The 72089-nt window shown below is 42.6% G+C and overlaps 5 protein-coding genes across 8 annotated transcripts; 1 reads left to right on the forward strand and 4 right to left on the reverse strand.

Annotated features, from left to right (window-relative positions):
• Positions 1 to 24201: 24201 nt before the first annotated feature.
• Positions 24202 to 25442, reverse strand: LOC124292380 (putative uncharacterized membrane protein YMR173W-A). The gene is made up of 2 exons (XM_046729461.1): positions 25149 to 25442; positions 24202 to 24504 (listed from the first exon to the last, which is right to left on the reverse strand). The coding sequence occupies exons 1-2, from the start codon at positions 25440 to 25442 to the stop codon at positions 24202 to 24204; spliced, it is 597 nt and encodes a 198-aa protein (XP_046585417.1).
• Positions 25443 to 29143: 3701 nt separating this feature from the next.
• On the reverse strand, positions 29144 to 31590 carry LOC124292381 (serine/threonine-protein phosphatase 6 regulatory ankyrin repeat subunit B-like). Its single transcript, XM_046729462.1, has 2 exons — positions 31417 to 31590; positions 29144 to 30109 (listed from the first exon to the last, which is right to left on the reverse strand). Exons 1-2 carry the CDS (start codon positions 31588 to 31590, stop codon positions 29144 to 29146), a joined length of 1140 nt encoding a protein of 379 aa, XP_046585418.1.
• A 2403-nt stretch (positions 31591 to 33993) lies between these two features.
• Positions 33994 to 40600, reverse strand: LOC124292389. Of its 2 annotated transcripts, XM_046729472.1 has the most exons (6): positions 40544 to 40600; positions 40175 to 40276; positions 37692 to 37761; positions 36162 to 36549; positions 35334 to 35413; positions 33994 to 34085 (listed from the first exon to the last, which is right to left on the reverse strand). In XM_046729472.1, exons 4-6 carry the CDS (start codon positions 36386 to 36388, stop codon positions 34033 to 34035), a joined length of 360 nt encoding a protein of 119 aa, XP_046585428.1. In that variant the 5' UTR covers positions 36389 to 36549; positions 37692 to 37761; positions 40175 to 40276; positions 40544 to 40600; the 3' UTR covers positions 33994 to 34032. The 2 variants fall into 2 exon arrangements, 1 of the variants encoding a protein (XP_046585428.1); XR_006902442.1 differs by lacking the exon at positions 36162 to 36549.
• Positions 40601 to 44262: 3662 nt separating this feature from the next.
• On the reverse strand, positions 44263 to 54784 carry LOC124292387. 3 transcript variants are annotated; one of them, XM_046729469.1, is made up of 7 exons: positions 54682 to 54784; positions 53784 to 53859; positions 46278 to 46427; positions 45480 to 45581; positions 44971 to 45136; positions 44695 to 44724; positions 44263 to 44379 (listed from the first exon to the last, which is right to left on the reverse strand). In XM_046729469.1, the coding sequence occupies exons 1-7, from the start codon at positions 54687 to 54689 to the stop codon at positions 44303 to 44305; spliced, it is 609 nt and encodes a 202-aa protein (XP_046585425.1). In that variant the 5' UTR covers positions 54690 to 54784; the 3' UTR covers positions 44263 to 44302. The 3 variants fall into 3 exon arrangements, with proteins under 3 accessions (XP_046585425.1, XP_046585426.1, XP_046585424.1); XM_046729468.1 differs by lacking the exon at positions 44263 to 44379 and adding an exon at positions 44559 to 44612 and having other exon boundaries at positions 44648 to 44724; XM_046729470.1 differs by lacking the exon at positions 44695 to 44724.
• A 10049-nt stretch (positions 54785 to 64833) lies between these two features.
• On the forward strand, positions 64834 to 67262 carry LOC124292388. The gene is made up of 2 exons (XM_046729471.1): positions 64834 to 64974; positions 66840 to 67262. Exons 1-2 carry the CDS (start codon positions 64920 to 64922, stop codon positions 67220 to 67222), a joined length of 438 nt encoding a protein of 145 aa, XP_046585427.1. The 5' UTR covers positions 64834 to 64919; the 3' UTR covers positions 67223 to 67262.
• The last annotated feature ends 4827 nt before the right edge of the window (positions 67263 to 72089 follow it).

A 72089-nucleotide genomic window follows, 5' to 3' on the forward strand; every position in this document is an offset into this window, starting at 1 on the left:
GAGAGACAGTTGCAGCTCTGTCTCAATAAAATTAAAGATTGGTCCGAACGAAATGGCTTTAAGTTTTCTAAATCTAAAACTAACTGCATCCATTTCTGTCGCAAATATAAACCACACAAGGACCCATATTTACATCTATCGGGTACCCCCATTAAAGTAGTTAAGGAGGCTAAATTTTGGGTATCATATTTGACCATCATCTTACGTTTTTACCTCATATTAAATATCTTAAGGCAAAATGTCTGAAGGCATTAGATATATTAAAAGTCGTCTCCAATGCTAAGTGGGGAGGTGATCAGTCGACCCTCCTTCACTTATACAGAGCACTAATTCGTTCCAAACTTGATTATGGTTCGATCGTGTATGGTGGAGCCTGCAAAAGTAACTTGAGTCTATTAGATTCTGTCCACCACCAAGGTCTAAGACTTTGTCTTGGATCCTTTAGAACCTCTCCCATTGACAGTCTTTATGTTGAGGCCGATGAGCCATCTTTAACACTTCGCCGTATCAAATTGTCTTTACAATATGTCACAAAGTTATCTTCTAATGATTCCAATCCTGCTCACAACTGGGTTGTTCACCCTCTTTATGAGGATTTGTATAATAAAAAAACTGCCCTTGTTCCGCCTCTTGGGATACGAATCCAACCATATATCTCTGCTGCCGGCATTGAGTTGGAGAATATATCTCCTTCCCGTCTTTTTTCTTCTCCTCCTTGGCAATTGGTTAAACCACACGTTGACCTAACATTAACTACATTTAAAAAATCAGAAACAAATGACTAACAGTATAAGAAAGAATTTAGTCAACTACGAAATAAATATAATACATACAAATCCTTATTTACGGATGGGTCCAAGGACGGTGGTGCAGTGGCATGTGCCACTGTCATTGGATCCAGAACAATATCTTCTAGAATACCGGATAACAGCTCTATATTTACCGCAGAAGCAAACGCCATCTTAACAGCTCTTAAATATATTCAAAGACATCCTAAACATAAACAATATATAATCTTTTCTGACTCACTTTCTTGCCTTCAGGCTATTAAAAATCTATCTTGCAAACATCCACTTTTAATTGAAATAATCGAATTATATAATGAACTTGCTACTGGCCAATGCGACATCGTCTTTTGTTGGCTGCCCAGCCACGTTGGCATTTCTGGGAACACAATGCCTGATCTTGTTGCCAAGGCGGCACTCAACAAATCTGTGACACCACTTCTTATTCCATATTCTGATTATAAAGCTGGCATTAGAACTTACATCCGTGATCTGATGCAGAAGAAGTGGGACACCCAAGTAGGTATTAATAAATTACATGAAATAAAACCCTACATTGGTTATACCTACTTGGGTTGTCAGTCCAGATTTGAGGAGGTCATTATGCGACGATGTCGCATTGGCCATACGCGTTATACTCACAAATACCTATTGAAAGGTGAGGATCCTCCGTTTTGTATCCCTTGTGATGAGAGAACCACGGTCAAGCATGTCCTGCTTGACTGTGTTGAATTCTCCATCATAAGGGATAAATATTTCAATGTAAAAACAATGAAGGATCTTTTTACAAATGTTAATTATCATTTAATTATTGGCTTTTTAAACGAAATTGATTTAATGAATGAATTGTGATTAATATGTTCTGTACATAGATGTATTTTAATTATTGGTAGTTTTGATTTGTAACTTAGATTGTGAGTGGCAGTGCCCTCAAAGGGGGTTGAAGTAGCGTAAAATTATTGTCCTCCTGAGAGGGTACGTAAGTCCCAAAACATTCAAAGTAAATTTCAACCTACTACTCTTTTAATCGTAGAATATATGTTCCTTTAATATATGGCTAGATTATCTAACATTGCTAATAGCTGAGGGATGGTGTAAATCCAGCTAGGGTCCATGCAGGAAGCTAATGTACTGTAAGTCCCCATGGTCCCTAGTATGGTGATCTACCTTCAGTTGTTGGCAATATATAGCCGGTTTTTCCCTTGTATTGTCCTATAGTTAGACTGTTTTAGATTTGATTGCTAGTTTTAAATTCGAATCTGTGATAATCTAGTTATTTTACTGTCCTTCGTTGACAGGTTTTTATAGTTTGCCCTTGCTTATGATGTATAAAATTAATTGTTCTCGTCACGATATGGCTGAAATATTGCCGATGTGACGTTAAATTTTAACTCACTCACTCACTCACTCATGTAGCTGTGAACAGTGAGCTTCATGTAGGTGGAGACTGTGAGCGAAAAACCGAAGTACCATTGACCATCTGGTGCGTCTGGAATCATTTATCAAAAACTCCGGCACCCATGAAAGGCCACCTCCTCGTGGTGGGTGCTGGGTCACGCAAAGCGCCTTTCAACCCCCCGTTGTGGACCCGGGGGGAATATTTTGGTCCACCAACCCGTTTGCCGTGGGTTGCGCCCCTGTGTCGGTGGAGGACGGGAGGCTGGTGGTTGAGGGCACTGGTTCCAGGAACAGTGTTCCTTTGCCCAACACACCACTTCGCCCCTTACTTCACCTAGACGGGTGGTTGAATGGGCCCGGTTCAATCAATCGGCTGGTCATGCCGAGCCCTGAGCACTTAAATTTCATTGCTCTGTCAATATTTGGCTTGGTTTTTGGATACATTATTGACCTGTTTCACTTTTGTTTATGTAATATATAATACATGGATTTTCAAATTTGAGAAAATTTGCCTAGATGCTGGTGCCAGAAGGCGATGGCTCATGGGCCAAACTGGTGGTATTTACTACTGGTGTATATCATCCCTATATCCCTAGTATCTGTCTGTTGGACATCCACAGGCACTAGGATACTGCCTTTATTGGCACTCGGTGGTGGGTGGGGAGTAGGGATGATGAAACTGTATTCATATAAACATGGCTTTTCAAACCCCTTAAAAATCAAAGCGAACGCTTGAGAATGATTATGATACTGATGATGTTCCTCGCAATTCACAATCAGTGGAATATTGGCCTAGATTCCTAGTACTGGAAACGCCTGACAAGACCCCAATTAAACTGAACCCTTTTGCGGTTGCTAAGGGTATTCAAGGGATAGCAGGTGATGTTAAAAATATCAAAAGGCTGAGGACCGGATCAATCCTCATCGAATGTGCTAAAAAACAACAAACAACAAACTTGTTGTCAATTGAAGAACTTGTTGGAGTACCTGTCAATGTTTCACCACACAGATCTCTCAACACTAGCAGAGGCATCATAAGAGATCGCGACAGACTCTTTGAAGATATGTCTGAACTGGATATTGTCTATGAAATGAAAGACCAAGGAGTTATCTTTGTTAAAAGGTTTACCAGGCGTCAGGGTACCGAAACAATCAAAACAAATACGTACCTGTTTTCATTTTCATCTCCAACAGCACCCAAATCAGTCAAAGCAGGATATTGTAAAATTGATGTTGAAATGTATATTCCAAACCCCTTGAGGTGTTTTAAATGTCAACAATTCGGCCATGGTGTAAATTTCTGCAAAAATAATGTCACATGTGCACACTGTAGTGAAACCACTCATGTTACAGATGAATGTACCAATGATTTTAAAAAATGTAAGAACTGTTCTGGGTCTCACTCTTCATCCAGTAAATCTTGTCCAGTCTGGAAAAGAGAAATGGAAATCAACAAACTAAAATGCACAAGAAACATAACTTATATGGAAGCAAAGAAACTTGTGCCAAGTAATGAACAGACTGAGACATATGCATCTGTGACCAAAACACGCACTGTGTCAACATCGACTGCATCAATTCAGTGTCAGACAGATTTGACATGGGTGACTTCTGTCAACCCTCAGCCAATCATGGCATCTGAATCTTCTACTCAGACTACTGTTGAAATTCCAGCGACACAGATATCTGAATCGTCATCTTCTGTGACAAATGAAACACCTACTGTGACAACTAAAACACCTATGACAACTAAAACACTTTCACAGTCATCAAAGGCACATTCTGGAAAAGGACAAACTGTTAAAACAAGGTATAAAACAGATTCCTTTTCTCGTTCTAATCTACCGGGAAGACAACCTAAGGGATCAGATGATCCAATCAAAGTATATAACAAGTTTGGATCACTGGAAGAGATGGACGTCTCAGAAACCGTCCATCGCAGAACTGCTAGTTTGTCGCCTAAAAGAAATGGGCGAGGTAGATCTCCAGTCAATCCGCCTAAGAGATGATTCATTATCAAACATTGATTCAATGGAATTGTAGGGGATTTAAGACAAATTTTAATGATTTACAATTATTGGTCCAGGACTTTAATCCATCAGCTTTATGTCTGCAGGAAACACATTTAAAGCCGACAGACAAAATTCACTTGCGTCATTACAGCTCATATCATTATTTTTCTCCTTCTGGCGATAGGGCCACTGGAGGTTCTTCTATCTTAGTCAAACAGAATGTTATTCACAGCCCTGTTGCACTTTCATCTAGTCTTCAGGCGGTTGCAGTGCGACTCACTTTACACGTTGCATTTACCTTATGCTCTTTGTATATTTCTCCGTCTTCAACCTTACAGAAGACTGACCTTCAATCTCTATATGACCAACTACCCAAACCCTGCATTATTATGGGGACTTCAATGGTCATAACCCACTCTGGGGTGGTACAACCACAAATGCTAAAGGTAAATTATTAGAGGAGTTCTGTTCAGATAATGATTTATGCATTTATAATGACGGTGCCAAAACATATTTACATCCTGGTACAGGAACTTATTCAGCCCTTGATTTATCAATTACAGACTCAACCCTTCTGAATGAATTTGAATGGTCAGTCCACAATGACCTGTGTGGAAGTGACCATTTTCCTACAATATTGCAGCCTGTGAGTCCATCTGATATTGCACCATCCTCAAGATGGAATTTTCAAAAAGCTAACTGGCATTTATATCAAACTCTGTGTTGTAACCGACTTAAAACTGAACTTTTTATAGATGTTCCTGATGCCATACAGGATTTTTCTGATGAACTCAAGAAAATAGCTGATGAGTGTATCCCCAAATCCTCTACAATTCCACACGTACGAAAACCATGGTTTAACGACGAATGCAAACAGGCACGGAAGGCACGGAAGAAAGCTGAGCATTATTTCCGTCGCCATCCTATGGTCCACAATTTAGATAAATTTAGAATTTTAAACGCTAAGGCACGACGTACATTTAAGCAAAATAAACGCCACTCTTGGCGAAACTATGTCTCAAACATCAATTCGCGCACGCCGATATCAAAAGTGTGGAACATGATCCAGAAAATAAAAAGGTAAGGGCTCTAAATCTAGCATTAAGCATCTCAAAGATGGAGATGAAATATTAACTGATAAATCTGAAATAGCTAATAAACTTGGAGAAACTTTAGCCAAACATTCTTCCTCATCTAACTATGTACCTGAATTCCAGAAATATCAAAGACAGCAGGAAAAGAAATCTATTAATTTCAATTCAGACAATGGGGAAGACTACAATGAAACCTTTTCGATACATGAGCTTCATACTGCTCTTGACCAAGCTCACGATACTGCTTCAGGAGCTGATGGTATACATTATCAACTCCTGAAACACTTACCTGAACCATGTTTAGAGACTCTCTTATCTATTTTTGATGACATTTGGACATCTGGACAATTTCCATCGTCGTGGCGCGATGCTATAATTGTGCCCATCCCTAAACCTGGACGTGATCATACAGATCCTTCCAATTATAGGCCAATTTCGTTAACTAGCTGTGTTTGCAAGACCATGGAACGCATGATAAATAATCGACTTGTTTGGTACTTGGAAACCAATAAACTTATAACAAATATACAATGTGGTTTCCGTAAAAACCGTAGTACCATCGATCATTTAGTGCGCTTAGAATCTTTTGTGAAAAATGCCATAATTAATAAACAACATGCAGTGTCGATCTTTTTCGATTTAGAAAAAGCATACGACACAACATGGAAACATGGGATTTTAAAAGATTTACATGACTTTGGATTACGAGGCCGTTTGCCTCACTTTATATCCAACTTTTTAAATGACAGGCAATTTCAAGTCCGAGTGGGTTCAACCCTGTCTGACCATTATAATCAGGATCAGGGAGTCCCGCAAGGCAGTATTTTGTCTGTAACACTGTTTAGCATCAAGATTAACAGTTTATCCAAGGTTTTAAACGATTCAATTGATGGATCACTTTTTGTGGATGATTTTAATATTTCTTGTCGTGGTAAGAATATGCATACTATTGAACGGCAACTACAGCTGTGTTTAAATAAAATACATAAATGGTGTCTTGAAAACGGCTTTAAATTTTCTAAATCCAAAACTAATTGTATACATTTTTGTAGAAAATATAAACCGCATAAAGACCCGGAACTGTTCCTCAATGGCACTCCCATCAAAGTTGTAAAGGAGGCCAAGTTCTTGGGTTTAATTTTTGATTCGCATCTAACTTTTCTTCCCCATATCAAATCACTAAAAACTAAATGCTTGAAGGCACTTGACTTGTTGAAAGTCGTTTCCAATTCTAAGTGGGGAGGGGATCAAGCTACCCTCCTACAATTATATCGATCATTGGTACGTTCCAAACTTGATTATGGCTCCATCGTTTACGGTGGAGCCTGCAACAGTAATTTAAAACTTTTAGATTCTGTCCACCACCAAGGTCTAAGACTATGTCTTGGTTCCTTTAGAACTTCACCTGTTGACAGCCTTTACGTCGAGGCTGATGAGCCATCTCTTACACAACGCCGTATCAAATTAACTTTACAGTATATTACAAAACTTTATTCCAATGAGTCAAACCCTGCATATAACTGTGTCTTTAATCCACTATATGAAGATCTGTATAACAAGAAGCCTTCTCTTGTTCCGCCTCTTGGTATAAGAGTGAAACCTTTCCTTTCTGCTGCTGGCATTGAGCTAGAACATATAGCTCCTTCCCGTTTTCTTTCTTCTCCGCCTTGGCAATTGGTTTGAGCCACAAGTTGATCTAACATTAACTACATTTAAAAAATCAGAAACAAATGAATTACAATATAAACAAGAATTTAGTCAATTAAAAAATAAATATAATACGTACAAATCTTTATTTACAGATGGGTCCAAGGATGGTGGCGCAGTGGCATGTGCCACTGTCATTGGATCCCGAACAATATCTTCTAGAATACCGGATAACAGCTCTATATTTACAGCAGAAGCAAACGCCATCTTAACAGCTCTTAAATATATTGATAAACACCGTAAATATGAACAATATATAATCTTTTCAGATTCTCTTTCGTGTCTTCAGGCGATTAAAAATCTTTCTTGCAAACATCCACTTTTATTAGAAATTATTGAATTGTACAATGAACTTGCTACTGGCCAATGCGACATCGTCTTTTGTTGGTTACCGAGCCACGTTGGCATTTCTGGGAACACCATGGCTGATCTTGCTGCCAAGGCAGCACTCAACAAATCTGTGACACCACTTCTTATTCCATACTCTGATTATAAAGCTTGCATTAGAACTTACATCCGCGATCTAATGCAGAAGAAGTGGGACACCCTAGTCGGTATTAATAAATTACATGAAATAAAACCCTACATTGGTTACACCTACTTGGGTTGTCAGTCCAGATTTGAGGAGGTCATTATGCGACGATGTCGCATTGGCCATACGCGTTATACTCACAAATACCTATTGAAAGGTGAGGATCCTCCGTTTTGTATCCCTTGTGATGAGAGAACCACGGTCAAGCATGTTCTGCTTGACTGTGTTGAATTCTCCATCATAAGGGATAAATATTTCAATGTAAAAACAATGAAGGATCTTTTTACAAATGTTAATTATCATTTAATTATTGGCTTTTTAAAAGAAATTGATTTAATGAATGAATTTTGATTAATATGTTCTGTACATAGATGTATTTTAATTATTGGTAGATTTGATTAGTAACTTAGATTGTGAGTGGCAGTGCCCTCAAAGGGGGTTGAAGTAGCGTAAAATTATTGTCCTCCTGAGAGGGTACGTAAGTCCCAAAACATTTCAAGTCAGTTTAAGTGTACCAGGTTTTTAATCGTAGTATATTTGTGTTTTTACTGTATGGCTAAATTTCAGCATCAACGCCAATGGCTGAAGGGATGGTGTAAATCCAGCTAGGGTCCATGCAGGTAGCAAAAGTAATGTAAGTCCCCATGGTTCCTAGTATGGTGATCTACCTTCTGGTGTTGGCGATCTATAGCCCATTTTTATATTGTATTGTCTTGTTTAATTGGAATGTTTTAGCTTTGTTCACTAGTTTTATATTCATATCTGTGATTATCTGGTATTTTTACTGTCCTTCGTCGGCAGGTTTTTATAATATCTATATATATTTTATTTCCAATGTCAAATGTTCTCGTCACGATATGGCTGAAATATTGCCGATGTGACGTTAAATAATAACTCACTCACTATCAAAAACTCCATTGTCAACAAACAACATGCAGTATCTATCTTTTTCGACTTAGAAAAAACATATGATACAACATGGAAACATGGTATCCTAAAAGATTTACACGAGTTTGGATTGAGGGGTAGACTACCTCAATTCATATCTCGGTTTTTAAATAACAGACAATTTCAAGTTCGGGTGGGTTCCACACTGTCTGACTATTTCCACCAAGATCAGGGCGTCCCCCAAGGCAGCATCCTGTCTGTCACACTTTTTAGCATTAAAATTAACAGCCTCACTAACGTCCTGAACAGTTGCGTTGATGGGTCCCTTTTCGTGGATGACTTCAATATCTCATGTCGTGGTAAGAACATGCATGCAATAGAAAGGCAGCTACAACTCTGCCTTAACAAAATCCAAAAATGGGCCAATGAAAATGGTTTTAAGTTTTCAAAATCCAAAACATATTGTATTCACTTTTGTCGTAAATACAAACCACACAAGGATCCAGACCTAACTTTAGATGGTACTCCCATCAAGGTAGTATAAGAGGCCAAATTCCTTGGACTCATATTCGACCGCCACCTGACATTCTTACCACACATAAAATATTTGAAAACCAAGTGCTTGAAGGCTCTAGACTTGCTAAAAGTAGTTTCAAATACAGAGTGGGGAGGGGATCAGACCACCCTCCTTCACTTGTACAGATCATTAGTTCGCAGTAAACTAGATTATGGCTCCATTGTCTATGGTGGAGCCTGCAAAAGCAATTTAGAAAAATTAGACTCTATCCACCACCAAGGACTGAGGCTCTGCCTGGGAGCTTTTAGGACCTCTCCGGTAGACAGTCTATATGCAGAGGCCAATGAACCTTCCCTTGAACAACGCCGCATTAAACTCTCACTGCAGTATATCACTAAATTACGTTCAAATGAGTCCAATCCAGCATACAATTGTGTTTTCAACCCGCTCTATGAAAACTTATTTCCTAAACTGCCAAGCCTGGTTCCACCACTTGGAATCAGGATCAAACCACCACATAACTGCAGCTAAAATTGATCTCGACATCATTGCACCATACCGACTTCTATCCTCACCACCATGGCAAAATGGTAAAACCACAGGTCGATCTCACCCTCACCAAACTCAAAAGTCTGAAACAAATCCCTTGGTGTTCCAACAGGAATACAACCAGTTACGTTCTAAGTATAACACTCACAGATCCATTTTCACAGACGGATCCAAGGACGATGGCCAAGTTGCCAGCGCTACAGTCGTGGAGCCAAGACTGTCTCCTCTAGGATCCCCGACAACAGTTCCATTTTCACCGCTGAAGCCAAAGCTATCTTCTCAGCTTTGACCTACATTCAACAGCAAAATCAGTCCAAAAACTTCATCGTATTTACAGATTCATTATCCTGCCTTCAAGCACTTCTAAATGTGACTTCAAGTCACCCAATCATCCTGGACATATTAGAACTGTACAACGACCTTTCTACTGGCCAATATGACATCATCCTCTGCTGGTTGCCGGGTCACGTCGGCATAGCAGGTAACACTAAGGCCGATGCTGCAGCAAAGCAGCTCTCGAAAAGCCCCTATCTCCACTGCTAATCCCATACAGTGACTTCAAACCCACTATCAAAAGCTATACTCGGGACCTGATGCAAAAGGTGGGACACTCAAGTAGGAAGAAACAAACTCCATGAATTGAAGCCAACAATCGGTTATACCTACTTGGGTTGTCAGTCAAGACGTGATGAGGTAATTTTACGACGATGTCGTATTGGCCACAGTCGATTTACACATGACTATCTGCTGAAAACGGATGGGGATGGACCCCCCATGTGTGTCTCTTGCGATGAGGTGTTCACCGTCAAGCATATTCTGCTTTAATGCGTGGACTTATCGCCTGCAAAGGGACTCACATTATGGACAACAAACCTAAAAGATCTGTTCTCACGCGTGAGCGCCCATCTGATACTGAACTACCTGAGGGAAGTTGATCTGTATCATAAATTGTAACTGTGAAATGTAACACCCATAAATTGTAACTATGAAATGTAACAAACCGCCTGCCTTTAAATTTGATGCTATGACTTTTTCTGCTTTTGAATGACAATGTAATCAATAAATGTCTTTGAAACAAAACTCATTCCGAGTATGTACTTACAATATTTACTAATGCAAACTTGTTCTCGTCACTATATGGCTGGAAAAATGCAGATGTAACGTAAAGCTCAACCCAACTCAACTCAACTCAACTCATGTAGGTGGAAACTGTGTGATTCATGTAGGTGGAGACTGTGATCTTCATGTAGGTGTGGACTGTGAGCTTAATGTAGGTGGGGACTGTTTGATTCATGTAGGTGGGGACAGTGAGCTTTATGTAGGTGGAGACTGTGAGCTTCATGCAGGTGGGGACTGTGAGCTTCATGTAGGTGGAGACTGTGAGATTCATGCTGGTGGGGACTGTGAATTTCATGTAGGTGTGGACTGTGAGCTTAATGTAGGTGGGGACTGTTTGATTCATGTAGGTGGGGACAGTGAGCTTCATGTAGGTGGGGACTGTGAGCTTCATGCAGGTGGGGACTGTGAACTTCATGTAGGTGGAGACTGTGAGCTTCATGTAGGTGGAGACTGTGTGATTCATGTAGATGTGGACTGTGAGGCTTCATGTAATTTGGGACTGTGAGCTTCATGTAGGTGGGGACAGTGAGCTTCATGTAGGTGGGGACTGTGAGCTTCATGTAGGTGGGGACTGTGAGCTTCATGTAGGTGGGGACTGTGAGCTTCATGTAGGTGGAGACTGTGAGCTTCATGTAGGTGGGGACTGTGAGCTTCATGTAGGTGGGGACTGTGAGCTTCATGTAGGTGGAGACTGTGTGATTCATGTAGGTGGAGACTGTGTGCTTCATGTAGGTGGGGACTGTGAGCTTCATGTAGGTGGAGACTGTGAGATTCATGTAGATGTGGACTGTGAGCTTCATGTAGGTGGGGATTTGGGACTGTGGGACTATGAGCTTCATGTAGGTGGGGACTGTGAGCTTCATGTAGGTGGGGACTGTGAGCTTCATGTAGGTGGGGACATGTGTGAGCTTCATGTAGGTGGGGACTGTGAGCTTCATGTATGTGGGGACTGTGAGCTTCATGTAGGTGGGGACTGTGAGCTTCATGTAGGTGGGGACTGTGAGCTTCATGTAGGTGGGGACTGTGAGCTTCATGTAGGTGGAGACTGTGAGCTTCATGTAGGTGGGGACTGTGAGCTTCATGTAGGTTGAGACTGTGTGATTCATGTAGATGTGGACTGTGAGCTTCATGTAGGTTGGGACTGTGAGCTTCATGTTGGTGGGGACTGTGAGCTTCATGTAGGTGGGGACTGTGAGCTTCATGTAGGTGGGGACTGTGAGCTTCATGTAGGTATGGACTGTGAGCTTCATGTAGGTGGGGACTGTGAGCTTCATGTAGGTGGGGACTGTGAGCTTCATGTAGGTGGGGACTGTGAGCTTCATGTAGGTGGGGACTGTGAGCTTCATGTAGATGGAGACTGTGAGCTTCATGTAGGTGGGGAACTGAGCTTCATGTAGGGTGGGGACTGTGAGCTTCATGTAGATGTGGACTGTGAGGCTTCATGTAGGTGGGGACTGTGAGCTTCATGTAGGTGGGGACTGTGAGCTTCATGTAGGTGGAGACTGTGAGCTTCATGTAGGTGGGGAGACTGTGCTTCATGTTCATGACTGTGAGCTTCATGTAGGGGGGACTGTGAGCTTCATGTAGGTGGGGACTGTGAGCTTCATGTAGGTGGGGACTGTGAGCTTCATGTAGGTGGGGACTGTGAGCTTCATGTAGGTGGGGACTGTGAGCTTCATGTAGGTGGGGACTGTGAGCTTCATGTAGGTGGAGACTGTGAGCTTCATGTAGGTGGGAGGTGGGGACTGTGAGCTTCATGTAGGTGGGGACTGTGAGCTTCATGTAGGTGGGGACTGTGAGAGCTTCATGTGTGGAGAGCTTCATGTAGGTGGGGACTGTGAGCTTCATGTAGGTGGGGACTGTGAGCTTCATGTAGGTGGAGACTGTGAGCTTCATGTAGGTGGGGACTGTGAGCTTCATGTAGGTGGGGACTGTGAGCTTCATGTAGGTGGGGACTGTGAGCTTCATGTAGGTGGGGACTGTGAGCTTCATGTAGGTGGGGACTGTGAGAGCTTCATGTGTAGGTGGGGACTGTGAGCTTCATGTAGGTGAGGGAGACTGTGAGCTTCATGTAGGTGGAGACTGTGAGCTTCATGTAGGTGGGGACTGTGAGCTTCATGTAGGTGGGGACTGTGAGCTTCATGTAGGTGGGGACTGTGAGCTTCATGTAGGTGGGGACTGTGAGCTTCATGTAGGTGGAGACTGTGAGCTTCATGTAGGTGGGGACTGTGAGCTTCATGTAGGTGGGGACTGTGAGCTTCATGTAGGTGGGGACTGTGAGCTTCATGTAGGTGGGGACTGTGAGCTTCTTGGGGACTGTGAGCTTCATGTAGGTGGGGACTGTGAGCTTCATGTAGGTGGGGACTGTGAGCTTCATGTAGGTGGAGACTGTGAGCTTCATGTAGGTGGGGACTGTGAGCTTCATGTAGTGGGGACTGTGAGCTTCATGTAGGTGGGACTGTGAGAGCTTCATGTAGGTGGGACTGTGAGCTTCATGTAGGTGGGGACTGTGTGAGCTTCATGTAGGTGGGGACTGTGAGCTTCATGTAGGTGGGGACTGTGAGCTTCATGTAGATGGGGACTGTGTGTAGGAGAGGAGACTGTGAGCTTCATGTAGGTGGGGACTGTGTGAGCTTCATGTAGGTGGGGACTGTGAGCTTCATGTAGGTGGGGACTGTGAGCTTCATGTAGGTGGGGACTGTGAGCTTCATGTAGGTGGGGACTGTGAGCTTCATGTAGGTGGGGACTGTGAGCTTCATGTAGGTGGGACTGTGACTGTGAGCTTCATGTAGGTGGGGACTGTGAGCTTCATGTAGGTGGGGACTGTGTGAGCTTCATGTAGGTGGGGACTGTGTGTGAGCTTCACTGTGTAGGTGGGGACTGTGAGCTTCATGTAGGTGGGACTGTGTGAGCTTCATGTAGGTGTGGACTGTGAGCTTCATGTAGGTGGGGACTGTGAGCTTCATGTAGGTGGGGACTGTGAGCTTCATGTAGGTGGGGACTGTGAGCTTCATGTAGGTGGGGACTGTGAGCTTCATGTAGGTGGGGACTGTGAGCTTCATGTAGGTGGGGACTGTGAGCTTCATGTAGGTGGGGACTGTGAGCTTCATGTAGGTGGGGACTGTGAGCTTCATGTAGGTGGGGACTGTGAGCTTCATGTAGGTGGGGACTGTGAGCTTCATGTAGGTGGGGACTGTGAGCTTCATGTAGGTGGGGACTGTGAGCTTCATGTAGGTGGGGACTGTGAGCTTCATGTAGGTGGAGACTGTGAGCTTCATGTAGAGACTGGAGACATGTGAGACTGTGAGCTTCATGTAGGTGGGGACTGTGAGCTTCATGTAGGTGGGGACTGTGAGCTTCATGTAGGTGGGGACTGTGAGCTTCATGTAGGTGGGGACTGTGAGCTTCATGTAGGTGGGGACTGTGAGCTTCATGTAGGTGGGGACTGTGAGCTTCATGTAGGTGGAGACTGACTGTGAGCTTCATGTAGGTGGGGACTGTGAGCTTCATGTAGGGGTGGGGACTGTGAGCTTCATGTAGGTGGGGACTGTGAGCTTCATGTAGGTGGGGACTGTGAGCTTCATGTAGGTGGGGACTGTGAGCTTCATGTAGGTGGAGACTGTGAGCTTCATGTAGGTGGGGACTGTGAGCTTCATGTAGGTGGGGACTGTGAGCTTCATGTAGGTGGGGACTGTGAGCTTCATGTAGAGTGGGGACTGTGAGCTTCATGTAGGTGGAGACTGTGAGCTTCATGTAGGTGGGGACTGTGAGCTTCATGTAGGTGGGGACTGTGAGCTTCATGTAGGTGGGGACTGTGAGCTTCATGTAGGTGGGACTGTGGAGCTTCATGTGTGGGGACTGAGAGCTTCATGTAGGTGGGGACTGTGAGCTTCATGTAGGTGGGGACTGTGTGAGCTTCAGGTAGACTGTGAGCTTGGGGACTGTGAGCTTCATGTAGGTGGAGACTGTGAGCTTCATGTAGATGGGGACTGTGAGCTTCATGTAGGTGGGGACTGTGAGCTTCATGTAGGTGGGGACTGTGAGCTTCATGTAGGTGGGGACTGTGAGCTTCATGTAGGTGGAGACTGTGAGCTTCATGTAGGTGGGGACTGTGAGCTTCATGTAGGTGGGGACTGTGAGCTTCATGTAGGTGGGGACTGTGAGCTTCATGTAGGTGGGGACTGTGTGAGCTTCATGTAGGTGGGGACTGTGAGCTTCATGTAGGTGGGGACTGTGAGCTTCATGTAGGTGGAGACTGTGAGCTTCATGTAGGTGGGGACTGTGAGCTTCATGTAGGTGGGGACTGTGAGCTTCATGTAGGTGGAGACTGTGAGCTTCATGTGGGTGGGGACTGTGAGCTTCATGTAGATGGAGACTGTGAGCTTCATGTAGACTGGGGACTGTGAGCTTCATGTAGGTGGGGACTGTGAGCTTCATGTAGGTGGGGACTGTGAGCTTCATGTAGGTGGGGACTGTGAGCTTCATGTAGGTGGGAGACTGTGAGCTTCATGTAGGTGGGGACTGTGAGCTTCATGTAGGTGGGGACTGTGAGCTTCATGTAGGTGTGGGACTGTGAGCTTCATGTAGGTGGGGACTGTGAGCTTCATGTAGGTGGGGACTGTGAGCTTCATGTAGGTGGGGACTGTGAGCTTCATGTAGGTGGGGACTGTGAGCTTCATGTAGGTGGGGACTGTGAGCTTCATGTAGGTGGGGACTGTGAGCTTCATGTAGGTGGGGACTGTGACTGTGAGCTTCATGTAGGTGGGGACTGTGAGCTTCATGTAGGTGGGAGACTGTGAGCTTCATGTAGGTGGGGACTGTGAGCTTCATGTAGGTGGAGACTGTGAGCTTCATGTAGATGGAGACTGTGAGCTTCATGTAGGTGGGGACTGTGAGCTTCATGTAGATGGGACTGTGAGCTTCATGTAGGTGGGAGACTGTGAGCTTCATGTAGGTGGAGACTGTGAGCTTCATGTAGGTGGAGACTGTGAGCTTCATGTAGGTGGGGACTGTGAGCTTCATGTAGGTGGGGACTGTGAGCTTCATGTAGGTGGGGACTGTGAGCTTCATGTAGGTGGGGACTGTGAGCTTCATGTAGGTGGGAGACTGTGAGCTTCATGTAGGTGGGGACTGTGAGCTTCATGTAGGTGGGGACTGTGAGCTTCATGTAGGTGGGGACTGTGAGCTTCATGTAGGTGGGGACTGTGAGCTTCATGTAGGTGGGGACTGTGAGCTTCATGTAGGTGGAGACTGTGAGCTTCATGTAGGTGTGGGACTGTGAGCTTCATGTAGGTGGGGACTTCATGTAGGTGGGGACTGTGAGCTTCATGTAGGTGGGGACTGTGAGCTTCATGTAGGTGGGGACTGTGAGCTTCATGTAGGTGGGACTGTGAGCTTCATGTAGGTGGGGACTGTGAGCTTCATGTAGGTGGGGACTGTGAGAGCTTCATGTAGGTGGGGACTGTGAGCTTCATGTAGGTGGGGACTGTGAGCTTCATGTAGGTGGGGACTGTGTGAGCTTCATGTAGGTGTGGAGACTGTGAGCTTCATGTAGGTGGGGACTGTGAGCTTCATGTAGGTGGAGACTGTGAGCTTCATGTAGGTGGGGGACTGTGTGAGCTTCATGTAGGTGGGGACTGTGTGAGCTTCATGTAGGTGGGGACTGTGAGCTTCATGTAGGTGGGGACTGTGAGCTTCATGTAGGTGGGGACTGTGAGCTTCATGTAGGTGGAGACTGTGAGCTTCATGTAGGTGGGGACTGTGAGCTTCATGTATGTGGAGACTGTGAGCTTCATGAGGCTTCATGTAGGTGGGGACTGTGAGCTTCATGTAGGTGGACTGACTGTGAGCTTCATGTAGGTGGGGACTGTGAGCTTCATGTAGGTGTGGAGACTGTGAGCTTCATGTAGGTGGGGACTGTGAGCTTCATGTAGGTGGAGACTGTGAGCTTCATGTAGGTGGGAGACTGTGAGCTTCATGTAGGTGGGGACTGTGAGCTTCATGTAGGTGGGGACTGTGAGCTTCATGTAGGTGGGGACACTGTGAGCTTCATGTAGGTGGGGACTGTGAGCTTCATGTAGGTGGGGACTGTGAGCTTCATGTAGGTGGAGACTGTGAGCTTCATGTAGGTGGGGACTGTGAGCTTCATGTAGGTGGGGACTGTGAGCTTCATGTAGGTGGAGACTGTGAGCTTCATGTAGGTGTGGAGACTGTGAGCTTCATGTAGGTGGGGACTGTGAGCTTCATGTAGGACTGTGAGCTTCATGTGACTGTGAGCTTCATGTAGGTGGGGACTGTGTGAGCTTCATGTAGGTGGGGACTGTGAGACTTCATGTAGGTGGGGAGCTTCATGTAGGTGGAGACTGTGAGCTTCATGTAGGTGGAGACTGTGAGCTTCATGTAGGTGGGGACTGTGAGCTTCATGTAGGTGGGGACATGTGAGCTTCATGTAGGTGGGGACTGTGAGCTTCATGTAGGTGGGGACTGTGAGCTTCATGTAGGTGGGGACTGTGAGCTTCATGTAGGTGGGGACTGTGAGCTTCATGTAGTGGAGACTGTGTGAGCTTCATGTAGGTGGGGACTGTGAGCTTCATGTAGGTGGGGACTGTGAGAGCTTCATCATAGGTGGGGACTGTGAGCTTCATGTAGGTGGGGACTGTGTGCTTCATGTAGGTGGGGACTGTGAGCTTCATGTAGGTGGGGACTGTGAGCTTCATGTAGGTGGGGACTGTGAGCTTCATGTAGGTGGGGACTGTGAGCTTCATGTAGGTGGGGACTGTGAGCTTCATGTAGGTGGGGACTGTGAGCTTCATGTAGGTGGGGACTGTGAGCTTCATGTAGGTGGGGACTGTGAGCTTCATGTAGGTGGAGACTGTGAGAGCTTCATGTAGGTGGGGACTGTGAGCTTCATGTAGGTGGAGACTGTGAGCTTCATGTAGGTGGGGACTGTGAGCTTCATGTAGGTGGAGACTGTGTGAGCTTCATGTAGGTGGGGACTGTGAGCTTCATGTAGGTGGGGACTGTGAGCTTCATGTAGGGGATGGACTGTGAGCTTCATGTAGGTGGAGACTGTGAGCTTCATGTAGGTGGGAGACTGTGAGCTTCATGTGTAGGTGGGGACTGTGAGCTTCATGTAGGTGGGGACTGTGAGCTTCATGTAGGTGGGGACTGTGAGCTTCATGTAGGTGGAGACTGTGAGCTTCATGTAGGTGGGGACTGTGAGCTTCATGTAGAGTGGGGACTGTGAGCTTCATGTAGGTGGGGACTGTGAGCTTCATGTAGGTGGGGACTGTGAGCTTCATGTAGGTGGGGACTGTGAGCTTCATGTAGGTGGGGACTGTGAGCTTCATGTAGGACTGTGAGCTTCATGTGGAGTGGGGACTGTGAGCTTCATGTAGGTGGGGACTGTGAGCTTCATGTAGGTGGGGACTGTGAGCTTCATGTGAGCTTCATGTGAGCTTCATGTAGGTGGGGACTGTGAGCTTCATGTAGGTGGGGACTGTGAGCTTCATGTAGGTAGGTGGGGACTGTGTGAGCTTCATGTAGGTGGGGACTGTGAGCTTCATGTAGAGGTGGGGACTGTGAGCTTCATGTAGGTGGGGACTGTGAGCTTCATGTAGGTGGGGACTGTGAGCTTCATGTAGGTGGGGACTGTGAGCTTCATGTAGGTGGGGACTGTGAGCTTCATGTAGGTGGGGACTGTGAGCTTCTGTGTGAGCTTCATGTAGGTGGGGACTGTGAGCTTCATGTAGGTGGGGACTGTGAGCTTCATGTAGGTGGAGACTGTGAGCTTCATGTAGGTGGGGACTGTGAGCTTCATGTAGGTGGGGACTGTGAGCTTCATGTAGGGTGTGGGACTGTGTGAGCTTCATGTAGGTGGGGACTGTGAGCTTCATGTAGGTGGGGACTGTGAGCTTCATGTAGGTGGGGACTGTGAGCTTCATGTAGGTGGGGACTGTGAGCTTCATGTAGGGTGGAGACTGTGAGCTTCATGTAGGTGGAGACTGAGCTGTGAACTGTGAGCTTCATGTAGGTGGAGACTGTGAGCTTCATGTAGGTGGGGACTGTGAGCTTCATTCATGTGAGCTTCATGTAGGTGGGGACTGTGAGCTTCATGTAGGTGGGAGACTGTGAGCTTCATGTAGGTGGGGACTGTGAGGTTCATGTAGGTGGGGACTGTGAGCTTCATGTAGGTGGGACTGTGAGCTTCATGTAGGTGGGGACTGTGAGCTTCATGTAGGTGGGGACTGTGAGCTTCATGTAGGTGGGGACTGTGAGCTTCATGTAGGTGGGGACTGTGAGCTTCATGTGGAGGTGGAGACTGTGAGCTTCATGTAGGTGGGGACTGTGAGCTTCATGTATGGGTGGAGACTGTGAGCTTCATGTAGGTGGGGACTGTGAGCTTCATGTGTAGGTGGAGACTGTGAGCTTCATGTAGGTGGGGACTGTGAGCTTCATGTAGGTGGAGACTGTGAGCTTCATGTGGGGTGGGGACTGTGAGCTTCATGTAGGTGGAGACTGTGAGCTTCATGTAGGTGGAGACTGTGAGCTTCATGTAGATGTAGGGACTGTGAGCTTCACTAGGTGGGGACTGTGAGCTTCATGTAGGTGGGGACTGTGAGCTTCATGTAGGTGGGGACTGTGAGCTTCATGTGTGGGGAGCTTCATGTAGGATGGAGACTGTGAGCTTCATGTAGGTGGAGACTGTGAGCTTCATGTAGGTGGGGACTGTGAGCTTCATGTAGGTGGGACTGTGAGAGCTTCATGTAGGTGGGAACTTGAGCTTCATGTAGGTGGGGACTGTGAGCTTCATGTAGGTGGAGACTGTGAGAGCTTCATGTAGGTGGGGACTGTGAGCTTCATGTGTAGTGGGGACTGTGAGCTTCATGTAGGTGGGGACTGTGAGCTTCATGTAGGAGGTGGGGACTGTGAGCTTCATGTAGGTGGGGACTGTGAGCTTCATGTAGGTGGGGACTGTGAGCTTCATGTAGGTGGGGACTGTGAGCTTCATGTAGGTGAGGAGCTTCATCATAGGAGAGTGGGAGACTGAGCTTCATGTAGGTGGGGACTGTGAGCTTCATGTAGGTGGGGACTGTGACTGTGAGCTTCATGTAGGTGGGGACTGTGAGCTTCATGTAGGTGGGGACTGTGAGCTTCATGTAGGTGGGGACTGTGAGCTTCATGTAGGTGGGACTGTGAGCTTCATGTAGGTGGGGACTGTGAGCTTCATGTAGGTGGGAGACTGTGAGCTTCATGTAGGTGGGGACTGTGAGCTTCATGTAGGTGGGACTGTGAGAGCTTCATGTAGATGGAGACTGTGAGAGCTTCATGTAGGTGGGGACTGTGAGCTTCATGTAGGTGGGGACTGTGAGCTTCATGTAGGTGGGGACTGTGAGCTTCATGTAGGTGGGGACTGTGAGAGCTTCATGTAGGTATGGACTGTGAGCTTCATGTAGGTGGGGACTGTGAGCTTCATGTAGGTGGGGACTGTGAGCTTCATGTAGAGGTGGAGACTGTGAGCTTCATGTAGGTAGGTGGGGACTGTGAGCTTCATGTAGGTGGAGACTGTGAGCTTCATGTAGGTGGGAGACTGTGAGCTTCATGTAGGTGGGGACTGTGAGCTTCATGTAGGTGTGGAGACTGTGAGCTTCATGTATGTAGGTGGGGACTGTGAGCTTCATGTAGGTGGGGACTGTGAGCTTCATGTAGGTGGTGGAGACTGTGAGCTTCATGTAGGTGGGGACTGTGAGCTTCATGTAGGTGGAGACTGTGAGCTTCATGTAGGTGGGGACTGTGAGCTTCATGTAGGTGGAGACTGTGAGCTTCATGTAGGTGGGACTGTGAGCTTCATGTAGGTGGAGACTGTGAGCTTCATGTAGGTATGGACTGTGAGCTTCATGTAGGTGGAGACTGTGAGCTTCATGTAGGTGGAGACTGTGTGATTCATGTAGATGTGGACTGTGAGCTTCATGTAGGTCGGGACTGTGAGCTTCATGTTGGTGGGGACAGTGAGCTTCATGTTGGTGGGGACAGTGAGCTTCATGTAGGTGGGAACAGTGAGCTTCATGTAGGTGGAGACTGTGAGCTTCATGTACGTGGGGACTGTGAGCTTCATGTAGGTGGGGACTGTGAGCTTCATGTAGGTGGAGACTGTGAGCTTCATGTAGGTGGAGACTGTGAGCTTCATGTAGGTGGGGACTGTGAGCTTCATGTAGGTGGGGACTGTGAGCTTCATGTAGGTGGGGACTGTGAGCTTCATGTAGGTGGGGACTGTGAGCTTCATGTAGGTGGGGACTGTGAGCTTCATGTAGGTGGGGACTGTGAGCTTCATGTAGGTGGGGACTGTGAGCTTCATGTAGGTGGTGGGGCTTCATGTGTGAGCTTCATGTAGGTGGGGACTGTGAGCTTCATGTAGGTGGGGACTGTGAGCTTCATGTAGGTGGGGACTGTGAGCTTCATGTAGGTGGGAGACTGTGAGCTTCATGTAGGTGGGGACTGTGAGCTTCATGTAGGTGGGGACTGTGAGCTTCATGTAGGTCGGGACTGTGAGCTTCATGTAGGTGGGGACTGTGAGCTTCATGTATGTGGAGACTGTGAGCTTCATGTAGGTGGGGACTGTGAGCTTCATGTAGATGGAGACTGTGAGCTTAATGTAGGTGGGGACTGTGTGATTCATGTAGGTGGGGACTGTGAGCTTCATGTAGGTGGAGACTGTGAGCTTCATGTAGGTGGGGACTGTGAGCTTCATGTAGGTGGGGACTGTGAGCTTCATGTAGGTGGAGACTGTGAGCTTCATGTAGGTGGGGACTGTGAGAGCTTCATGTAGGTGGAGACTGTGAGCTTCATGTAGATGGGACTGTGAGCTTCATGTAGGTGGAGACTGTGAGCTTCATGTAGGTGGGGACTGTGAGCTTCATGTAGGTGGAGACTGTGAGCTTCATGTAGGTGGGACTGTGAGCTTCATGTAGGTGGAGACTGTGAGCTTCATGTAGGTGGAGACTGTGTGATTCATGTAGATGTGGACTGTGAGCTTCATGTAGGTCGGGACTGTGAGCTTCATGTAGGTGGGGACTGTGAGCTTCATGTAGGTGGGGACAGTGAGCTTCATGTAGGTGGGGACAGTGAGCTTCATGTAGGTGGAGACTGTGAGCTTCATGTAGGTGGGGACTGTGAGCTTCATGTAGGTGTGGACTGTGAACTTCATGTAGGTGGGGACTGTGAGCTTCATGTAGATGGAGACTGTGAGCTTCATGTAGGTGGGGACTGTGAGCTTCATGTAGGTGGGGACTGTGAGCTTCATGTAGGTGGGGACTGTGAGCTTCATGTAGGTGGGGACTGTGAGCTTCATGTAGGTGGGGACTGTGAGCTTCATGTGTGAGCTTCATGTAGGGGAGACTGTGAGCTTCATGTAGGTGGGGACTGTGAGCTTCATGTAGGTGGGGACTGTGAGCTTCATGTAGGTGGAGACTGTGAGCTTCATGTAGGTGGGGACTGTGAGCTTCATGTAGGTGTGAGACTGTGAGAACTTCATGTAGGTGGGGACTGTGAGCTTCATGTAGGTGGGGACTGTGAGCTTCATGTAGGTGGGGACTTCATGTGAGCTTCATGTAGGTCATGTAGACTGTGAGCTTCATGTAGGTGGAGACTGTGAGCTTCATGTAGGTGGGGACTGTGTGAGCTTCATGTAGATGTGGAGACTGTGAGCTTCATGTAGGTGGGGACTGTGAGCTTCATGTAGGTGGAGACTGTGAGCTTCATGTAGGTGGAGACTGTGTGAGCTTCATGTAGGTGGGACTGTGAGCTTCATGTAGGTGGGGACTGTGAGCTTCATGTAGGTGGGGACTGTGAGCTTCATGTAGGTGGGGACTGTGAGCTTCATGTAGATGTGACTGTGACTTCATGTAGAGCTTCATGTAGGTGGGGACTGTGAGCTTCATGTAGATGGAGACTGTGAGCTTCATGTAGGTGGGGACTGTGAGCTTCATGTAGGTGGGGACTGTGAGCTTCATGTAGATGGAGATTGTGAGCTTCATGTAGGTGGGGACTGTGTGAGCTTCATGTAGGTGGGGACTGTGAGCTTCATGTAGGTGGAGACTGTGAGCTTCATGTAGATGGAGACTGTGAGCTTCATGTAGGTGGAGACTGTGAGCTTCATGTAGGTGGGGACTGTGAGCTTCATGTAGGTGGAGACTGTGAGGCTTCATGTAGGTGGAGACTGTGAGCTTCATGTAGGTGGGGACTGTGAGCTTCATGTAGGTGGAGACTGTGAGCTTCATGTAGATGGAGACTGTGAGCTTCATGTAGGTGGGGACTGTGAGCTTCATGTAGGTGGGGACTGTGAGCTTCATGTAGGTGGGGACTGTGAGCTTCATGTAGGTGGGGACTGTGAGCTTCATGTAGGTGGGGACTGTGAGCTTCATGAGCTTCATGTTCAGGTGGGGACTGTGAGCTTCATGTAGGTGGGGACTGTGAGCTTCATGTAGGTGGGGACTGTGAGCTTCATGTAGGTGGGGACTGGGGACATGTAGGTGTGAGCTTCATGTAGGTTGGGACTGTGAGCTTCATGTAAGGTGGAGACTGTGAGCTTCATGTAGGTGGGGACTGTGAGCTTCATGTAGGTGGGGACTGTGAGCTTCATGTAGGTGGGGACTGTGAGTTTCATGTAGGTGGGGACTGTGAGCTTCATGTAGGTGGGGACTGTGAGCTTCATGTAGGTGGGGACTGTGAGCTTCATGTAGGTGGGGACTGTGAGCTTCATGTAGGTGGGGACTGTGAGCTTCATGTAGGTGGGGACTGTGAGCTTCATGTAGGTGGAGACTGTGAGCTTCATGTAGGTGGGGACTGTGAGCTTCATGTAGGTGGGGACTGTGAGCTTCATGTAGGTGGAGACTGTGAGCTTCATGTAGGTGGGGACTGTGAGCTTCATGTATGTGGAGACTGTGAGCTTCATGTAGGTATGGACTGTGAGCTTCATGTAGGTGGAGACTGTGAGCTTCATGTAGGTGGGAGACTGTGACTGTGAGCTTCATGTAGGTGGAGACTGTGAGCTTCATGTAGGTGGGGACTGTGAGCTTCATGTAGGTGGAGACTGTGAGCTTCATGTAGGTGGGGACTGTGTGAGCTTCATGTAGGGTGTGGACTGTGAGCTTCATGTAGGTGGGGACTGTGAGCTTCATGTAGGTGGGGACTGTGAGCTTCATGTAGGTGGGGACTGTGAGCTTCATGTAGGTGGGGACTGTGAGCTTCATGTAGGTGGGGACTGTGAGCTTCATGTAGGTGGGGACTGTGAGCTTCATGTAGGTGTGGACTGTGAGCTTCATGTAGGTGGGGACTGTGAGCTTCATGTAGGTGGGGACTGTGAGCTTCATGTAGGTGGGGACTGTGAGCTTCATGTAGGTGGGGACTGTGAGCTTCATGTAGGTGGGGACTGTGAGCTTCATGTAGGTGGGGACTGTGAGCTTCATGTAAGCGGAGACTGTGATTCGTGTAGGTGGGGACTGTGAGCTTCATGTAGGTGGGGACTGTGAGCTTGATGTAGGTGGAGACTGTGAGCTTCATGCAGGTTGGGGCTATGAACTTCATGTAGGTGTGAACTGTGAACTTAATGTAGGTGGGGACTGTGAACTTCAAGTAGGTTGACACTGTGAGCTTCATGTAGGTGGGGACTGTGAGCTTGATGTAGGTATGGGGCCAGTGAGGTGGAGACTATGACCTTCATGTAGGTGGGGACATTGAGCTTCATGTAGATGGAAACTGTGATATTCATGCAGGTGGGGACTGTGAACTTCATGTAGGAGGAGACTGTGAGCTTAATGTAGGTGGAGACTGTGAGCTTCATGCAGGTATGGACTATGAAATTCATGTACGTGTGGACTGTGAACTTCATGTCGGTGGGGACTGTGAGCTTCATGCAGGTGGGGACTGTGAGCTTCATGTAGATGGCGACTGTGAGCTTCATGTAGGTGGGGACAGTGAGCTTCATGTAGATGGAGATTGTGAGCTTCATGTAGGTGGGGACTGTGAGCTTCATGTAGGTTGGGACTGTGAGCTTCATGTAGATGGAGATTGTGAGCTTCATGTAGGTGGGGACTGTGAGCTGCATGTAGGTTGGGACTGTGAACTTCATGTTGGTGAAGACTATGAGCTTCATGTAGATGGAGACTGTGTTATTCATATAGGTGGAGACTATGACCTTCATGTAGGTGGGGACAGTGAGCCTCATCTAAGTGGAGACTGTGAGGTTCATGTAGGTGGAGACTGTCAGCTTCATGAAGGTGGAGACTGTGAGCTTCATGTAGGTGGAGACTGACCTTCATGTAGATGGAGACTGTGTGATTCATGTAGGTGGGTACACTGAGCTTCATGTAGGTGGGGACACTGAGCTTCATGTAGGTGGGGACTGTGAACTTCATGTTGATGGAGGCTGTGTGATTCATGTAGGTGGGGACTGTGAGCTTCATGTAGATGGAGACTGTGAGGTTCATGTAGGTGGAGACTGTGAGCTTCATGAAAGTGGAGACTGTGAGCTTCATGTAGGTGGAGACTGACCTTCATGTAGATGGAGACTGTGTGATTCATGTAGGTGGGTACACTGAGCTTCATGTAGGTGGGGACTGTGAACTTCATGTTGATGGAGGCTGTGTGATTCATGTAGGTGGGGACTGTGAGCTTCATGTAGATGGAGACTGTGTGATTCATGTAGGAGGACACTGAGAGCTTCATGTAGATGGAGACTGTGTGATTCATGTAGATGTGGACTGTGAGCTTCATGTAATTTGGGACTGTGATCTTCATGTAGGTGGGGACAATGAGTTTCATGTATGTGGAGACTGTCAGCTTCATGTAGGTGGGGACTTTGAGCTTCATGTAGGTGGGGACTGTGAGCTTCATGTAGGTGGGGACTGTGAGCTTCATGTAGGTGGTGAATGTGTGCTTCACGTAGAAGGGGACTGTGAATTGTTATGTGGATGGGGACTGTGTGCTTTCAACCATAAATATATTTCTAAACATACTTCCTAAACTTTTGTAAATACAAACACCATGAGCATCACTACCAGAGTACCCACGTTCGCTTTGAACAGGACTATCCGTCTCCACCTTAGATAATGGGAAATGTCGCTACCATATATGTTTCATACCGTCAGCACAACTGTAAAGTGATACCGGAAAGCAACTTACACATAGATCCTTCTGCCCATGACAATGAAGTTCATTTCTTAACCAAAGTGTATGCTATTGTTTTAAGTGTTTATTTAGTGTTTTCTGTTCTCAGCTTTGGCATAACGTATATGCCCTTAGTGGCCACAGTGATGGCATAACTAATGTTGTGGATTAATGCAGTGTAGTTTCTGAAAGTCCCCACTGTTCCAATTAGGGTGGTCCAGCTTTAGCTATAGGTTGTCTATACTCTTGTTTCACTTCATGAGACTTAGCCCATTGAGTATGTTATGAATACACTCAATCAACCTTGAAACCTGTTTAACTATAGCTCACAAAGCAAACAGTGCTATTGTACAAACGGTGTGCGTCATAATAATATCATTTGGGTAAGGGTACAAACGATGAAAAATGAATTCGGCATCGTTGTTGAAAAGAAAGACCCCTCAACAAGAACGCCATACTGATGAAACTGTTGCAAACCATGAACCGATCAACAACCCAAAATACAAATGTAAATATATAGTCAACAGATATGAACCGACTTACCGCTGAGCAGAGAAACATATATACCCCTGTGCATTAATTAAGCATCACCCTATTTTGAAAATACGATGTGATGCGACCGAAAACTTGGGGTATAGCCATCAATCTAATCAACCTGTAGTTAAAGAAGCTTTATCCACTGACAGTTTTACAAATATCATAACCATTTCTATTCCTTATGAAAGAATATGTTGATGAAAATGTGATGGGACAGAATTTTTACCCGAAATAACTATTCCTCTCCTGCTCAAACTACACAATTAAATTATTAAATTAAGGTTTGACAAAAAATAACAATTTTGTTATTTACCAAGATGACATTTACACATCATGTAAGCCATAATTATGCATTAGCAGGAAGAACCAGAATTTGAAAGATTCAGATCTTTTTTCCAACAATTCAGATTGCTAATTGACCAAAACTGAAAAAGGCCACATGAATAAGATTTTGGAATATTTTTTTTTAGGATTTTGAGTTTATTGTAATGAATAAACACTTCTCCTTGCCGGATACTGATAATTACAGCTAACATATGTTTGTTTTGTTTTTAACTTTTACTGCATTTTAAAATTTTCCTTTTTCCAAATCTTAGTTTACAAACTTCCATCCATTCACAATAAATAACGAATTTATAGGCCACAGAACAATCAATTATTACTTTCATTTGTCTAGATAAGGTAGCTTGTTTTAGGACGGAAAATATAAGCAATTATCCTAATTTAAATAAACATGGTAATTTCAATGATTTTTCGTTTTTGAAATGATATAGGCTTGCTCTATCAAATTATAAAGGTTATATTTTGGAAAGAATTTCATTTCAGACAAAATTAAGTGGTAAAAATAGAGGGTGGTGCTTATGTTATGCACAGATGTATATATGAACCTAATATAGGGTTCTGGATCCGAATACATTAGTTTGATATATATCGCTCCGTCTCTCTGCTCAACGATCACGTCATGTCTGTTGTGTGTTGAGACAAAAGTACAGTTCTGCACATGCTGTGTTTTGGGGAAAATCATCATGATAATTCCTGTTGAAACTGTTCTGGCAGAGGAATGGTAGTTCGACAGATCGCAAAATCAACCATAGTAAAGTTGGAAAATAATATTTAAAATTTAAACATGGTTGATAATATTAACATCAAAGCAGTTCTGGTAAACTTTATTTAGAATACACACACAATCTCAAGCAACACAGGAGTTTAATCAGTTATGTAGAGCATACAGTTCTCCTTCTCCTGGATCTATTTTACAGATACATCCAAGGGTGACGACGTCAACTGAAGGGGCTAAATACTGCTACTGTTCCCCTTGAAAAGGCAACGATAAGTCCTCCTCATTCAAAGGAGAATGTATCTACAAACGTTTCTAACGTAGAATATTTATGATTCTATTTTGAACCGAAATGAAAGTCCTAGCAATTGTCACTGACTTGAAAGAAGGTGTAAATCCTGCTGGTGTGTTATGTACCTGGTCCCTGACAAGGTGGCCAACATTTACTGATAGTACATTATAGCCTGTTGTTATCATGCATTATCCTGTAATGTCGTTTTAATGGTTATATACTTACTTTATAAACAAATTTGTGATATTACTGTATTACATTTAAGCATGTGTCATGTGTATTCTCATATAGTCACGTTATGGCTGAAATAGTGTCGATGTGTCATTTACTTTATCTCACTGAGACAGAGCTCTTTTTCAAATGTCACAATTGTTTTTATTTTCCCATCCTTCATACGTTACATATATTTTTTCGAATGCAAACTATAGAATGATATTTATTAATTTCTAAAGTTACGAATACGTGTACATATTTAAGAAATACAGTTCGCTCTACCACCATGTATAGTGTAATAATGCACACTTTCGCCCTGAACTATTACAACGTTAAAGCGTGCTCGGAATTTGGGATTTAACGTTGTAATAGTTCAGGGCGAAACTGTAAGATGCCAAATGTAATACTTTCTAAGGATAATGACGATTAATCTAAGGCAGAAAACAAACGACGTGTCGGTGGCCTAAATTACGAATCGTTGCACTGGGCTTACTGACGTGCTGTTCTATTGACGTGTCTGCCCCCCTACGTTAAGACGAACGTTACCAGAAAAGCAACTGATAAACAGTTTGATGACGGTTTACGGACGGGTTAAATATCTTCTCTAAATTATGTTAATTACATCTGTGATTAACGTAAACCATATGGGGCAATATGAACGTCGCATTTCAACAACCAACGTAAGTTTACATCAGTACATCCAGATGAAGGTGACTAGTCAATCGACATTCCACGATTGCATTGTGGGAATGTAAACATTGCGAACGTCACCGTGTCGTTGTAAAATTGTCAGTCGAACTGAGACATTATATCCGTTGGAAAAAATAAACGTAATGTTTCCACCAGTGATGTTAGCTGAGTGAAGCAACTGCAAACCAAGAAACCGATTGCAACGGAGTACTTTACTGTAGGAGACTGTACGAGGCGATGACAACTGGCATACATCGTGACGTCGGTTACATTGTGACGTAATGCAAAAGTATTCGATTACGAGGGCGCAGACTAGAATGGTGCAGTGACGCCAATGCATTCTGACGTAATGCAAAAAGTGCACATTATCGTCTGATAAAGTACTGTCGGCGCCTTCTATCTTTCACCGAAGCATCTTAGAAACTCCCATACAAAAGTTTTTGTGAGAAATTGAGATAACACTTGTGTTGCAAAGTGACATTGCCATAACCTAAAAACCTGACTGTATCATACTTGAATCTGTTTGCCATGAAAGTGTGTAACAAAGTGAATTTAACACGGAAATGTTCATTAAAATGGTGAATGTATCTATCACGTAAGTCTCTGAATCAAGAACAATGTCTGTACAAATTGGAAAAAAACACAATATTTAAGAAGGTCAAGAATATGTAATAGTCCATGGGACTTTGCAGTATCTGCTGCTGTTTTTCCTTTCTTGTTCCTGGCGTTAATGTCAACTGAGTCCTGTGCTAGGACATACTTCACCACCTCTATATTACCTCCCTCACAGGCAGTGTGAAGGAGGTGGTTGCCACTGACATCGACCAGTGACACGTCAGCTCCTTCACTCAGGAGGAAGACTACCACTTCCTTATGTCCATTTTTTGCCGCTTCCATCACAGGAGTCCTACCCCGGAAGTCTCTACTATTGATGCCCACATTGTCCTGTGCAAGGACATACGTCACCGTCTCTACATCTACCCCCTGACAGGCAAAGTGAAGGATGTTCCTACCTTTTTCATTGACCAGTGACACATTAGCCCCTTTTCTCACGAGGAGCTCTACCACGTCCTTATGTCCAGTTTCTGATGCAACCATCAGCGGTGTTCTCATCATCCTGTCTCCTCTGTTAATGTCCAATATATTTTGCGAGAGGACATACTTCACTATTTCCACATATCCTCCCCGACAAGCAGCGTGGAGGACATTATCACCTCTTTGATCGACCAGTGACATATCAGCTCCTTCACTCACGAGGAAGTCTACAACTCCCCTACGCCCGTTCTTTGCTGCTAACATCATAGGAGTCATACTCCTAAAACCTCTACTATTGATGTCCACATTGTCCTGTTCGAGGACCTGCTTCACCGCCTCCACATCTCCTCTCCGACAGGCAACGAGAAGTTTTTTGTTACGTCTTTTGTTGCCTTTTTTATTGATCAGTGACATATCAGCTCCTTTACTCGGGAGCTCTACTACTCCCTTATATTCCCTTGCTGATGCAACCGTCTCCAGTGTCTTCCTTGACAAGTCTGGACTGTTGATGTCGATTATGTTCTGAAATCAAAAGTGCAATATTTTGTACTTGGGTTTACTTCCCAAGAAACGAAGCAGCCGGGATACCGAACCCAGTCAGAGCAGGTGGGTGTGCACTCAAGTGTAACGGCTGGTTCATTTGCCGATGCCCCCACGGCTCATTGTGTGTGTATATATAGAGATGTTGGATTTTGTAAATACATGCTCAATTTTTGTGCATAACAATTTACAATCAACAGACATCATAACATGTCATGTGTACAAGTATGACTCCTGCCTGTCTGTGTAATTACATAATGTGACAGAGACCGAACTCGGGCCATAAATCAATGCGTATTGTATATGGTGTTAAGTTCAAATTGCATGTGGTCAGTGATCGCAGTTGTGTCAATGAAACAGACATTGAGTTTTGTCTGTGACAAAGACATATCTATATCAAAGTTAGAAATTCTGTCAACGCTAAATAATGACATTGCTTTTAAGTATCGAACTGAGAAAGTAATTCGGTGAAAAGAACGTAGGTTGAAATAGACAACTGAAATTATATAAACAGTTAAATCGGTAATCTACTGTCATAACATATTAAAAGCTCGCGCCTGTGAAATATCAACAAAACATTAGAAAAATAGCTCACACCAAAGCCTTAATAATAATAATAATAATACAGTAGATTTTTTATGCGCCAAAACTCCAGGCACTTGGTGTCTGCTCATGGCGCTACACAAAATTAATAAACACTGCAGTAGAGGTGAATACTCAGTAAAGCCTTCACTGAGTATTCCTAGCTGCGCGAACCTATTTCATTGCGCATGTGCTATGAGTGAAGCCCAGCCCAGCTGTTGAAACAACATTTCCCCCAAGTGCTGGGGGAAAATGAGTGAATCGTTTGAACTCCGATTTCGCGCAGGTTTTTCATCGCGTTATTTGCCAACTTTATAAGCTGAATTTGCATTTTTGATGATTTGTTTCGGTAAGTCCATACCGAAAGGTATCAGAATCTACCAAGTTGTGTTTTACGCTGCATGTGACCTTTAAGAAGTAGGTTTGATTCAAACTTTAGGTAACTTTTGTCAAATTACTATGAATGAAACAAAGACAAATATTGTTTCAGTATATATGTTCTGCAAGTGAATATATGTATATGTCTTTGGGACCATTTCAACAGTTTGACACACAATTACTAACATCCATTAAACACAAAATGAAGGCAAGTCTCATAACGAATACACTTGCCGCTTCTCTTCTTGTTGTATCGTTCATATAACTACACATATCTAGACACACATACACACTTTGTAACACCTCCATTTTACTTAGACATAACTTACATGCGATTGATTCTCAGAACGGCCGCCGGGTCCGCCTGTCCTCTCAATCTTCTTTGATTCACTTGCTCGATGACAGTGTGCGAAAATGAAGGAATCGTCGTTACAGTCAAGTTGGCACGTCTTCTTGTCAATGTTTCTAAAAATGATTGCCCTCTCCTTCATGTTCCCTGTCATCTTAAGTCCACATTCCTTTGAGCTGCATGTGGAAAGTAAAAACATGTAAACGGCTACTGCTAAGGCACTCTGGAGACAGTTATTTAAACAGAATGGCATCATCTTGAAGTAATCACCGAAGAGCACAGGGACTGAGAACTGGTTAGACGAATAAGAGAGGCTGCTGAACAACGGTTCAGAGATCACTGTCATAGGTATTGTGAGTTCTGACTTTAAGTAGTTTCAGGACAATGTTTCAGGACATCACGTGACATTACAATGTGGTCATAATGGCAGAGGCTTCAATACATCAATAAAAGAAATGCCAGAGCGTGCTACACCACATATGAGAGATCAGTGGAAACGGAAAACTGAGTTCTTCTTTTACGTGGATGCATCCGGGACATCACGTGGCATAACACACAAGTGAAATCAATAAAGCACAAGGCTTGACATGTGACTGCCATATATACGACAGTATATTCATTTTTATGCAAACCGAATGGCTCACTAGTCCAGGGCGATCAACACAAAAGGTCCACCAACAACTCTACCAACAACCCAACAGGTCCACCACCTTCACTATAAATGCCCCAACTGGTCCACCACCTTCACTATAAACAAACCAACAGGCCCACCACCTTCACTATAAAGTACCCAACAGGTCCACCACCCTTACTATAAACAACCCAACAGGTCCACCACCTTCACTATAAACAACCCAACAGGTCCACCACCGTCACTATAATCAGCCCACAAGGCCAACTACATCCACCACCTTCGCTATAAACAACCCAACTGGTCCACCACCTTCACTATAATCAACCAAACAAGTCCACCACCTTCACTATAAACAACCAAACAGGTCCACCACCTTCACTATAAACAACCCAACAGGTCCACCACCTTCACTATAATCAGGCACCCATGAAGGGCCACCTCCTCGTGGTGGGTGCTGGGTAACGCTAAGCGCCCTTCAACCCCCCGTTGTGGACCCGGGGGGATATTTGGTCCACCAACCCGTTTGCCGTGGGTTGCGCCCCTGTGTCGGTGGAGGACGGGAGTCTGGTGGTTGAGGGCAGTAGGAGCCTGGAACCGTGTTCCTATTGCCCAACACACCACTTCGGCCCTTACTTCACCTAGACGGGTGGTAGAATCGGCCCGATTCTATCAATCGGCTGGTCACGCCATGCCCTGTGCGTAGAAAATATTTTTGCACTTTTGAATAATTGGGTATTGGTCATTTTGACGTCTAGTGTAGAAAATTATTGATATATTTACTTGCCTAGAGTCCTATGCCAGAAGGCGGTGGCTCATGGGCCAATCTGGCGATGTTGACCGCTGAATAATGTATGTCTCTAAGTTATTGTTATGGGCAGAACCACCCTACCAATTAACTTAGTAGACAAATATAGCTATTCAAGTCATATTTGCTTGAGTATAACATCCCTGTATCCCTGGTGTTTGCATGCTGGAGACCCGATGCAGTTAGACACCGTCCTCGTTGACACTCCATGGTGGGTGGGGACCAGGGCTGTCGAATCAATTTTATATCACCATGGCTCACAATCATTCTGGTTCTAGTCGCAGTGAAAAGAAGAGACGTTTGGAAGCTGAGATATTGTCCTCTGATGATGATATTTCTCTTCCTCAAAATTCAAATTCCTGGGCACGATTTATTGTCGTTGACTCAAAAGATGGACTCCCTTTGAAAATCAACCCTTTTGCTATTAGCAAAGCAATTGAAGGCATTTGTGGAGAAGTAACAAATGATTCACGGCTCCGAGGCGGCTCTCTTTTGGTAGAATGTGCCCGACGACCACAGGCTGTTAATCTTTTGAAATGTACCACTTTTGTCAATACTGAAGTCACTGTCTCAGTACACCGAACTCTAAATTCCAGTCGAGGGATCATCCGCGACAGAGCCCGTTGTCTCGCGGAAATGACTGAGGAAGAAATACTGAAAGAACTTTCTGGGCAACATGTGACCTCAGTGAAACGTTTCATGAGAAAAGATGGAGATGCAATTATCCCAACAAATACTTATTTGTTCACTTTTTCGCTGACTGCTATCCCCAAATCCATTAAGGCAGACTATTTTAACATCGGAGTGGAGGTGTATGTCCCCAATCCACTCCGGTGTTACAATTGTCAGAAATTTGGACATGGTTCCAAATTCTGCAATTGAAAATACTCAAACATACTCGAAGACAAACGTTGTTGTGACACAGACACTACAAACAGAATCAGTGTTAAACGTTTACAGCTTCAAGGCACTGTAACAATCAACAGAACATAAAACATGAGGAAGGAACGTGTGTTGGTTCCCTGCAAACAATAACGTCAACCTTTGAGTATATGTTTGAAGCCAAAAGGAAAAATATAATCTCATCAAAAGCAGAATGCCCTATAAGAATCTCACCTCTGCCACGTCGGATAGCATATCCGTTGATGAACGGGTCTTCATCTTGGCTTTCTATTGTCGCAAGATGGCTCTCCAAGTAACAACAGTAGGCCTGAAAAGTACACTCCATTGTTTAAACAGCAAGCAGAGGAAGCACGTTCTTCCAAGACGACACCTACCATCTGTACATCTCTTTAAATACGAAAGACTAAATTTTGTTCAAGTCTAGAGAGATATGTCGGCACATACTTTTATCAGTGACAGAAAAGTGATTTGTAAAATACATGTCCACATCTGCTTTTCTGACTCAGTTGGAATAATTTAAATTTTCGAGCTAACTGTTTTGAGCAATTTGTTTCAAAGTACATTGTATACAACAACTATGTCTTCTGTAAATGAAGTAAAATAAATAGGGTATATCATGTGTCAGGGGTGATGAGGCCATCTCATGCTGCAGTTTCACGTCATTCTGTGTTGTTGTTTAACGTTATGTGGTGGCGGTCTGTAGATAACTGAGCCTGAACCAGGCAATACAGTTATCAACAGCTTGAGCATTGAATTGAGATACAATGACACGTGTCATTCGAGTCAGCAACCCGGATCGTCATGTATTCATCACATAATTGTGAAAGGCTGAATTTTGTTAAGTCCAGAACATATTTCTGACAATTCTAACCTTCACAGGTGGTCAGAATATTTCAGCTTGCATTGTATCATGATAAATACTTTATAAGTTGTATGCTTCTCTCAAGGGTAATACGGTCTGATGTACGCCTCTTTGTAGCAGTAACACCCGAGCTGGAAGGCGCACATCAGACCGTATTACCCGAGGGAGAATCATGCATCGTGTTTATCTTACCGCCATGTTAAATGTACAAAATATCATTTTATTTTATTTTAAAGATCGCTACTACCGACTATATGACAATTAAACAAAATGGCGTCTGTCTCTCGACTGGATTTTTAAAATCCATGAAACATATTCTGACAAGCTTAAAACTGCTCTAAAAAAGGTTCATTATTTTTAAATTGAGAGTGCCAACGAATAATGTATAAAGTAGTTTAAATAAAGCAGTGAAAGTCGGTAAAATAAATGTGTACAAAGTGAACTAAAAACAGCTAATCGAACGGTTTTCGAACTCCAGTCACTGCATACGTCATATTACTCAGCGGATAGTTGTTACCGTGGCAGCAGGTAATATCCTCCTGGGAGGGGTGACACGGAAACTTGTTTAAGCGTCATTAACCAATAAAATTAAAGTATTTTACATGAAGGTAAGATAAGTGGTGGTTTGATTGTTTGAAGCCCAGTAGGAGAGAGTTAAAGGTGAGAAAAATACTCTCATGCGATAATACTTACAGCCGCCTCTGGAAACGAACATCGCACGTTTGAGAACCAGTAGCAGGACTTTCTGTGTAGATGAAATCCTAGCGGACATCCTGATAAATGATAATATATCAATTTTGAATGGAAAACTGCTTAATAACATTGATTAATTTATGAAAAAACAGCAACAAAACCCTTGAAAACCTAAAGAAACCTGAATCGTCGGATACCAACCAGTTAATTTACCAGCACGATCATAATGAACTTATCATTTCTTACAAAACTACAGACAGATCAAATCCTTATTTACAGATGGATCCAAGGATGATGGTGCAGTTGCTTAGCCACTGTCGTTGTATCGAATAAAATAGCACCCAGATTATCAGACAACAGTTCAATATTTATAGCAGAATCCAGGGCAATTGTAACAGCTCTCAAATATATCAAAAACCTATTTAAATATAATAGTTTATAATAGTGTCTGATTCCCTTTCCTGTCTTCAGGCCGTAATATAAGGAATATTTCTAATATACATCCACTGATCTGTGAAGTAATAGAACTGCATAATGCTCATGCTACTAGTCAGGGCGTAGTCTCTAAATGCCTACAGTGACAAATGCCTACAGTGTAGAATAAACAAAGTACTGCACCAGTGATTTCAAGCAGCAGTATCTTCTCCCCATTACATAAATGGAACATTCCAACAGACAAGGTGGACAAATGCCTACACAACGAAAAAAATGCTGGGGTTTTCATATATTTGTGAAATGGAACAATAATTGAATTCATATCTTTACATCTGACAGGGTCAAATATCTTTACATCATCTTATGCATATTTATGCTGAGAATTTGTTTTACTCCATCTTCACTAGTCGACCAACAGCACTGAGAAAGTCCAAGGGAGCCTTCACACCAGCTCGTAGCTGATCCTTTAGTCTATCAAGCATGTTGTCAATCTCCTTGCACACACGACGTCGTGGCGGTGGTTTAGCTCCATGGATGAACTGAACAAGCCTGTTCCGTTCGGTCTTCTCCAGCTTCTGAAGAACCTTCACCAACTCAAAGCTGTTTGGATGAGCTCTCATGACGACCTTGTTCAGATGGGAATGCCACCCCTCGAGCACTATTTGGGAACACTGCTTCTGTGGCTCTGATGGCGGCGATTTCAAAGTCTGTTTGGATGCTAGTTGGCTGAAGTGGATGTCCAGTGGTTTCCTGTACTTTCTCACTCAAGAGTCTCAAGAGTCTGAACAGAGAGTCAAGGTAGCAAAGGTACTGTAAGTCCCCATGGTCCCTAGTATGGTGATCGGCCTTCAGTTGTTGGCGATCTATAACCTGTTTTTATCTTGTATTGTCCTAATAGTGCTATTAATTTTAACCTTCCACACTAGTTTTAAATCTAATTGTGATATTCTAGTTGTTTTACTGTCCTTCGATGACAAGTTTTATAATATATACATATTTCATTTCAATGTAAAATGTTCTCGTCACGATATGGCTGAAATATTGCCGATGTGACGTTAAATATTAACTCACTCACACACTCACTCACTTAAATGTAAACTTAGCATGTCCAGGCCATTTTTTAATATAACTAAATCAATATTCTTCCTCTGTTTTATTATTCATTATTATTTATGGAACTGTAAATACCGTCATTTCTTAACCTCCACTGGTCACGTGCAATTTTCCTGACCCAAATTTTGAGAAAACATGTCCAAGTATCTTTGGCATTAACTGATAAAATTAAAAAGCACAAATATGATACATGTTCATTCTCTTTATTGCAGCTTTCAACTGCCCCAAAAACGTGGGCAATGATTTTAAAAGTGACAAAGTGTGAGGTTATAATTGTGATTACAATCATCTTTCTCTTTGCAATAGTCATAACATCCAACAATGTTCAATAGTTTTATGGGGGATGAATTGATGTGTGGAACTATAATTCAACAATTATTATGCACAAAAAAGGACTTTTTTTATAAAATAGGCTATTTCAAAGACGAGTAAATGTTAAAAAAAAACCACTTTGTTCTCCATAGTTCAAATTACACTTACAACTGGAATGGGAAATACTGCATTTATTTAATCTTTGTCTGTTTTTAAAGTAAATGGTTATTATGAACAAACAAAAAATAATAAACATTTAATGAGACAGAATGACTCAAGCTGTGAATGATTATCGCTTGAGACTGTGGTAGATATCTGCATTTAAAACATACGCAAGAACATATTGGTATATATAACATATATAGAATATAGATAAGGCATCATGAGAAAAAAATATGAAATATTTTCAATAGTGATGTTATATGATATCTGCATTTGTCTTTCAACCATCTAAGAAGTGTTGAAACAACTACTAGTGTGCTAAATCATAACACAAACCAAATTAAAGCATCAGGCGTAGCTTCTGTATTTCTTCTGATTTCAGAGGTACATCGCTGAGTCAATGGCCCTGAAAAAAAAGGAAAAGAAAAACCATGAATAATTACTTCTTTTTTCATGCCTTAAAGAAAACCATTTATTCTTTTATTGCAGACGGATATTAATTTTATATTAATTTGATTTAGAATAAATAGATATTCCTGATATTTCGTCTACGAATGGTTTTGGGATGTTGAATGCGTTTGAAATATTACAATACATTACATATCTTTTGAATGATTACAAATGTTAGTAAGAAATGGAAGCGAACTAGCATGTTCAACCAAAAAAAATGTTCAGCTACAGGTTAGTAGAAAAACAAAAGATGTAAAAGATAAACAGTTGGTTCATTAGGTTAACTGACCAAAAGTAAAGAAAACAACAACATTTTTTGCAAGTTTCTTCACAGTTTCCATTTCCAGTTCTTGTTGAAAACTTTTCTCTGGAGCAACTACGTCGTTTTCAGCAATAGTTGGGACATCGAAAATTTCATTTCTGTAATTTTGTTTCTTTTGACCACGGTTTTTCCTATCACACGCCAGTGTTCAGTATATTTTCCGAGCGAGGGCATGTTCAACCTGACTAGCCTACAAACCCAATCAGAAAGAACTGTTCTTTTCAAACTGTTACAACTTTGAATTCTACACAATTCTAACACTAAGCCATTCTGAATAACTCCACTCGAAAGTTTTTCGATATTTCTTAAAAAAAAAAACTCAGGCTGGAGTCCAAACTTCCATAAAATTCATAAACATGACTGATGAAAAGTTTGACTGACTAACTACAATTGAGTGTTTGGATAACAGTTTCGATGTCGATGGTGTTCTGCATTGATGTGATTAGCTCCCTGGTGATCAGGGTTTGTGTGGAGACATCTTTGCATGTAGTCACTTCCTGTTCTTCTTGTACTTCTTCTAAATCCTGGTCAGGAAGGGGTTTGTTGTCTTCCCCTCCCCAGAGGGAATAGGCCTCTGCTCTCATGTCCACAATGGTAGTATCAGAGTCATCTGCCCTTTGTTATTCTTCGTGTATTCCAACATTTTCAGTTCAGGTTCATAATCCTTGACCAGTTCAACTTGTGTAATTCCGGGACAAGCCGAATGACGACTCGTGCCCCTCTAGAATGATTTCATATTGGCGTATGAACATCAGAACTACTATACACAAGAACGGTAACTCTATCCCCCTTTGATTAAAATGTTTCTTAATATCATCGAAGCACTGGTACATAGTATTGCTGTTGTTTTGGGTGTTTTTTGTTTGTTTGTTTTTTTATTTTTGTTGTTTTTTTTTACTTATTTATTTTTAAGAATTAAACCTCTTTGATACAACTAAAAGAAGGAGAGAAACATATTTGCTAAAGACATATTCTTATGTAATTATTACCAGCTGTTCACCTTATATTTCCAATTATATTAGTTTTCTAAATAGGGTTTAATATTCACTTATAGGAATTGTTTTGTTGAATATACAAACTGAACACCCGTGTAACCTTGCTGTCACACCCCTGGTGGAATTTTAAATGAATTCGCTGAAAGACATATGAATGACAAAAACAAAGTGAGACTAAAATATCCCCAGAGATGTGAAATATAAACCTGATGTTAAAGAATAATGTTGATTAGTTACATACAGATATAATATTATTGTTTTTAAACTCGTAGCGATTTACACATGTTGGAAGCGCACATACAATCTCCATAACAAGCCCGCAAGATCGTCAGAAATACACTCAATTAGACCCATGAGAGCCGTTATGTCAACAAACGCACGTGCGTGTATTTGAATCTCTCGCCGTCCATGTCACTATCCTTACTAAAATCTACACGAGGCAACATAGTTCTGTTAGCTTCATTCCTTGGGCTTTCAATATGACGATATATATTTTAGAAGTTGGAAGATAGAACAAGTATATATGGCAGGCAGCTTCTTTAAGTATAGAACACGACGTTTCGAACACGACGCTGTTAAACCAAAGTCACTCACTCACTCTTTGTGGCTTACCACTTTCACGTGGTTTCCTCATACAGTCAGCAGAGGATAAAACAATATGTGCAAATTTGCCAACAGCGAGATTAAAATCAGAATATTTGAGCATTGACAAATCTGTGAGTAACTGACATGACTGAGATAATTTGTTTACGAATCTTTCAGACATGGAGGAGTTCCGTCTATATGTATACCTCTGGGGTTTGTTAGAGTCAGAAGGAATTTGGTCATAATCAGCTGATTTCATAAAATGACGACATGCTGGCATGTGTTTCGATTCTACTCTGGAATCGACTAACATATAATTGGTGTCATATTGACAGAACGAATAAAATAATCTACAACACTGCAACCTTGCTGAGCTATATACGTAAAGTTACCGTAACTATCTCCAGTTGCTCTCCCGTTGAATGTGTATACATTATGGGTAAAACACAGGTCAAGCAACAGCTCACCAAATTTATTGGGGGTCTTGTCACATGACTGCCTATATGGGGACAGTCGGTTCTTCAGGAAAGGCCAGTGGTCCAGCTGATCTATAGGTGTGGTTTTCTCAGCTGTAACATAAAATGTGGAGCCAACCGTTGAAGTATGCATTCCCAAAAAATAATACATCTTTATTGTCTATTATCGTTGTTTAGAACAAACGTGTCTATCTTAAGGCAAAGGGCATTATGTATGCTGGTCTCCATTTGTTGACAGTAGTCTGCAATTGAGTTGTGCACAAGTAGCATAACTCCGCCCGAGACTCTACCAGCCTTGGCAATCTTATAAGCTTTTGCTACGTATATCTCATACGCATTTAGTTGAGGAAGTGCTCTAACCTTATCTAGCTTGAAAGGCATTCGATAAAATCAGTGTCATCGATTTTGGATATAGATCCTTCGGTGTTCCAAGTAACATATTTAAGTAGGGAATTAAAGTCAGTTACCTCAGCACCTGGTTGGTTTGTTCGTGACATATGGACCGGGCCTAGCTGTCATCCTCCCTAGCAGATCTCCCCTCGGGGTTGGGCGCTTACTCCGCGACTAACTGCTGTCCCCCGGGGTTCGGGGTTGATGTATATACCCCGGGTCAGGGCTGTAAAAGCGCCTGATGGGGGTGGGGAGATGACGTCAGTGTCTGTGCTTTGTTCAGCTCAGGACCTCTAGACACTGGCTTGACTTGAAGGAATCTGCAAGGTGTATCGCTGTCTTGCATTGGTCTTGTTTCCAGTCTACCGTTCTTGTAGGCATCGAGTCCTTTACTACGAAGGTCAGCCAGAGTGTCTCTCTGTTAGATCGTTAGCTACGCCTATCCCACTACTTCTCAACGTGTCTCTCTGTGAGATCGTTAGCTACGCCTATCCCACTACTTCTCAACGTGTCTCTCTGTGAGATCGTTAGCTACGCCTATCCCCTACTTCTCAACGTGTCTCTCTGTGAGATCGTTAGCCACGCCTATCCCGCTACTTCTCAACGTTTCTCTCTGTGAGATCGTTAGCTACGCCTATCCCGCTACTTCTCAACGTGTCTCTGTGAGATCGTTAGCTACGCCTTTCCCAATACTTCTCAACGTGTCTCTCTGTGAGATCGTTAGCTACGCCTATCCCCTACTTCTCAACGTGTCTCTCTGTGAGATCGTTAGCCACGCCTATCCCGCTACTTCTCAACGTTTCTCTCTGTGAGATCGTTAGCTACGCCTATCCCGCTACTTCTCAACGTGTCTCTGTGAGATCGTTAGCTACGCCTTTCCCAATACTTCTCAACGCGTTTTTCTCTGAGATCGTTAGCCACGCCCATCCCACTACTTCTCAACGCGTTTCTCTCTGAGATCGTTAGCCACGCCTATCCCACTACTTTTCAACGTGTCTCTCTCTGAGAACGTTAGCTACGCCTATCACACTATTTCTCAACGTGTCTCTCTCTGAGATCGTTAGCCACGCCTATCTCACTACTTCTCAACGTGTCTCGATGTTTGAGTTCAGAGGTCTTCTCATCAGTGTGATTAAACTTGGCCATAAGTGGGCGTGGTTTATCGGGTTTGGAGTTTCTACCTATGCAATGCGCCCATAAAATATCGCCTTTACTCCACTCCATATGTCGATTCAAAACTGACACAATATTAATCCTTACACGACTCAAACGATTCATTTTGCTGTTCAGGTAGACCATAGAAATCTCCTGGACGCCGCTAGTCTATCTATCTCTGACCCGGGAGCTGACACTATTTTCTCTAGATTTACGGTAGCTTGCTCATGCCTCGACTTTATTACGCGTATCAGAAATGGATGTTTCTTATGTGATGCATCTTGGTAATACGAGCAGCAGTTTGGAATACGCTCGCTCAGAGTGTATAAGATACACTTCACTGTAGGCGTATTAATAATAATATTGTTAAATTTTCGAATATAGCATTTTACTCACATTAATCAAATTTCGCATTAAATTACTTACAATTAAATAAATTTTCACATTGAGTTAACAAATCGTTTGCATTGAATATAGTATTTTCAGGAAAGTATCTAAAGTAACTATCGGATTCATAAAATTAGCTGGGTTTTGGGGGGGGGTGTTGTTTCAAATATTATGTGTGTGATATACTGATAGTGTGAGAAAAAGGCTGTGCACTTCTTGATATAAATTTGAATGCCTCATGGGATTTTGAGGTCTTGAGGAATGGCCAACATGACTGATTGCCAAGTTCGTGTTTAGTTTTTAGCAATATTCCATCAATATCACGACGGGGGTCACACGTTGTACCCATGTGGGGAGTCGAACACGGGTCTTCAGCGAGACGAACGAACACTTTAACCACTTGGCTACCCCGGCGCCCAACCTTAACAACAGAGGAGTGTGTGAAAAACCAAAGACTGTTGGTTGTATCTGTGTAACGGATGCCTTGATTAAGTGACATGTCATACTATTAGCAAAAGCCTTAATCACTGAAGCATTGATGACCGTGTAAACATCTTGTTGGCTGACCGGGACCATCATAAGGCACAGCTGGATCTGTCGACGATGTATCTAAACATTATCTAGTCTCCTTGTGTTCGGACAACAGGGTTCGACCGCATAAATATATACCATTAAAAAAAAGAAACGCATAACCCAGAAATTTGTTGCGAAAATGTTGTATTTTCAAAAATGTATAACCCGTCCACAAACAGACTTCAGGAAATGATTTTTTGCATCAGCTTAGAAGAAGGAAATGTCTATACAACCAAGTGGATAATTTTACATAACGGAGACACTGAGCGCCATGGTGGCGACGTAGCACGGACCCGACGTCGGGTCTCCTGGCTCTCAGTCCAATCTCTCTCAACCCGTTCCGTACAGCTTGATCGGATATCCTCCGAAGTCCAGGCACCCTAGCTGCTGTGCTCTCACCCGTGGCAGTACGATCAAGCAGATGTAGTACCTGGATGTACCGATCTTGGACTACAGTGGTGACTCGAGGTCTGCCTGTACGGGGAGGGTCATTTGTTATACCTGTTTGGTTGTAAAGAGTTGTAAGCCGTGATATCGTGCTCAGACTAACATTCAAACGCCTGGCAACAGACGATTGGTAATCTCCAGCGTGTAATCTTCCAATGGTGATGTTCTGTGTCGCAGCGTCAAGACGTGGCGTAGTGATTTGACCTTGCAACTCCTTCAAAACGAATGCCGATTTCCGAAAGTAATCTGGATTTTTATAACTTCTTTGAGTGGCATATTAGAAGTTGGGAAGTACAATATAGAACAAACTTTATGGATAATAACTTTTTATGCAACGTTTCGATATAGATTCTTGTACCGTTGACAACGGTACAAGAATCTGTAATCGGAACGTCGCACTCACGAATAAAAAGAAGTTGTTATCCATAAAGTTTGTTCTATATTGGATTTTTATAGCCAAACAGTGCATGCTTTTTGCTACACAATTTAAACTGGAAAGAGATTTCTGTTAGGTTGTGGTGACGCCTTTTTAATCTTTGTAAGAAATCTCATCAGAATCAGTATTTTCAGGTAAAGTCGATTTTTTGGGGTGTAAAATCATGTTATCAACATTTTTGTTACATATTTTGACGATTGTTTGAACACAATAGGCAATTAATAGATTTTAAAGAATACAAAACGCCTATGCGTTTCTTTTTTGGGATAGTATATATTCCCATGTTGTCAGTATGTCTGAGTCTCTGTCTGATAGTTGCTAGTTTTCCACCGACCCCACTACAGTTTCAGCATTAGCTGAGTACGAAACGACATATTTTACATGAATTCATCATGAAAACTTTAATTGAATTGGTATTGACGAACCCGTGAAGATCCGGGTAAGAATTGATCTTTAACAAACAGGGATCAGATTGTCAAGATCGCTGACCTAGTTGATGCATGTCATCGTATCCCAGTTGTGTAGATCGATGTCCATGCTGTTGATCACTGGATTGTCTGGTCCAGACACGATTATTTACTGACCGTCGCCGTATAGCTGGAATATTGCTTAGTGCGGCGTTAAACAACATATTTGACATGAATTTAAAAAAAAAATAATTTAAAAGGCAATATAAAACGCAGAACCAGAGTCAGGTGACGCCACATTTATTGCATGGTCGGGCTGTGTCTTTATTTTCCAGACACTACACATCCCCAGCAGAACAGGCACCATCCACCCCACCATCTCTTAGACCGGTTCCTCACAGCTGTGGAAGCGAATAATTGGTTTTTGTATTAGTGATTAAACCTGATAAAAATATCGCTGTATCTCTACATCAACACAGCTGTGTACTTTACGGAAGCCGTTTTGGGCCACTCTGGTTGGGTTTTGAGGACATTAAAAATTTATTTTGAAATTTCAAGATGATGATCTTCAAATTTTAAAATCTTATCTTGACATTTAAAGATCATTGTCTTGAAATTTAAACTTTATGTGAATCTCGAAATTTCATTTTAGCATCTTCAAATATCAACCTTGGTATTCTTTTCGATATTACTTACAGATGAAGTTGAAAACTTACCACCTCTTTTCGCGGTTACTCTCGGGACATCTGAAATAGCAATTGTTTACTTGACTACAGCATTTGCATCGTGTAAGCCAGATAAGATTAAAATAACCAGATGACATAAGGATTATTGACGTCCAGCTGAGTATTGCATATGATCAACCATGACTACGCATCCAATACATATTTAATCTCGTACTCTTGACATATTTGGCTCGTTTCGAAAGGTCGAGAAAGGACCTCCTGATAGCTCATAGTTTTGTGTGGTGCGCAACGATGACAACCGCTCACCTGCAGCAGCCCTGATCACTTTGCCGTCTTGGAGGAGATGCACTTTGCAGCCGCTACAGAACTTTGCTATCCTCTTTCCCACTTTCTGTTCGATCTCTTCTGCAGGTAATGGCGTTTTGGGAACGACCCACTCTTCAGTAGCTTGAACCTTTGGTGCTTTCTCTCCCTGCATGGTGAACACAGGATGAACAGAATGATAGGTTGAGTGAGTGAGTTTAGTTTTACTCCACACTCAGCAATATTCCAGTTACATGGCGGCGGTCTGTGAAACATCAAGTCTGGACCAGACAATCCTGTGATCAACATCATCGATCCACGCAACTGGGATACGATGACATGTGTCAGCCAAGTCAGCGAGCCTGACCACCCGATCCCGTTAGTCGCCTCTTATGACAAGCATGGGTTACTGAAGATCAATTCCAAGAAAGAAAGAAAAAGTGTCAGCGAAAATGGAATAAAATAATGAAAAGCCTCAGTTGCAATATGCATCAGCTGTTAATGTGACACACCTTTTCGATGTTGTCTACGACCTTCTTAATGTCGTCGTATGTCTCGTCAGATGGCTTCACAAAACAAGTATTTTTTTCGGTGATCTTCATAGCCACTAAGCCCTGCAAAATATACATGAAATAGACGTTTAACTGGCATATGTCAGATATTTAATACTGTCTCTGAATTTCAAATTTGTTTCCATAATTTATGTTCAGTTTGTTGCAACAATCTTCACCGATTCTCTATCCTACTAACCAAGATGTTATTCAATTCCTTGCGCCCCCCTGAACGACCTCATGTAGATGGGTAGCAGCTATCAAATATGTCATCACCCATATACATCACGATGTATGTTTCTTTGAGAGAGTTATAATTTTAAGTAAGCGTTGTTTCAGCCATGCAGTGACAAGAACAATTTTATTTTTACACATAATATTAATTTAAGCGATTTCTGTTTAAAACACGCTACAACATGAACTTTGCCACGTCGCTAGCTACCATTGAGCACTTATTTCAGATGCATATATACCTTTGTAAAGTCATGGTAGTTGATTATATACAACAATTCAAAACACGTTAAGGCAGCTGAAGGCCTTGGCTAGGTCACTAGCTGGAGATCATGGAGCACTTATTTCAGATGCATATGTACCTTTGTAAAGTCATGGAACTTCACTATTTGTAAAGTCATGGCAGTTGAGTATTTGTAAAGTCATGGCAGTTGAGTATTTGTAAAGTCATGGTAGTTGACTACCGTTTAAACCACACAAAGGCAGCCTGACCTTTATACGGAGCATATATTTCAGATGCACGTGTACCTTTGTAAAGTCATGGTAGTTGATTGACTTCTTGAAGCATTTTTGAGGCGGGTCAGGTGTTCCTGGGTAGGTTATCATACTGTTGTCGTGCAGCTCGATGTCCATAGGGATGACCTCTCCATTCCCGGGTGTCACGGCACCGTGAGCAAACTATAATATAGAGAGATTGTCCTCAGTATACCGTGATTAGAAGTACAAAGTCTTGATCTAAGATATAACCTTGATTTGAACATACCATGATATAACGAATACCATTTTTCCTCACATGCCAAACACGTCTGAAAGTTTGGCATGGCTACAATTCACTTCCTAAACTGTGATGATCACGTGGAAAATAACGTACAGTATCGTGAGCACACTGGACAATAACGTACATTATCGTGAGCACACTGAACAATAACGTACTGTACCGTGAGCACTCTGGACAATAACGTACATTATCGTGAGCACACTGGCCATTAACGTACATTATCGTGAGCACACTGCACAATAACGTACTATTTCGTGAGCACACTGGACAATAACGTACAGCATCTTGAGCACACTGGACATTAACATACTGTGTCGTGAGCATATTGGACAATAACGTTCTGTACCGTGAGCACACTGGACAATGACGTACAATATATTGAGCACACTGGACAATAAAGTTCTCTATCGTGAGCACACTGGACATTAACATACAGTATCTTGAGCACACTGGGCAATAACGTACAGTATCGTGAGCACACAGGACAATAACGTACATCATATTCATCACACTGGACAATGACGTACAGTATCTTGAGCACACTGGACAATAACGTACAATATCTTGAGCACACTGGACAATAACGTACAGAATCGTAAGCACACTGGACAATAGCGTACAATATCATGAGCACACTGGACAATAACGTACAGTATCTTGATCACACTGGACACTAGCGTACAGTATCGTGAGCACACTGGACAATAACGTACAGAATCGTGAGCACACTGCACAATAACGTACGGTATCATGAGCACACTGGACAATAACGTACAGTATCATAAGCACACTAGACAATTAAGCACAGCAGCGCGAGCACATTGGACAATATCGTACAGTATCTAGAGCACACTGGACAATAACGTACTGTATCGTGAGCACACTGCGCAATAACGTACAGTATCGTGAGCACACTGTACAGCATCGTACAATATGTTTAGCACACTGGACAATAAAGCACTGTATCGGAGCACACTGGGCAATAACGTACAGTATCGTGAGCACACTGTACAGCATCGTACAGTATGTTTAGCACAATGGACAGTACAGCATAGTATCGGAGCACACTGGACAAAAACGTACAGTATCGTGAGCACACTGGACAGTAAAGCACAGTATCGGAGCACACTGAACAATAAAGCACTGTATCGTGAGCACACTGGACAATAACGTACGGTATCGTGAGCACACTGGACAATAACGTACAGTATCATAAGCACACTAGACAATTAAGCACAGCAGCGCGAGCACATTGGACAATATCGTACAGTATCTAGAGCACACTGGACAATAACGTACTGTATCGTGAGCACACTGGGCAATAACGTACAGTATCGTGAGCACACTGTACAGCATCGTACAGTATGTTTAGCACACTGGACAATAAAGCACTGTATCGGAGCACACTGGGCAATAACGTGCAGTATCGTGAGCACACTGTACAGCATCGTACAGTATGTTTAGCACACTGGACAATAAAGCACTGTGTCGTAGCACACTGGACAATTACGTACAGTATCTTGAGCACACTGGACAGTAAAGCACAGTATCGGAGCACACTGGACAAAAACGTACAGTATCGTGAGCACACTGGACAGTAAAGCACAGTATCGGAGCACACTGAACAATAAAGCACTGTATCGGACGGAGCAGACTGGACAAAAACGTACAGTATCGTGAGCACACTGGACATTAACGTCCAGTATCGTGAGCACACTGGACAATAACGTACAGTATCTTGAGCACACTGGACAGTAAAGCACAGTATCGTGAGCACACTGGACAATAACGTGCAGTATCGTGAGCACACTGGACAATAGCGTACAGTATCCTGAGCACACTAGACAATAACGTACAGTGTCTTGAGCACACTGTACAATAACGTAAAGCATCGTGAGCACACTGGACAATAACGGAAAGAATTGGGAGCACACTGGACAATAGCGTACAGTATCGTGAGCACACTGGAAAGTAAAGCACAGTATTGTGAGCACACTGGACAATAACGTACATTATCTTAAGCAGACTGGACAATAAGGTACTCTATCGTGAGCACACTGGCCATTAACGGACAGTATCGTGAGCACACTGGACTATAACGTAAAGTATCTTGAGCACACAGGACACTAAAGCACAGTGTCTTGAGCACACTGGACAATAACGTACTGTATCTTGGTCACATTGGACAATAAAGCACACTATCGTGAGCACAGTGGACAATAAAGCACTGTATCTTCAGCACACTGGACAATAACGTACGAAATCGTGAGCACACTGGACAATAACGTACTGTATCGAGAGCACATTGGACAATATCGAAAAGAATCGTAAGCACACTGGACAATAAAGCACAGTATCGTGAGCACACTGTACAACATCGTACAGTATCTTTAGCACAGTGGACAATAACGTGCAGTATCGTGAGCACACTGTACAATAAAGTACTGTATCGTGAGCACACTGGGTAATAACGTACAGTATCGTGAGCGCACTGGACAATAGCGAACAGTATCTTGGGTACACTGGACAATAACGTAAAGCATCGTGAGCACACTGGCGAATAAAGCACAGTATCGTGAGCACACTGGACAATAACGTTCAGTATCGTGAGCACACTGGACAATAAAGCACAGTATCGTGAGCACACTGGACAATAACGTACAGTATCTTGAGCCCACTGGACAATAGTGTACAGTATCGTGAGCACACTGGACAAAAACGTACAGTATCGTGAGCACACTGGACAATAAAGCACTGTGTCGGAGCACACTGGACAATAACGTACAGTATCGTGAGCACACTGGACAGTAAAGCACAGTATCGTGAGCACACTTGACAATAACGTGCAGTATCGTGTGCACACTGGACAATAACGTACAGTATCGTGAGCAAATTGGGCAATAACGTACAGTATCTTGAGCACACTGTACAATAACGTACAGCATCGTGATCACACTGGACAATAACGTACAGAATCGTGAGCACACTGGACAATAACGTACAGTATCGTGAGAACACTGGAAAGTAAAGCACAGTATTGTGAGCACACTGGACAATAACGTACATTATCTTAAGCACACTGGACAATAAGGTACTCTCTCGTGAGCACACTGGCCATTAACGGACAGTATCCTGAGCACACTGGACAATGGCGTACAGTATCGTGAGCTCACTGGACAATAAAGCTCTATATCGTGAGCACACTGCACAATAACGTACTGTTCCGTGAGCACACTGGACATTAACGTTCAGAATCGTCAGAACACTGGACATTCAAGTACTGTATCGTGGGCACATTGGACAATAACGTTCTATATCCCGAACACACTGGACAATGACGTACAATATATTGAGCACACTGGACAATAACGTACAGTATCTTGAGCACACTGGACAGTAAAGCACAGTATCGTGAGCACACTGGAAATAAAGCTCAGTATCCTGAGCACACTGGACAATAACGTACAGTATCGTGAGCTGACTGGACAATAACGTACAGAATTGTGAGCACACTGGACAATAGCGTACAGCATCGTGAGCACACTGGACAATAACATACAGTATCGTGAGCACACCGGACAGTAAAGCACAGTATCGTGGGCACACTGGACAATAACGTACAGTATCCTCAGCACACTGGACAATAACGTACAGTATATTGAGCACACTGGACAATAAAACACAGTATCGTGAGCACACTGGTCAATAACGAACAGTATCGTGAGCACACTGGACAATAACGTACAGTATCTTGAGCACACTAGCCAGTAAAGCACAGTATCGTGAGCACACTGGACAATAAAGCACAGTATCCTGAGCACACTGGACAATAACGTACAGTATCCTGAGCACAGTGGACAATAACGTACAGTATCGTGAGCACACCGGACAGTAAAGAACAGTATCGTGAACACACCGGACAATAACGTACTGTATCTTGGTCACATTGGACAATAACGTACAGTATCGTGAGAACACTGGACAATAACGTACTGTATCGTGAGCACACTGGACATTAACGTACAGAATCTTGAGCACACTGGACAATATCGTAGAGTATATTGAGCACACTGGACAATAACATACAGTATGGTGAGTACAATGGGCAATAACGTACGCTATCTTGAACACTAGGGACAATAACGAACAACGTCGTGAGCACACTAGACAATAACGTACAATATCGTTAGCACACTGGACAATAACGTACAATAGCTTGAGCACACTGGACAATAACGTACTGTATCGTGAGCACACTGGACAATAACGTACAATATCTTGAGCACACTGGACACTAACGTACATTATCGTGAGCACACAGGACAATATGGTACAATATCTTGAGCACACTGGACAATAACGTACAGTATCTTGAGCACACTGGACAATAACGTACTGTATCTTGAGCACACTGGACAATAACGTACAGTATCCTGAGCACACTGAACAATAACGTACTGTATCTTGAGCACACTGGACAATAACGTACAGTAACGTGAGCACACTGGACAATATGGTACAATATCTTGAGCACACTGGACAATAATGTTCAATATCCTGAGCACACTGGACAATAACGTACAGTATCTTGAACACACTGGACAATAACGTACAGTGTCATGAGCACACGGGACAATAACGTACAGTATCGTGAGCACACTTGACAATAACGTACAGTATGGTGAGCACACTGGACAATAACGTACAGTATCGTGAGCACACTGTACAATAAAGTACTGTATCTTGAGCACACTGGGCAATAACGTACAGTATCGTTAGCACACTGTACAATAACGTACAGTATCATGAGCACACTGGACAATAACGTACAGCATCGTGTTCACACTAGACAATAACGTACAATATCTTGAGCACACTGGACAATAACGTACAGTATCGTGAGCACACTGGACAATAACGTACAGTATCCTGAGCACACTGAACAATAACGTACTGTATCGTGAGCACACTGGACAATCACGTACAATATCTTGAGCACACTGGGCAATAACGTACACTATCTTGAGCACACAGGACAGTAACGTACAGAATCGTGAGCACACTGGACAATAACGTACAATATCATGAGCACCCTCTATTACTACCTACAGCATACTGAGCACATTGGACAATAACCCATAGCATTCTGAAAACACTTAACTGTACTGTGTTTCACGAATTGGGGACGTATACCGATGGTTATATAGCCGCAAATTTAGTTATAACGGCGACGCGTAAACAGCGTTACCCCTTTAGTTTAGAGATACATTCAAAGGTTTTGGTGAATCGGTTTTCAATATGCTGATTATACGGTCAGAAATTTATAGCATTGACCTCAGAACTCGTGTTACATACTAAGTTGAATTAGAATAGAATATAACGTACAGGATAGTGAGCACACTATGTTATTACCTACGGTCTACTGAGCACACTGGACAATAACGCACAGTATCATTTAGAAATAAGGTTAGTTGATTCACGCAAAACTGAAGTATAATGTATAGTGCTTTGAATGTCGTGGTACATTTAGAGTGAGTGAGTGAGTTATTATTTAACGTCACATCGGCAATATTTCAGCCATGTCGTGACGAGAACATATGTGACATTGAAATGGAATAGATGTATATTATAAAAACCTGTCCACGAAGGACAGTAAAACAACTAGAATATCACAATTACAACTAAAACTATTGTGGAAAATTAAACTGATAGCATTATTTGGACAATACAATATAAAAACTGGCTATAGATCGCCAACAACCGAAGGTAGATCACCAAACTAGGGACCATGGGGACTTACATTACTTTTGCTATCTGCATGGACCCTAGTTGGATTTATATCATCCCTTCAGCCGCTGGCGATTGAAGTCAAATTTAGCCAAAATTAAAATGACAAGAATACTACATTTAAAACAGCTGGTAAATTTAAATTTCCTTTGAATGTTTCAGGACTTACGTACCCTCTCAGGAGGACAATAATTTTACGCTACTTCAACCCCCTTTGAGGGTACAGCCACTAACAATCTCAGTTACTAATCTAAACTACCAATAATAAAATATATATCTATTTACAAATCAGTTAACAAGTCTAATTCTTTTTAAAATGCAATAATTAAATGAGAACTTATATTACTAAAAAGATCCTTCATAGTTTGTGATTTGAAATAGAAATCCCTTGTGATGGAATATTCAACACAGTCAAGCAGGACATGATTGACCGTGATTCTTTCATCACAAGGGATACAAAACGGAGGATCCTCACCTTTTAATAAGTACTCATGAGTATGTCTAGTGTGGCCAATACGACATCGTCGTGTGATGACCTCTTCAAATCTGGACTGACAACCCAAGTAGGTGTAACCGATAGTTGGTTTTAGTGCATGTAATTTATTGATACCTACTTGGGTGTCCCACTTCTTTTGCATCAGATCACGGATATAACATCTAATAGCAGCTTTGTAATCAGAGTATGGGATCAGAGGTGGTGTCACAGATTTGTTGAGTGCTGCCTTATCAGCACGATCGGCCATTGTGTTCCCAGAAATGCCAACGTGGCTGGGTAACCAACAAAAGACGATGTCGTATTGGCCAGTAGCGAGCTCATTATACAATTCAATCATTTCAAATGAAAGTGGATGTTTACAAGAAAGATTCTTAAAAACCTGAGGACACGAAATAGAATCGGAACATATTATGTATTGTTTATATTTACGGTGTTTATTAATATATTTAAGAGCTGTTAATATGGCGTTTGCTTCTGCTGTGAAAATAGAGCTGTTATTTGGTAGTCGAAAGGATATTGTTCTGGATCCAATGACAGAGGGTACATTTAGAAATAAGGTTAGTTGATTCACAGGTAACTAAAGTAGAATGTGCAGCGCCCTGAATGACACAGCTCATGTAGAAATAAGGTTAGTTGATTCACGGGTAACAAAAGTAGTGTTCTCGTCACTATATGGCTGGAATAATGCCGATGTGACGCAAAACCCAACTCAACCTCATTCCAACCTCAATCCAACTAAAGTAGAATGTACAGCGCCCTGAATGACACAGCTCATGTAGAAATAAGGTTAGTTGATTCACGGGTACCTAAAGTAGAATGTACAGCGCCCTGAATGACACAGCTCATGTAGAAATAAGGTTAGTTGATTCACGGGTAACTAAAGTAGAATGTACAGCGCCCTGAATGACACAGCTCATGTAGAAATAAGGTTAGTTGAAACACGGGTAACTAAAGTAGAATGTACAGCCCTTACCTCTGTTGTTCCGCTTGCTCCATGCAGAAGCAGTGCGACGAGAGTGGCCACAGCAAACATAGCGGCTCGCAAGTACCTGAGGGAATAATACTCGAATATTCTAAACAGGGATAGTCATTTATCAATATCTGAAATACGTTTGTATTTGTTTTGTTTGATTTTGTCAGTCCTTACATAACATACATGTAAGTACCGTTTCCCTGTCACTGTTTCCATGTTACGACGTTACTTTACACCAAACACACCTTGTACCAATATCTCGCCACCCACTTTACGCAGTATAGATGTTAATCCCTACGGAGGCGCTAGGGTAGCCGAGTAGTTAAGCGTTAAGCGTCACCCCCGAAGATCCTGGTTCGATTCCCAACTTGAGTACAATGTGTAAAGCCCAGTTCTGGTATCCCCCGTTGTGATGTTGAGGGAATATTCCTTAAATATCCCCACTCACTCACTTACTAATCCCTACCGGTGGAATGCCCTTATGTCAGGTTAACCCAGCATCCTACTGGTCCGGAGACGGGTTTTTGTGACACGCTGTTACCTTGAAGTTGCCTTAGGTTTCTTTCATGGTAATGAAAATCCCTCGTATTTACAGTGTTCCAATAGTGCCGTCCACCCATAGTATTTAGTGGCAAGGAATGAGTTTAGTTTTACGCCGCTTTTAGCAATATTCCAGCAATATCACGGCGGATGAGTGAATGCTTTAGCCACTAGGCTACCCCACCGCCCCGATTGAGTGAGAGACACTGCACACCACCGTCTTGCCATCAACTTAATGATCGACACCATACATCAACAAAGAAGGCAATTAAAACACTCAGAGTGACCTGTCTCAAATCTAATAATATCACATCATGCAGAAAATAGATTTTTTAAAATGTTTGAAAAATATACACACCAAAACATGTCTCTTCAGTGATCCCCACAGCTGGAACTGCTGTCCAGTCGAGTTCCTGACAAGCTTATAAACATGAACCAACACATGTTCGCACCTCAGTGTTAAAATATGACGTTTCACCTGCATCATACCTTCTGACCTTTGTCTGCATGTTTCTGACAGACACGGATTTAAATTATTTTACGATGAACATTAATCATGTCAGAATATGTGGATAATTAACACAGAGGTCACAGTTTTGATCTCTTGCGATCTTCTGTCAGATAAACGTGAAGAACTTCAATACCAAATTTACAGTTTTATGATGTGATAGTTTGATTACAGTTTAACCAGGAGATGAGTGCATTAGTCGGGGAAACAGTTATTATTTTCAGGGAATGGTGGTAAACACGCTCAGTATGTACTTGTCATGATGAAGAACCTATGTGTACTATACTGAGTCAAAAAAGAAACTTCACATTCTTTCTTCAGGGCACTATAAAAGAACAAGAGATGGTAAGATGATTACCTTGATATTATTTCATTGCTGAGATCTGTGTGATGTACTCGATACACTGACAGTGCCATAATCAGTTCCATCAGCTACACCGCCGTTCCAAAACATGGGTATACAGAATGTCAAGTCACAAAAATAAAAATGCGAAATTTCTCAGTTCAATATCGTGTATGGCCGCCCCGCGCATTCACCACTGCCAAACACCGTCTCCTCATCGACTGTCTGATGCTTGTGAACACGTGGTTGGGGATTCTGCGCCATTGCTCTTGCATCCCAAACGTGCTCTATTGGATTAAGGTCAGGGGACCTCGATGGCCAGTCCATGACGTTGATTCCAGCGTTTTGAAGGAAATTTCGTGTCAACATCGCGGTATGCGGCCGAGCATTATCATGCTGGAACTGCAGACCTGGGCCATGAGCAGCCATGAAAGGAACGAGTTCGGGGGTGAGCACCTGGTCGCGGTAAGCAGCAGCTGTGAGGTTTCCACGGATGACCAGACGTCGGGAACGGTTGTTCCCACAGAAAGCTCCCCACACCATGCAACTTCCGCCCCCGAATCTGTCGACTTCCTGTACACAACATTGGGCATACCGTTCACGACGTCGTCTCCAGACTCTATGCCTGCCGTCCGCGAATCTGAGGGTAAACCTGGATTCATCGCTAAAGACAACTCGATTCCAGACTCTCTGGGTCCATCGGAGGTGACGTTGGGCCCACAGCAGACGTTGACGTTGATGAAACGGCGTCAATATTGGCCCACGATTTCGAATGGTCTGTGAGGACAGTCGACCTCTGACATTTCAGCCCTGGTTCGTGTAGCCGGCAGAAATCTGTCACGTAGGTGACGTAGGACGATTTGACAGTCTTCTGCTCGTTACGTCACACGTGGACGACCCGACCTTGGGCGATCAGAAGTGGTGCCAGTTTGTTGTAGACGACCTCGCAAGTCATACACATTACGACGGCTGCATCCCATTGCTCTTGCGACGTCAATAACTGATCTTCCCGCTTGCAACATGCCAACGGCACGTTCACGTTGCACATTTGACAATCGTGGCATTTCAAGTACCGTAAGAACTGTGGTTTAAAAGTATTTTTTCAATTCTTGAGACCAATGCAAACACGTGCATATGAAGAAAACTTCGATGCGAAGATCACATGATCGACTGCACGTGCAAAACCTGATTTGGCACTAACGTCATTTACACGACGAATAGATGGGTTTGAGTTGGTTTTGCAAACGTTTTTCTAGAATCGAAAGATAGGGATCCCATTTCGGATACATAGATGTATCATCAGAGAAAAATTATTCATTATTTTTCAAATTACATTTTGTGAACTTTCTTTTTTGACTCAGTATATATTGTGACCGTTTTCACTGTGGGGTGGTGGGGTAGCCTAGTGGTCAAAGCGTTCGCTCGTAACATCAAAGATCCAATGTTCGAAGCCTATTTCTGGTGTCCCGCGCTGGAATATTGCTAAAGGCGGCGTAAAACTAAATTCACTCACTCACTCACTCACTCACTCACTCACTCGTTCTCACTGTACCCTTGAAGGGGGCGGAAAATCCCCGTTAAAATTGATCTTCAGTAACCCATGCTTGTCGGAAGAGGCAACTAATCGGATAGGGTGGTCAGGCTCACAGACTTGGCTGACACATGTCATCGTATCCAAATTGCGTTGATCGATGCCCATGCAGTTGATCACTCGATTATCTGGTCCAGACTCATTTTTAACAGACCGCCACCATATAGCGGTGTGAAACAACCAACCAACCATTCTCACTGTATCATACAGGGAAAACCATTTTCTCATATTATATAATCTCATCATTAGTTTTAATTCCCGATCTCACACATTTAATGTGGAAGAACCAGGATTCACTGATGTCATCTATAAAAAAAGGCATCAGTATTGACTGGTCATTACAGATCCTTGTCAAAAAGCTTTCATAAGTATGTGTTTTTGATTGACTTTCAAATTGCGGTAATACAATGTGAACATATTCTGCCGAAACTTTGGCACCTATCTATAATCATTCCCTGATTTGATGCAAATGAAAGGGCTTCAACGACTTGAGATATGTAACATCAGACACTTTGGATCGTCGTAATCGTGCGTCTATTGTTGACTTTGAAATAGTGGGGATACAAAGTGAGCATCTTCTCTAGTAATTATGGCAGCCATCATAAATACAAGCACAGGTACCGCAATTATCCATTTGAAAATACACAGAAACACATGGTACAACTCAAAATAAGAACATTCACCAGACATAATTTCTGTCACTGATTCACCAAACTTGGAAATGTCCTCCACAAGTGTAATACAAATCTTAAGGTTTTCATAGGAAATAAATCAGGGAACTCTCATACAATGTCTCAGCAAGAGCTGTAACAACGCTTAGAAATGTTCGTTAAAGGAGCAAGCTCGATTATGTGGTTGAGACAGAAACCAATGAAATATGTTGCAGAAACATTTACCAACCACGAAATTAAGGTTTTACTCAGTCTATGAGCAGATTCTACACATTCTTAACCAAAACACTTATTAAATATAACTAAATTAATGATATTTTAAGTTTGTATTACAAGGTCACTTTTTCATATGTCTTCTTTGAACGTTTGTATGAGAAAGTATCATTCTTCTGCAGAATATCTGAGAGTTTTAGGTACTGAATACTTTTCCTTTTTACTGAATACTCATCAATTAACATTCAAACTAGCATTTAAGTACAGTTCTAAACGTTGGGAGGGGTAACATATGGCAAGCTGCATGTGGAAAGATTACAGAGTGAGTGTGTGTTTTCTATTCGATATTCTATTCTATTCGATGTGATTCTTCATCATTTAATACCCATCAACTTGAATAGAATTTCAAATTTAATTCAACTGAAAGTTTCCGCTGCCCTAACAGTTTATTGATGCTTGTTCGTATAGTCAAAGCTGAAAGTTAAACATCATTTTCGTTATTTTGTATGTGGAATTATATCGCGTGAGTGGTGTATTGATCGGCAGGTTTGTGTAAGTGTTACAACCAATTACAGAGTATTAATTTTCGTGGAAATGGTGCGACAGCATGACATTGGCCAAAGCTGTTTCTTCGTTTTCGCAGTTGCTGGTGATTTATAGCCCGTGTTTAGTTACATGCGAGTGTTTTATCTCTAACTGTGATACACGAGTAGTTTTACTGCTCATCGTAAACAGTATTATTCATTCTAATATTATTGATCTTTACTGATAATTAATTGTTCTCGTCACGATAAGGCTGAAATATTATGGATGTGTCGAGAAATATTAACTCACTCCCTCACTCTTCGTTTTCGCACAATATAACATCCGTTTCAATCGGTTCCAAACAGTCTCATTTTACAACCATCCACCAACATATGTCGACTCTGGACGTGTAGCGATTACTGAAACACAACTACGCTTCACACATGATGTGTTCAGGGAATATGAAATCCGGGAAGGCTTTAATTAGTTTACTGTTCTTGTGACGCGAGTGTTGGGAGAGTTGGGGTTGTCATGTGATATGACTGTAGGAAGCTGAATGTGTAAACATCGAAAGTTGTTAGGTTTTTTTAATCCTTGCAGTTTGGCGGTCAGGTTGGAGATCCATTATTGCTGCAGTTTGTAGTGTGGCAATACATTATTTCGTGCCGTTGGAAAGGCGGCTAGGCTATCCGTTATTGTGTTTAGTTTGAGAGGCAGTATGGGTATCCATTATTGTTAGCAGTGTGATGGCAAGTATGGTTATCCATTATTGTTTGCAGTTTAAGGGCCAGTATGGCTATCCGTTATTGTTTTTAGTTTTAGCGGCAGTATGGCTATCCATTATTGTTAGCAGTTTAAGGGGGCAGTATGACTAATAAGAAAATAACTAATAATAATGTGTCCGTTTATATAGCGACAAACTCCACACCAGGTATGCTCATAGCGCTAGCAAGGCATTATTGAAGTCCATTGATATAGTACCTTCTGTAGAGAAAGGTTTTGAGATGCCCCTTAATGTTTGCAAGGGTTGGAGACAGCATAAGCTCATCAGGGAAGGAATTCCATGTGACCGATGCCATGTTCTGGTAAGACTTGTAGCCAAATGATTTGAGGTTACACTTGGTACACAGAGCAGATTAGACGAGGATGAACGCAGAGCTGTTCTTTTCATGTAAGGAGAGATGAGTTCTTGAAGATGCAGAGGTGCAATACCATGAGTGAGTGAGTGAGTGAGTGAGTTTAGTTTTACCAGAAATGGGCTTCACACATTGTTCCCATGTGGGGAATCGAACTCGGGTCTTCGGCGTGACGAGCGGACGCTTTAACCACTAGGCTGCCCGACCGCCCCTGCAATACCATGAATGGACTGAGTATCCGTTTTTGTTTGTAGTTTGAGGGACAGTGTGGCTATCGGTTGTTGTTTACAGTTTGATGGACAGTGTGACTATCCCTTATTGTCAGCAGTTTGAGGGGCAGTATGGCCATCCGTAAATACTTGCAGTTTTTTTAACCATGAGATTCATTGCAAGAAAATACTGTTTTAACAGAAGACATTAGTACAATAATCAATACTGTCGATGCAATATAACAGCCTCATAACCTTCCTGAACTTGGCATGCACATATGGCGTGAAACCAAGAGACACATTTTCTGAAAGGCGGTAGTAACTGTGTTCCACAGGATATATCGCTTGTGTGAGATCAGACGATATCCTAGGTGATATCGTTTTGGCAGTAGATTTTGCACAATGCCCTGGCAATGCTATGGCGTCATGAACTTGATCACGTCACAATGCTATGACATCGCTGCACTGCAAATCTAATGGCAGTACTGTGTTCAGAGATGTACATTTATCATTAAAAAATTAATGAAGAGTGATTTTTGATGATAAATAGAATCTCACCCTCGTGTCTTCTGATATCAAACGGGTTCGAATCCCCACATGGGCACAATGTATGAAGCCCATTTCTGGTGTCCCCTGCCGTGATGTTGCTAGAATATTGCTAAAAGCGACGTATAACACAACTCAGTCAGTCTGACATCAAATATATCAACTCTCGTTGATAAAAGTAAAAATATCCTCGGCAAGCCTCGGACATTTGTTACTTTTTCAACTCTAGGTGATATATTAGATATCAAAAGACACTCAGGTGAGATTCTCTATTTACTCCACACTCAGCAATATTCCATAATGTCAGCTGCGTTATTTATCAGCATTCCCATGTCAATCTGCACACCGAACGCTTAACACCAGAAAAGGCATAGTGAGACAAGGGGTAGGCTTGTTGCCGATATGGTGAAAATACATATCATCTGGGATTGAAAGACTGTGGTGTAATATAAGAAAATAAGAAAAACATTTCCCATTCTGCGAAACCCTAATATCTAAGGTCTATATGTTTTCCTGTAAATGCTTTAAAATCAATAAAGGCTGGTTACTGTAAAATAAATGTCTATGCCAAACGGTTGTGACAGGCATTTTATGTAAAAAGGACCAACTGGGCAGGCGATTATCTATCATTCTCTTAAATAGCAGATCGAAATTCACAGTATAAAATTCACCAAAACCATTGGTTTTTTTACAGATGACCAAAAACTTGTCCAAAGATCTCGACTCCGGTGTCTCTCATTTCGAATGTGACAGGAAACATCGTAAAAAAAAAAGAGAAGCAAAAACAACAACACTCTTGCTAATGTAATTAAATATAAACCTTTGAACATCCGGGTCTTCAGCAACTACCGTGATCGATTTGATTCGATTCCTTTATTACCTGTATCTGTACAGATCATTGGTATGTCAAATAGCGGTATTGGTACAGGTTTGGGTTTTTTTAAAAGACGGCGACAATGGACATATAAAGGACGATGTGCAATTACTGCACTCTAATTAACTCATTTCTTAAATAATAATAATAATAATGGATATTTTTAGCGCGCCATTTTCCACCCACTGATACATGCTCAAGGCGCTACATAAAAGCATACATACAATGCATACAGAGGATAAAATAGCAAAATAAGTATACATTGAAATTGATGACAGAAAGATTGATTTTAGGGATAGGCTTTGGAAAAAAAGAAAGTCTTCAACTTAATTTTGAAAGTTTCCAATGTGGGAGACTGCTTTATGTGGAGAGGGAGAGAATTCCACAGAGTAGGACCAGCGTACTGGAAAGACCTCTTGCCAAAAGAAGAAAGGAGAACTTTGGGAACGGAGAGAAGACATTGGTCTTGAGATCTGAGAGTTCTGGTTGGGGAGTACACAGTGAGAAGTTCAGAGAGATATGAAGGAGCTTGATTATGCAAACATTTATACACAATGCAAAGAAGTTTGAAGTGAATCCGGAACTTGATTGGAAGCCAGTGTAATGATGAGAGTACAGGGGTGATATGGTCTCGTTTAGTGGTAAGGGATATAATACGTGCTGCTGTATTTTGGACTTTTTGTAGTTTATTGAGATGTCCGTTGGTGAGACCGTATAGAAGGCTATTACAGTAATCCAATCTGGATGTTACAAGGCATCTCACAAGAGTGTGGGCACTTTCCATTGTGATGTGCTTCCTAATCGTCCCAATGAGTCTGAGGTGGTAATAGCAGGTATGACACAACTTATCTACATGCGAATCTAGAGACAGGCCCGAATCAATATAAGCACCAAGATCTTTTATCAAAGCTGACGGTGTGATGTTAGCTGAACCAATCTTCACACTATCGATGTTAAATTTCTCCAAGCTCTTTGGTTTCCCAACAAGGAGAACCTCTGTTTTAGTGTCATTCAGTATTAGTTTTCTGCCCGTCATCCATGTCTTGATTTCCAGAGTACAATTCTCAATCTCTTTCAACGTTGATTGGGCATTATTTGGTCTGAACTTTGTCAGGAGTTGGTTGTCATCTGCATAGGAAAAGTGTGGTATTAAAAATTTGTCACTGATCAGAGAGAGTTGGTTGATGTAAATCAGGAAGAGCACTGGGCCTAGAACAGATCCCTGTGGAACTCCACATGACAGAGTAATCTTCTGTGAGATGCTGCCCAACACTGTGACTGACTGGTGTCTAGCAGACAGGTATGAAGAGAACCAGGCCAGTGCTTGTCCGCCGATTCCAGAGTGATTTTCAAGAGTATGGAGAAGAATCTTGTGGTCCACAGTGTCAAATGCCGCACTCAGATCTAAGAGTGTCAGAATTGCCACGTCACCTCTATCAACCAGGCATCTTAGGTCATTTACCACTCTAAGAAGGAGAGTTTCGGTAGAGTGGTGTGGACGGTAAGCTGATTGGTACTCATCTAAGATGCTGTTGCTTGACAAGTGACCCATCAACCTCTTGGTAGCTGCTCTCTCGATAAGTTTGGAGAGAAAAGTCAGATTAGAAACGGGGCGGTAGTTTTTAAAGTCATTTTTGTCAAGTTTTGCATTTTTAACTAGTGGCATGATAACAGCATCTTTTAGCATATGTGGAAAGATCCCAGATGACAGACTCTTGTTGATGATTTCCGTTAATGTCGGCCCTCATCTTAATATACTAACCGTATATAAATATTTGCCTTAGTTACATAATACTCTAACATTGTTAATGCTAAGAAGTTGAATAAGCTAAAATACCGATGGACATTTGTAATAATATGGTTTGATATACATTATTCTATAATTTTAATATGATACTACTGTCAGACACAAGAAGCTTACACCAGTATTTAGTCATATTATATTGTCTCTTAAATAAAAGCGGCTAACGACCTAACTCTGCGTAAACCATCAAATTACTAGTTGATTTCTTAACTCCTAACAAAGAACCTTTTCAAAAATCCAAATGATACCTTTCAACATTTAATCCCTTATTGTAGCCCAATCTCAGACGTATAAGATGATATTCTGCCGACATAACAATCAAAGACAAAGAGCAGAAATTCCGGATTAACAGAGAGCGAACTGGTATTGTTGTAAATGGAACAAAGGGCCTTTCTATCCTGATCAGACAACTGCATCTGAGCCTTTGAAAATCGGTTATTATAATTAAAGACTATTCCTAAGTAAGTAAACGCATCAGCAACCTCTAGGACACTGCCATTATAACATCAATGTTCTGAAGAATTAACTTTACCACCTCTTCTAAAAAAACATTTGTTTTAGCAATGTTCACTTCAAGTTCCCAGCGATTTGAATTAAGCCAACAACGAATTTAACTGTGTTTTCAACCCTTCAACAGATTTAGAAAATATGACAAGATCATCAGCGTACATAAGCAGAAATATACTTAAAGATTTAAACTCGTAAGGTATACATTTTTCTTTTAGAACAGATTCTTCAAAATCACTTACATAAAAAGAAAACAAAATTGGCGACAATACATCTCCCTACATTAGGCCAAAACTATATCTGAAATACTGACTATCATAACCACCGATCCTCACACATGACCTTACATTAAGATACAACAAATGAATAACTGACAATTGCTTCCCTCTAACACCTAATTTTGCTAACTTATACCATAATTTACACCTATCTATTTAACCAAAAGCACGTTTGAAATCCACAAATGCGCAATATAACCGTTTAATACCATTCACAGTACGACTAATCAATGAATGGAGCGAAAATATAGCATCAACTGTACCAAGATTAGGACGAAAACTAAACTGAGCATTCGAAACAGTTGTGTGTTCCTCTGCCCAGTAAAGAAGCCTCTGAATAAAAATCCCGGTCAACAACTTTCCAAAACAACTTATGATACTTATTCCTCTATAATTACAGGGAATACTGGCATCACCTTTCTACTACACCAGTCGACTGCCGGGATCGAGTGGTCAGGCTCACTGACTTGATTGACACATGTCATCGTATCTCAAATGGGTAGATCGATTTTCATGCTGATGATCACTGGATTGTTAGGTCCAGACTAGATTATTTAAAGACCGCTGCCATGTAGCTTGAATATTTCTGGGTACGGTATTAAACAACAAACCAACCAACCAACCAACCAACCAAACATGGAACATATGTTCAGATAATACAACATGTTCTGTGAATATAAAATTTCAATTTAGTTATTGTTATGCTTTTGTACTCCAATTTCAGATATATTCGGAATCTGATCATGTTTGCTTATCCAGAAGTAGACGTTCGAGTAGGGCTTACGTGACATTGTTTGCTTTTGCAGTCTGTATCAAACCATGGTTTGCGTATGTGTGGGTTTGCAGAGGACTTAGAAATGGTATTGTCCCCCATGGCATTTAAGACGACTGAAATAGTTCGATGGGATCAGGAACATTCCTGAAATTGTCAGGCTTACGGTTTTCATAGCATAGGGTTTAGAAAAATGGCCAATTGGCCTTAGTAAAATTCCACCTTGTTAAAGGTGGTTCATCCGCGCGAGTTGACATGAGAAAGAATCGTTTGGATGTTATCAGTTCCACACAGATCGGTGGGAGGCAGATGTGTTGACAGATTGCTTGATTTACCATGACAGATACATTGATACAACAATATAAACACCTGCCTTGTCATTATCACTCACACCCACCCACGTGAGAACGCCAGAAGTTACCAATCAGGAAGAAGTCTTTGTCCAGCAAAATAATTGATTAGGTATGTTTGATTGCTAACACCTTTTTCATGTACAATTCCTGAAAATTGTGTAACAGCTGTATTTACGCCGGATCTAGCATTTCCTGCTGCAAGACATAAAAGCCGGGTTTTCGAACCCTCAGCGGACGCGACGTTATGTGCTGCTGAATCGACGACCATGCAACTTGAGATCCTGTCTGCCCTGGTGTGCTCTGTGGTGACCGTGAATGCAGGTAAATATATTTTCTTCATTCCACACAATTTCATTCCTAAAGGACCATGGTATACATGTCATCCATGTTTAGTGTATGACAAACACTTTACTCAGTTTAAACACGGAGTAGTTACAATGTCCCTTTATCACCTACACATCTCAACTGTCCCAGTGGACAAAACAGCTGGCATTGAGTGTGGTTGTAGTCATGACGATATCTGGTGGAACCCTGTCGACCACCAGTATGTCACATGATGGCTCACCCTCACGCCATGTCCAGCTCATCATTTTCAGGCTGACCCCTACGATGTCTGAAACGTGACTTTATGTTGACTCGACCGATGCATCTGTTTAATTGTCAAGGAGGCATACGTGCATTCCGTTGTTGTGACACTGAGTGTGTCATGACCTCTGCCTGCAAATGCAAACTTCTTCTTGCAGTGTGGTGGAACACTGTCGACCACCAGCATGTTACATGACCCAAACGTCACGCCCAGGACATCACCACAGATGTCTGCAACATGTAGCGTGATAGCTGATCCAGTCTTCGTGAACTGCTCATCACACTTTGGCAGAAAGCAAAGACGTCTTTAATGTGTCTTTCATGCCATTTAGGAATGGTTACCGAAACTTCTTTCTATCTTTATGTACTCATTCATTCGTCCTGGATTTGTTTTTAAAACGTCATATTTTCGTCCATTGGTACCCGTGAAGCCATCCGTTGTTTTTATTTTTCAAGCAATCGTCACCTCTTATGTTTTGCCCCCCATGCGATGCAAAGTTGACTCCTACCAAACTCATACTGTACATTTCAACGTTTTCTGCAATTGAAATAAGAGCGACAAAAGCACATCCATGAGGAACTTGCTGGGTTAACCAGTGTAACGACGGTCTGGGTGGCGATAGTTTGTGTTCGTGTGAGGTGGGTATCTTCGTGTATCTTTTTAAGGCTGGAAACAGAAAGAAGGAGTGTAAATATATAACATTATCCTTGTTGGGTTTTCGTTACTATTGTTATAAACCTCACCAGTTACATACAATTCTTTTTCCAGATTTTAATGAGCATGTTCTCTTTTGTTTCATTCATTGAAATTATTCCTTCCGTGGATGTATCACTGGTGTAATCCGACCTAAATATTTGTGGGCTTCTTTGAATTCATCGTCAAACAACCTTTCAAAGTAGAGACAAGCATATAAAGTGGACGAATGATTGTAACTACCATCCTGTATTCTTCTAATCTGTCCTGACACTGGGCATTCATATCAAGTAAACTGTAAAACAAGCCGCCAGCAGCAAGACGTTAACCTCTCAGATTAGCAGTGAGCGTTAACCTCTTTCTGCTTTGACAGCCCTTTCTTCTGCTGGATCCACTTTGAAGGGATCAGCTGAACCTTTACACTCGGAGCATCCTTTGCTGAACTGAAATTTAAAATCACCATCATCGTTATCATCATCATCGTCATCATGTTTCTCTTTACCTCGTCATTTGTCACAATTGTATCAAGGAGGCACCCTCGTTTACAAGGAATCCATGGTAGAAAGCACAAACGTACGCCTTCACTGGCAGATGTCGTGCTGTTGCCATTACAAAACTTAAAGTAATTAGCGTTTTCATTTTCGCTGTTATAAGTTTCCTGGTTAATATTACCTGAGCCTTGGCCATGCCCCTATGGCTGCGGTATGGCGTCATGCTTTTAGTGTTCAGTGGAGTCATCGGGTTGATTCCAGGTTGTATGTTGTGTATCCTGCTCGGTAACTAATTTGTCATACTTGAAATATCCCATGAGACCCGAACCCTTGAGCTGCTGTCTTTCTCTTGCTGATTCCACATCCTGCATTCTTAAATGACGTTCATGCCTTAAGTGCCTCTGGTGTGTTGACAGTGTCCTTGACCTCGGCGATCAGTGGGCGTGGTCGATCCGAACCTGGACGTGTGAAGAGCACGAATAATGTCAGATGTTTACCCCCTGTTAATCTTGACAAATTCAAGCATCAAGTTGATGACACTCTGTGTGCACATCACATGATCCTCATCACGTCAACAGACACTTCTCAGAACACATGGACTGATGAAACGAACACTTTCTATAACCCATTGACTCATGAAACGAACACTTCCCAGAACACATGGACTGATGAAACGAATACTTCCCGGAACACATGGCCTGATGTAACGAACACTTCCAGAACACATGGACTGATGAAACGAACACTTCCCAGAACGCATGGCCTTATGAAACGAACACTTCCAGAACACATGGCCTGATGTAACGAACACTTTCCAGAACACATGGCCTGATGTAACGAACACACCTGCGTCTGCAGACACTAGTTCTGCTGTCTGCTCGGGGAAGAAGGAAACGTGACTCTTTGGTGAGAACTCTTCTCTACTCAGTTACTTCCCTTTGTCATTGTTGTCTGCTCCACTGGAGATAACAACGTCGATGTCAACATTGGTAGCCGGGATGGACATCTTGCACTGACGCCATACACGTTTAGACGTCATCAATGTGAACATTGCTGACAAGTTTTCTCGAATATGGCATGCTTCTTGGGATCCATCTTACAGGACTTGGGTGGTCGTCGTGCAATGATGTAACTCAAATTGTTTCCTTGTATACTTGACTCCATGACATGAAGAATAGACATGGTTCGCACTTGGATACAGATTAGACAGTTATGCTTCTTATCTACTCCATGAAGCATTGTGAAAACAGATGTCCGACTTCTTGAGTTGCCTATACAAAATGCACAGTTAAGTCTCGCCATACTCACACAAGCTAGTGAGTCACATTAAATACGCGTTTCTGTTCAGATACACCACTGACTATATTTTTGTAATATTGTGATGTGCACCTGTCATTGCCATTACATGGTTTCTCTGAAGGTCATGCATGTGCATGTGAACTGTTTGTCTTCGTTCTTTTACAACTGGGGCGGTGTGGTAGCCCAGTGGTTAAAGCGTTCACTCGGTGGATAAAGTGTCTCAAGCCTATTTCTCGCGTTTCCCGCCGTGATATTGCTGCAATATTTCTAACGGCGGCGTAAAACCCAACTCAGTAACTAACTTACTCTTCTTCAGCTGATCAAATTAGTTTAATTTTACATGGGTTGGGGCGGGTACCACCGTTGGAGCAGGATATGCTCACCTTTTTACGAACACCTGGTGTCCCCACTATTTGATTCAGAAATATATGCTCGTGATATATGCGGATGTGTTCAACTGCGTGCAATCAAAGTTTGTTCGAATAAAGAAACTGTTTTGCCATATTTGTAAAAATTATGTCATGAAAGAAGAAGGACACGTTTCACGCGCGATACGTGACATCAAATTTCATGCAAAGTGCTTAGCTACGTGTTAATTTAGAGTTAGTTTTCATTACTTTTCAAATAACTTTATCTCATGCAATTTTATGTGATGCACAGTTACTTTTTTCCGTTAGTTTATATTACATTTATTGCGTGCTGCTTTTTTTAGAGAACAGAATGAATGTTATAAAACGTAAAAGCGTTCCCTCCTCACGCCGAAGACCCGGGTTTGATTCCCCACATACAACGTATGAAGCCCATTTCCGGTGTCCCCCGCAGTGATATTGCTCGAATATTGCTATTAAACCAAAGTCACTCACTCTTTCCGGTTTACCACTTTCACATGGCTTCCTCATACAATCAGCAGTGAATAAAACAATATGTGCAAATTTGCTAACAGCGAGATTCAAATCAGGATATATGAGCATTGACAAATCTGTGAGTAACTGACATGACTTAGATAATTGGTTTAGGAATGTTTCAGACATGAAGCAGTTCCATCTATATGTATACCTCTTGGGTTTGTTAGAGTCAGAAGGAATCTTGTCATTATCAGCTGATTTCATAAAATGAAGACAAACTGGCATATGTTTCGATTCTACTCTGGAATAACTGGTGCATATTGACAGAAGCAATAAAATAATCTACAACACTGCAACCTTGCTGAGTTATATATGTAAAGTTACCGTAACTATCTCCAGTTGCTCTCCCGTTGAAAGTGTATACATTATGGGTAAAACACAGGTCAAGCAACCGCTCACCAAATTTATATTGGTGGTCTTGTCACATGACTGCCTATTGTCTATATGCGGACAGTCTGTTCTTCAGGAAAGGCCGCTGTGTCTAGTCAAGGTTTATGCAGTGTCTCTGGCCGGTTGTTGCACTCGCCTACACGTGTGTTCAAGTCTCCACATATCAACACATCACAGAAGAGATCAGTGTTGTCGCTCAGACAGTGGTCCAGCTAATCTATAGCTGTGGTTTTCTTAGCTGTAATATAAAATGTGGAGCCAACCCGATGGAGTATACATTCAAAATAAAAATACATCTTTATCGTTGTTTAGAATAAATTTGTCTATCTTTAGGCAAGGGCATTATGTATACTGGTCTCTATTTGTTGACAGTAGTCTGCAATTGAGTTGTGCACAAGCAGTATAACTCCACCCGAGACTCTACCAGCCTTGGCAATCTTATAAGCTTTTGCTAGTATATCTCATACGCATTTAGTTGGGTAAGTGCTCTAACCTTATCTAGTTTGAAAGGGATTCGATAAAATCAGTGTCATCGATTTTGGATATAGATCCTTCGATGTTCTGTGCGTGACATATGGACCAGGCCCTAGCTGCCATCCTCCATAGCAGAGCTGCACCCGGGGTTGGGCGTTGACTCCGCGGCTAACTGCTGTCTCCCGGGGGTTGGGGTTGATGTGGACCCCGGGGTCAGACCTGTAGAGGCGCCGTGTGGGGAGATGACGTCAGTGTCTGTGCTTTGTTCAGAGCAGGACCTCTAGACACATAATCTTCGTCATGTTTATTTCTTTAATAGGCCAACAGCCAACATGAAAAATACATTATACATACTTTCAAAAGCGCGTTGCCAACATTTGCCTCACCACTCAACCCCCTTACAAAGACCTTTCGTGACAAAAGATAGCACTAAAAAGAAGATAAACATTCATGGATAATTCAGATTATAGTTTTACTTTACCTGAAATATATGATAAACGAATTTGGCTAAGTTGAAGGTTAATACTTCAACTTTGGTTTGTAAAAGATTTATAAACTTCATCATGTTTGGAGACTTGTATACGTCCAGAGGTAAGTGGCGACGCCTACACAGGCTTGGCTTAAAGGAATCTGAAAGATGTTTCGCTGCCTTGCACTGAGAGGGATGATTTGTCTTGTTTCCAGTCTACCGTTCTTGTAGGCACCGAGTCCTTTACTGCGAAGGTCAGCCAGAGTGTCTCTCTGTGAGATCGTTAGCTACGCCTATCCCGCTACTTCTCAACGTGTCTCTCTGTTAGATCGTTAGCCACGCCTATCTCACTACTTCTCAACGTGTCTCGATGTTGAGTACTGAGGTCTTCTCATCAGTGAGATTAAACTTGGCTATAAGTGGGCGTGGTTTATCGGGTCTGGAGTTTGTACCTATACCATGCGCCCTTAAAGTACCGCCTCTATTCCACTCCTTAATGTTCACATGTTGATTCAAAACTGAGACGATGTAATCCTCACACGACTCAAACGATTCATTCTGTTGTTCAGGTAGACCATAGAAGTCTCGTGAACGCCTCTAGTCTATCTGTCTCTGACCCGGGAGCTGACACTATTTTGTCTACATTAACGGTAACTTGCTCAAGCCTGATTCTATCGACTTCATTACGCATATCGCTGGACGTTTCTAATGTGGTGCAGTTTGGTAACACGAGCAGCAGTTTCGCTCGCGCAGATTGTATAGGATACACTTCACTGTAGATGTATAATTAAAGTACTTGTTATGTACTTCAGTATAGACGTCAGCTGTTATTGTGAAACTTTAGGTGACCGATATCATCGATAGATATTTCTACATCACAGAACATTTCATTGAACATTTCATTCCGGGTTAAAGAATCCTGGTTGAAGATCCGGGTTAGAATTGATCCTCAGTAGCCCGTGTATGTCGTAAGAGGCGACTAAATGGCTAGCTATTCTCGAAACTTCTTAAGCCCATTCTAAACACACTGGCTACGATCAAAGTTAAGAATTCTTAGGGCTACGAACGTTTCGAGAATAGTGATCCAAATGTAAAACTCATACACAGCCATCATACACAGCCATTCACAACCTCCTCCAGCCTGTATGAACTAATAGTGATATCGAGTGATCCGTAGTTAAATACGCATGTATCTGGGCAAATGTGTGCAGTTACATTAGGATTTGCACACTCCGGCACAGCGATGACTTAACATAACATCACTGCCACAGGCTAATTTGCATATCACGTGACCGGACTTGTCTCTTGTTTGTAATCAAACGCGCATATTCATAATCAGAAGAGACTGGACTCACGACAGCTTTTCGGCGCTCTCTTCATAATGTTTTACATTGTTACATACATATTCTTCCACAACTGCGACAGTAAGGTCTATGACAGTACATATTTAGATATCCAACTGGCTGCATCGTTTGCTCTCCATCAGCTTCGATGACAGCACGTGGAGCCGTACAGTACAACCTATGTAAACAAAGGATTGCCACGCAAATCGAAATAGTGTTACATGTTTTAGGATATTTTCTCAGTGAAACTAAACCATTCTACCAAAGATGTTTAGTTAGATGTGTAGACTCGTCAAAAATAAAAGAGTAAAAGAAATCTGTACATTATATTAAATGGACATTGCAAGATGTGACGAATCGTCACATTTGTCTGGCCTGTGGCAGACGTACTATGCTGGCTTGCCGCATGGAACTCTGGGTAGGAGAGTGTAGGATTTGGTAAATGATCACACTATTCTCGAATCCAGGAAACTGTATAAACTATCATAAGAAAAATGTGCTGATGAGATCAAAAGTAAAGATATACTGATTATGAGGAACACCAAAATCCCAGGCGAGAATTATATCCATTTACAGCAAATTGGTGATGTCAGTTCCTTTTGCTGAGAACAAAATTATCAGACACATTTTACTGGTCTTATACCAGGTGATCTGCAACCATCCGCTCATTCTCCTGCACAGGCTCAAACTGTGTCTATGATGGGTCACGTGGAGGTAATTTAGTGAAACGGGATACAAATCCCATTATCAGGCAGTCACTGGCAACATTTACTGTGGTGCCAAAAC

This window comes from Haliotis rubra, unplaced genomic scaffold (genome assembly GCF_003918875.1).
Source record: "Haliotis rubra isolate DU_JTF1 unplaced genomic scaffold, ASM391887v1 Scf516, whole genome shotgun sequence".
In the NCBI taxonomy this organism is placed as follows: domain Eukaryota; kingdom Metazoa; phylum Mollusca; class Gastropoda; order Lepetellida; family Haliotidae; genus Haliotis; species Haliotis rubra.

Coding starts and splice junctions, on each gene's coding strand:
- LOC124292380 (XM_046729461.1), bottom strand. CDS start 25,442: ATGAAGCTGACAGTCTCCACATACATGAAACTCATTGTCCCCACCTAC. Junction 24,505..25,148: donor CAGTCTCCATCTACATGAAG/GTCAGTCTCCAC, acceptor ACCTGCATGAAG/CTCACAGTCCCCACCGACAT.
- LOC124292381 (XM_046729462.1), bottom strand. CDS start 31,590: ATGACAGGGAACATGAAGGAGAGGGCAATCATTTTTAGAAACATTGAC. Junction 30,110..31,416: donor GTTCTGAGAATCAATCGCAT/GTAAGTTATGTC, acceptor TTTTGATTTCAG/AACATAATCGACATCAACAG.
- LOC124292389 (XM_046729472.1), bottom strand. CDS start 36,388: ATGAGAGCTCATCCAAACAGCTTTGAGTTGGTGAAGGTTCTTCAGAAG. Junction 35,414..36,161: donor GGTCGACTAGTGAAGATGGA/GTAAAACAAATT, acceptor ATCATTTATCAG/GATGTCCGCTAGGATTTCAT. Junction 34,086..35,333: donor GTTCGTTTCCAGAGGCGGCT/GTAAGTATTATC, acceptor TGTACTTTTCAG/GCCTACTGTTGTTACTTGGA.
- LOC124292387 (XM_046729468.1), bottom strand. Junction 46,428..53,783: donor GAGCAAGCGGAACAACAGAG/GTAAGGGCTGTA, acceptor TCTATATTATAG/TTTGCTCACGGTGCCGTGAC. Junction 44,725..44,970: donor AGTGATCAGGGCTGCTGCAG/GTGAGCGGTTGT, acceptor TTGCTATTTCAG/ATGTCCCGAGAGTAACCGCG.
- LOC124292388 (XM_046729471.1), top strand. CDS start 64,920: ATGCAACTTGAGATCCTGTCTGCCCTGGTGTGCTCTGTGGTGACCGTG. Junction 64,975..66,839: donor TGTGGTGACCGTGAATGCAG/GTAAATATATTT, acceptor GTGTGTTGACAG/TGTCCTTGACCTCGGCGATC.